The sequence below is a fragment of the Mauremys reevesii genome, linkage group 15, assembly GCF_016161935.1.
Source record: "Mauremys reevesii isolate NIE-2019 linkage group 15, ASM1616193v1, whole genome shotgun sequence".
NCBI lineage: Eukaryota > Metazoa > Chordata > Testudines > Geoemydidae > Mauremys > Mauremys reevesii.
Genome location: NC_052637.1, coordinates 10,971,955 through 11,044,043, shown reverse-complemented (window position 1 = coordinate 11,044,043; position 72,089 = coordinate 10,971,955). Strand labels below are relative to the sequence as shown.

Below are 72,089 nucleotides of genomic sequence, written 5' to 3'. Positions count from 1 at the left end.
GGATGATAGAGTTGCTGCTGGCTGGTTAGGCAGAGTGAAATGGAAGAGATGAATGAAACTGAAACCAGGCCAGACCATGAGGATAGGGAAAGCATTGATGAAGACTGGATAAAGTAAAGAAAAAGAAAAGAGTAGATTCTCTGCACCCAGAAGAAGGACCAGCAAATAGGAAGGCAGGAAAAGGAAATGGGGGAAAATTACCTAATAGTAAAATCCCTAGATAAAGACGCAAAGGTAGGGGATATCAACCCCCTGAGAATGGCAGAGTGGATCAAAACAGTGCTGGAGATAGAGCAAGAGGTAAGATACTGTGCCATTACCTGGGGTACAATCTGGACAGAGAGACAGCTGTGCCCCCTCAATTTTCCAACATGGGGTGTCTCTTACACTGTTTTGCTGTAAGAATAACCACTTTGTTTGCCCAACCTCCCGCCTCCAAGGGCCTGGTGATCCTGGTGCTGTGGCTTTGCCGGAGCTGGTCACAGCTGGGCTTAGCCCACATAAGAGCTATGAATCAATTCCAGGTGAAGAGTCCAGAGGTCACTGCTGGGGCATGGTCACTTGCATCCAGCCTCTGTGAGCGTCATGAAGGTGGTTGGTTTGCAGAGGGCTATGACGGCAATAAGCACAATTTGAGGGGTGGCAGATTTCTCAGTACTACGTCCCCATCTCTGCTGCACCAGGAGTTAATATTTTATTGTCTGAACATTAATTTTGATCAGAAATGGCTTTTTTATGGATATAAAAATGTAGTTAAAATTGTCTCCACTCCGCCTGTTGCCCAGTTGAAAACAGCATGATGGGACCGTAGTTATGGCCTCTGAGCTCCCTGGTCCTTCCACTTAGATGGACAACACTGACCTGAGCTGGATTCTCCATTGTGTCCTTAGGGCCATAAGAAATGATCTGCAGCAAAAAGCATCATGATGTCACCCATTGTGTTTTGTTTGTATTAGACTGTCTAAATTTGATTACAAAACTTAAGTATCTAGCATAGAGAAACAATGAACAGAGGATATACACAGGAATTTACTTTGATTGTTAGTGGATTTTCTGCCTTACCCAAAGTTGGCTCTGTGCTGTTTCAGATGCTGTACATGCTCCTCACATAGGCTGAATGTTAGGACAAGACCCTGGAGAAAAATACCATTATACTGCGTGTATCAGTGCTGAACATGAGACAGTGATAGAGCTGTATACAACCACACTTTTCTATACGTTGTGTAACTTGGAGGCAGCACGGGACTACAAAGACTGTCTCAGTAAGGGTACGTCCACAGTACGAAATTAATTTGAACTGATTTTATTCGAATGTTCGGAAGCAATTTTATACATTCGGAGTTGTATGTCCCCACTAAGGCATGTGAATTCGGCGGTGTGTGAGGCTACCATTGAATGTTGGAGCGGTGCACTATGGTAGCTATCCCACAGTTCCCGCAGTCTCTGCCGCCCACTGGAATTGTGGGTTAAGCTCCCAGTGCATGATGGGGCAAAAACATTCTCGCGGGTGTTTCTGGGTGTGTGCCATCACTCGCTCCTCCCTCCGTGAAAGCTGTGGCAGATGCCATACTACCAGCAGATGGTACAGCTCGGTGCACTGCCTGTCTCCTGGTACTATGAATCCACCTTGCATGTCCTCTCGTCTTTCTATCTACTCTTTCATTTAACCATTTCCCACCTTTTTTAGGCTACCGTGAACAGAGCCGCACAGCTTCTGCCGCTTTTTCCATGTTGTCTGTCCTGGGCTCCCGTGGAACCTACAGAAGGCAACAAGTCCATGCCATTTTTCAGCCATCGTGAACAGAGCCGCACAGCTTCCGCCGCCAACTCTGCTCATGTTTCCACCGCAAACTCTGCTCTCCTGCTCTTGCAGCTCTAATGAGCTTCCTGACTCCATGAAAGCTACAGATGACAAACATTTACTGCCTTTTATCAGCCATCTTGAACTGAACAGCTTGTTTCGCGCCCTTTTTCCAGGATTACCTGTGCAGGAGCCATAGGGCAGCAACCCTGGAGCCCGCTCAGATCTCCGCTGCATTTTTGACCATTGTAAATACCTCGCGCATTATCCAGTACTATGTGCAGTGCCTGCAAAACTGGGCAAGGTGATGACAACACAATTACTCTATTGATGAGGACATGGACACAGACATTCCTAGATGCACGGCATGTGGCAATTGGGAGATCATGGTGGCATTGGGCCTGGTTCATGCCGTGAACACCAATTCTGGGCCTGGGACACAAGCACAGACTGGTGGGACCGCATAGTGTTGCAGGTCTGGGATGATTCCCAGTGGCTGCAAAACTTTCGTATGCCTAGGGCCACTTTCATGGAACTATGTGACTTGCTGTCCCCTGCCCTGAAGTGCAAAGACACCAAAATGAGAGCAGACCTCACAGTTGAGACGCGAGTAGCCATAGCACTGTGGAAGCTTGCAATGCCCAACAGCTACTGGTCAGTCGGGAATCAGTTTGGAGTGGGCAAATCTACTGTAGGGGCTGCTGTGCTGCAAGTAGCCAATGCAATCATTGACCAGCTGCTATCAAGGGTAGTGACTCTGGGAAATGTGCAGACCATTGTGGATGGCTTTAATGTCCTGGGGTTCCATAACTGTGGTGGGGTGAGAGACGGAACGCATATCCCTATCCTGGCCCCGGTACACCGGGGCAGCCAGTACATAAAGCGCAAGGGGTACTTTTCCATGGTGCTGCAACCACTGGTGGATGACAAGGGATATTTCACTGACATCAACGTGGGATGGCTGGGAAAGGTGCATGATGCTTGCATCTTCAGGAACTCTGGTCTGTTTGAACAGCTGCAGGAAAGGACTTACTTCCCAGATCAGAAAATAACTGTTGGAGATGTTGAAATGCCAATAGTTATCCTCGGGGACCCAGCCTACCCCTTAACGCCATGGCTCATGAAGCCGTACGCAGGCACCCTGGACAGTAGTCAGGAGCAGTTCAACTATAGGCTGAGCAAGTGCAGAATGGTGGTAGAATGTGCTTTTGGACGTTTGAAACCACGCTGGTGCAGTGTGCTGACTCGGTTAGATCTCAGCACAACCAATATTCCAATTGTAATTGCTGCTTGTTGTGTGCTCCACAATATTTGTGAGAGTAAAGGGGAGACGTTTATGGCAGGGTGGGAGGTTGAGGCAACTCGCCTGGTGGCCAATTTTGCATAGCCAGACACCGGGGCGATTAGAAGAGCACAGCAGGGCATACTGCACATCAGAGAAGCTTTGAAAAAGAGTTTCATGACTGGCCAGGGTACGGTGTGACAGTTGTGTTTCTTTCTCTTGAAGTTACTCACCCCCTATATATATATATGAAAGGAAATAAAGTCTAAATTGTTTTAAAACTATTCTTTATTATTTGCTGCACAACACATTGAGAGAAATCAGAAGGCAGACTGTGGGAGGGGAGGTGCTGGGTTAGGGTGCTGGAGGAGGAGGGAAGGATAAGTCCAGAAACCAAATCAAAAGTTTGCATATGCCAGCTTTATGCTGCTTGGGCGATCCTCTGTGGTTGAGTGTGTGGGTCCCCGTAGCCTCCCCCTCATGTTCTTGGGCATCTGGGTGAGGAGGCTATGGAACTTGGGGAGGAGGGAGGGTGGTTATACAGGTGCTGCAGTAGCAGTCTCTGGTCTTGCTGCCTTTCCCGCATTAGATCCACCATACTGCAGAGCATGTCAGTTTGCTCCCCCATGAGCTTGACCATAGCGTCCTGCCTGCTCTCATCGCACGCATCCCTCTTCTGTTCATGTTTCTGTAATGCTTTACGTGACTCCGCAGTTGTTTGCCTCCAAACATTCAGCTGGGCCCTATCAGTGCGGGAGGACTGCATGAGCTCGGTGAACTTGTCTTCCCGAGTTCATTTTTTACGGTTTCTAATCTAGTCCAGCCTTTGGGGCAGAGTAGATAGGGGCCGCACTGAAACATTTGCACCTGCAGGAGGAGAAAAAGGGAGGGTACTATTTTTAAATATACATTTCAGAGAACAAAGGGGACACTTTGTTGTGAGTAAGCCATCACACACAGCCGGGCAACAGAATTCAGCTTGCAGGCAGCCTAGGGACACGTGGGGTTCTGCTTCTTCTACATTCATTTCAATGTTTTCAAACTGCTGGGACCCCTTTCCCACCGCAAGCAATGCCTGGTGGGTTTCCCATAAAGGAGGGTCTGCAGGCTCTCTGGGATGATCACTCCACACAACCCCCAACCCCCACCCACCTCCTGCACCCACTGTGTGGCTCTGATGAGGCTCTGAGCAGGTGTGAGCCCTTTAAACTATACATGAGCAGCCCAGCACATCTGGGTTCCCCCCCCACCACTTGGCTCCAATCAGGCTCTCACTCACCAGAAGTACCTTCTCCAGGGTCATGGTCCAGTAGCCCACCTTGGGAGTGGGGGGAGGCTATTGGCTCCAGCATTAAGCATAGTTCTTGGCTGGGGGGAAAACGGATTCCCCACTTCCCACCTGTGAACTGTCCTCCTCCTGCTCCTCCTCTTCGTCCTCCAATGACTCTTCCTCCTCGCTCCATGCAACTCCCCCCGTGCAGGTGTCCACGGACAGTGGTGGGGTAGTGGTGGTGTCACCCTCACATAATTGCATGGAGCTCATGGTAGGAGTGAAATTTTTGCGGCTGCGACCTAGTGCACCTATTTGTCTCCCTGGCTTTTTGGTATGCTTGCCTGAGCTCCTTGATTTTTGTACGACACTGATCTGTGTCCCTGGAGTAGCCTCTTTCCGTCATGGTCCTGGAGACTTTAGCATATGTATTTGTATTCCTTTTTTTGGAACCAAGTATCAGAGGGGTAGCCGTGTTAGTCTGGATCTGTAAAAGCAGCAAATAATCCTGTGGCACCTTATAGACTAACAGGCATTTTGGAGCGTGAGCTTTCATGGGTGAATACCCACAAAAGTTCACGCTCCAAAACGTCTGTTAGTCTATAAGGTGCCACAGGATTCTCTGCTGCTTTTTTTGGAACGTAGTTCTGCCATAACAGACTCATCACCCCAACATGCGATGAGATCCAGTACCTCCTGTTCAGACCATGCTAAAGCTCGTCTGTGAATCCAGGACTGCGTGATCTCTTGTGATGGTGAACTCTGCATGGTCGCCTGTGATGGTGGACTGTGCTGACAGTCACCTGTGCTGATGGTGACCAAACAGGAAATGAAATTCAAAAGTTCCCAGGGCTTTTCCTGCCCTCCTGGCTAATGCATCGTAGTTGAGAGTGTTGTCCAGAGTGGTCACAAGGGAGCATTCTGGGATAGCTCCTGGAGGCCAATAACGTTGAATTGCGTCCACAATACCTTTAACCCAGGATTGCAATCTTGATTTAAGCGCTACTCCACTTGCTGAGGTGGAGTACAGAAATTGATTTAAAGAGCCCTTTAAATCGAAAAAGCCGATTTGGTCATGTGGACAGAATCATTTTTTTTCTAATTAACTTGGCTAATTCTGAAATAACAGGCCTAACTCCATGCAGATCATCTCCATTTATTTCACATTAGTGGTGAGATTTTCAATGGGGGATTTCAATGGGGGTGGATAGCCTGAGGTTTTCACAGCTGCCCGGATGATTTAGGCAAAGTTATAATCTAGGAGTCTCTGCATGTTTTTGTGAAAGCCACATATTTACTGATTGCTTTGCTCAAGGCTTCCTTGACCTCTCTGTTTCTCAGGCTGTAGATGAGGGGGTTTACCAGGGGAGTCAGGACTGTGTAGCAAAGAGAGAGCACTTTGTTGAGGAAGCTGAATGTGTCATGTTTTGGTAGCAGGTACACAATCATTAGGGTTCCATAGAAAATCGTCACCACAATGAGGTGAGAGGAGCAGGTGGAAAATGCCTTTTGCCTCCCAGTGGTGGAAGGGATTGTCAGGATGGTGGTGAGGATACACACATAGGATGTCAGGGTTAGTAGGAATGGAGGCAGGGTGAATACACAGGATAGTACGAAATTTAGCAATACGGTAAGGTGTGTGTCACTGCAGGAGAGTTTTATCAATGGGATGAGATCACAGTAGAAATGGTCAATTTCATTCGGGCCACAGAATATTAAGTGAGACATGAATAATATAAATATGGCAGTAGCCAAACAACCATTCAACCATGACCCAGCAGCCAACTGGAGGCAAAATCTGGTATTCATAAGAGCTGAATAATGCAGGGGTTTACATATCGCTAAATACCGATCATAAGACATCGCTGCTAGGAGATAGCATTCTGTACCTACCAGAGCAGAAAAGAAATACAGTTGTGAGAAACAGCCATTGAATGAGATGGTTTTGTCCCCAGTCAGGAGACTGACCAGCATCCTGGGCAGGATGGTGGAGGTGTAGCAGGTCTCCAGGCAGGACAAGTTACCCAGGAAGAAGTACATGGGGGTGTGAAGGTGCTGATCAGCGACAACTAGTGCAATGATGAGGATGTTCCCAGTCACGGTTGCCATGTAGATCACTAGGAACATCAGGAAGAGAAGAATTTGCAGGTCAGGGAGATCCCCGAATCCCAGGAGGATAAATTCTGTGACAGCTGTTTGATTTCTCCAGTCTCTGTCTGCCATGGGTTGAGTCAAGGAACAAGAAAACAAACTGCAATGGAACTGGAAGAACACAGAGTTAAAATTAATCAAGTCTTGTGAATTACTTGAGTAAATATTAAGAAACTTCCCTCCCTCTCCTGGTTACAGGCTGAAAGTTTAAGACTAAATTTAGACATCAGAGCTAAGTGCTAGGAGTTTCAGTCCGAGGACAGAACATTGGTATCCATGAAGACCTCATTCTGCCATATCAGAGCAATGACTAATATAATAGTCCATTTCTCTGGTAGCCGAGTACTGATATGACAGATCAGACCACCTCTTTATTTACTGTCATATCCCATCTAGTAACTTACTGGACCTTAACAATTATGCTTAAATGCAGTATTTCACTTCTGGCAATGACCAGAATCATGCCATGACTTAGGAGTCAAAATCAATAAATAAATCAACCAATATTTTGCACTGAGATTTCCAGTGCAGTTTAGTATCCTTAGGCACGACCTTCCCTTAGAACTAATGGAAATTAATCTAACCATATATTCTGGTATATTCAGCATTTCAGTGCCCTGTAGGAGAAGGAATAATTTTCACCCCCTCACAAGAGATCGGTATATGCCATAAATTCTGAAGTGGAGAAAATTCTCTCTTAGTTCCTGTCGTTGTGATGGTGACATTGTCATAGACTAACAATGCCTTTTCTGTTGTCTGATGTTGACTATATAGCAGTAATAAAATACAGATCTTTGGAGGATGGATCTTAGGAAGGGGCAGAACCAGGTTCTTGTGCAAACCTAACTGGGGAGTGAACCTCCGCACTCCATAATGATTGTGGGATGAAAATACAGGAACAAGAAAAGCAGTAGAGGGTTGGGGGGAAAAGATGCTGTCCCTGAATTCAGAGTCTGGAAACAACCTGGCCAGGGCTGGCCTTACCATGAGATGAACTGAGGTGGCCACCTTAGCTGCCAGACTTTGTGTGTGTGTATGGGGAGGGGTGCCACTAGGACCCAGAGTTTAGAAAATTGTGTCTGCTGCTGGTGCATATGTATTCTCTCTGCTCTAGATGCACAGAGATGGTGGAGGGCACAAGAGACATAACAGGTAGGCAGGAGAAAAGCTGAGAGGGAATAACAGAAAGCAGCAGGAGCTTCAGGAAGAGAGAGAGGAGGAGTAGCCTCTTATGTACCTCTCTAGCACCCCCAGGAGCCTGGACTGAATAACACCAGTTCTCAGGCAGCTTCTTGTTTCCTGCTGCTTCCCTGAACCCACTTGAGGAGAACTGGCAGCCAACTGAAGTAGTAGGAGCCAGTTAGGCCCTTGAGACACTGATATCTTCCCTCACTCAGGCCTTGCTACCAGCCTGCTTATTTGTCCCCTTCAACTGAGTGTGGAGAGCCACTCTAGCTGGCACAAACAGCAGTCATGAGTGAAAGAAGAAAACGCCCCTCTAGGGCAGCATTCAGAAAAAGAAAGCAAAGGAAGCTTTTCTACCTAAGCAGGAAGGAGCTCTCCTGAGGTACATAGACACAAATGTTCATGGTGAGTCTTCCGGCCCCAGTGAGGATGTGAGTGGTGAGGAGATGCCTAATCTTCCAGTTAGTCAGAGTGCAGGTGACCTGGCAGCTACTGCAGCATCCATATCTCCATCTCAAATGGATGTAAATATGCACATTCCTGAAGAAAAGTATAGATCAGAGAAGAGTGCGGTGGAGGCGCAAGAAACAGCAGCTGCTGAGTTTCGTTCCTTAACTTTAGATGATCCAGGACTGTGGACCGATTTGAGCAATAGCCTTAAGGACTTCCTTGTACTGCATGGGCCACAGCAAGTGAAAAACTTCATGTTGCCCAAAGACAATGAAAATAGAGGTTTCCATCCAACGCATTACTGGTGTGAAATCCTCAATGGTGAAAAAGTGGAGAGGCCATGGCTTATGTACTCAAAATCCAAGAATGCTGCATACTCTTTTTGTTGCAAACTCTTCCAGTCTAATGTTCCAGCCACATTGGGTTCCATAGGAACAAAGGATTGGAAAAAACTGGCTAAAAATCTGCCATGCCATGAGACTGTAGCAAATCACCCAGAAAGCATTCCATAGGTGGAAAGGGCTTGAGATGAGACTACTGTTAAAGGTCACCATAGATGATCAGCATCAAGAGAAGATTGCATCAGAGTCTCTTTACTGGCAAAATGTTCTGAAAAGGCTCATTGCCATTGTGAGAATGCTTGCTACCCAAAACCTAGCACTGTGTGTAACTTCAGATCAGCTGTATGTGCCAAACAATGGAAACTTCCTTCAAATTGTGGAGCTGACGGCTGAGTTTGATGCTGTACTCCAGGAGCATCTAAGAAGAGTCACCACCCAAGAAATGTACACACACCACTACCTTGGAAAAACAGTTCAAAATGAGAACATATAGTTACTGGCAACAAAAGTCAAACAGAAGATTGTGGCAGATCTGAAGTCAGCAAGATATTACTCTGTTATTCTGGACTGCACACCTAACAGCCATACGGAACAAATGACTTGAATGGTGCATTTTGTAACAACAACAGAACCTAGTGAAAATGTCCCTGCAATAGTGACTGTCAGACAGCATTTTCTAGAATTTATTGATATTAATGATACTACAGGAGCTGGTATGACAAATGTGCTTCTTAAAAAGCTGTAAGATACGGGAATCGCGATAGCTGACATGAGAGGACAGGGCTACGATAATGGTGCCAACATGAGAGGAAAGAACAGAGGAGTGCAGACACGGATCCTAGAGTTAAACTCTCAAGCTTATTTTGTCCCATGCAGTTCTCATTTATTGAACTTGGTGGTCAGCGATGCAGCATTAGCTTCTAGTGAGGCTGCTGAATGTTTTAATGTAATTCAAAGCATCTATGTATTTTTTGCTGCATCAACTCATCGATGGCAAATTTTGAAGCAACATCTGGGAACATTCTCTCTGACACTGAAATCACTGAGTGCCACATGATGGGAAAGTCAAGCAGAGGTGATAAATCCTATCAAAAACCAAATTGGGAAGATAAATGATGCCATAGTTGCCATTATGGAGGATAATGCTATGAAAGGAACTGTTCATGGGAGAACAGTGGCAGAGGGAAATGGAGATAAGATGACTACCCTCTTTCCAAATGCTTTTGTTGCTCTGTGCATACTTCTATCACTTCCTGTAACAGTTGCCAGTGGAGAACGCAGCTTCTCCAAGCTGAAGCTAATAAAAACACATCTATGCTCCAGAATGACACAGGAGAGGCTGGTCAGCCTTACAACCATCTCAACAGAGCATGGACTGGCCCAGACTGTGGATTATCAGTAGGAAGCAATTCATATCTTTGCAACCAAGAAAGCACGGAAAGCACCACTTTGATTATTCAAACAGATAAAAATGCCAGTGTTAACTTTCAAATGTCTGAACAGCAAATGTAACTTTTCTTGTCTGCATAGTAAAGTATTATTTAAAATTTTTAAACAAGGCATTTTAAGTTGTTAGTTCTGCTTTATTGGGACAGGTAGCAGAGCAGTACCATGAGAGGAGCAGAACAGGAAGAAGGCAGAACTGAGACCTTTCAAAGTTTTGGCCCAAGTGCGGGGTCATGGGAGCATCATTTGAGCTCCCCACCTCAGGTGCCAAAATGTTGTGGACTGGCCCTGAATCTGGCATCTGTGATTCGGGCTAGTAAGACTCTAGCACCACTTCCCACCCCATTGGGGCACACACTGAGCCAGATCCCCAGCTGATGTAAGTCAAGGTAGCTCCATTTGTGACAGTGGCGCATATCCCCAACTGAGGACCTGTCACAAAACATGTATCTCAAGCTCCATCTCTGTGAAATGGTGCTATGAATGCTGACTGGCACTGTGGTGGGAAGGTGAGGCTAAAACTGTTAATATTCATTAGAAGAAGAACTCTGTGTTGATCAAAAGCTTCTCTCGTTCACCAATAGAAACTGGTGCAATAAAAGATATTACCTCACCCACCTTGTCCATCTAATATTCACAAAGCACATTCATGCTTTTGTTCGGTGGTGGTATAGAAATACAGTCAGGAAGATGGTGCTCACCTGTAACCACAACATAGCCCAAGCTTGAAGTGATGAGCTCTTACTTCTCAGGGCCTGGCCACCAGGACTCGGGATCCTCAGCTGAATCTTGTCTCTCCTCTTTCTGCAGAAAAATGATTTTCTCAATGAAGAGACCTGCAGTTACCTTGAGGAATGAGCAGGTACATTTGATCTACCTTTGGAAAATGAGCTTCCCCTTCGATTTACAAAGTGTAAATGCTCCCTTATATTTGTATTCAGTCTTCACACTTTTTAATACGGTCCCACTTCAACCTTTCTCCCACTTGGTTCATTTTGTGTCTCCAAAGCTTTGTGGCTAACAGTGCCCAGCGGGACTTGTACAACGTGACTTGTATAATTGCAACTTTTTTTAAGTCTAATGATCCTATATGGAAAATATTTTGATGATGAACAAACACCAGCTTATATTTTTGGGAGATGCCTGTCCAAGGTGATGTTATAAAGTACTCCCACCACACTGTTGTTAATATTACATATGTGCTGCAATCTAGTGTGTACTTCTGTAAATATCTATTCATGTCTCACTCTTACAACATGCTTCCACCTAGTGGCCATTTGACAGTATAACTTGCCCATTATTGTGTTGGCTACTAAATTCTATTGGCAGGTTTCAGAGTAGCAGACGTGTTAGTCTGTATCCGCAAAAAGAACAGGAGTACTTGTGGCACCATATTTATTTGAGAAAAAGCTAATTTGCATATCAATTCGAGTACAGCAGTTTCTCCTTGGAGTCTGTTTTTGAAGCTTCAAACAGACTCCAACAAGAAATTAGATGCAATCAACTTAGTTTTAATGTTTGTAACGGCACAGCCATTCTCAGTTTCTATTCAAGCCTACCTCCCCATGTAAGTATTCTCACACTTCTTATCAAACTGTATTGGGCTATCTTGATTATCACTTCAAAAGTTTTTTCTCTTACTTAATTGGCCTCTCAGAGTTGGTAAGACAACTGCCACCTTTTCATGCTCTCTGCATGTGTATATATATCTCCTCACTATATGTTCCATTCTATGCATCTGAAGAAGTGGGCTGTAGCTCACAAAAGCTTATGCTCAAATAAATGTGTTAGTCTCTAAGGTGCCACAAGTACTCCTGTTCTTTTTTAAAATCTATTGGTCTTTAGTCAATATTTCTGCAAATCCCCCTCACTCCCGCTCATTTCTTCTACTCTGCTGCAATCAAGTGGTCATTTCCCAGCATGACACCCATTTACTCTGCTCACCTCTAGTAGTGGATTATTCTTGCTATAATCTGCCTCTTTCCAGTTCTTGACTCTTGTCACGTGCTGACCATTATTTAGTACAGACAGTCCTCGACTTTATGACGTTTGAGTTAAGACGAAGGGCACGTATGATGTTTATAAATTTTAATATAAAATCGACTTTACAATGCTGGTTTCAACTTTACAATGATCCTCACCACTTATATTCCATTGTACAGCATCACCTCCCTTTCTACTTCCCTCTGATGGTCATTTGGCAACAAAACTTCTCCTTTCTTGCCCTTCCGCTTTGATTGTTATCCATTGGCCATTGGTCAGCATGGCTGCACCTTTTCTATTCCTCTGCCCGCTAGTGACCCTAGAGAGTATAATCACGTGTTTCCTCATTTCTGACCTACTGCTAGGTGTGCACTCTTCCAAATTAGAGCCGCGGAGAACCAAATCGTAGAACAGTTTGAATGGAACATTAATGGCTACAACAGCACATACAACCGTAGAAGCTCTCAAAGGTTAAGCAGGGGTTTCCCATCAGTCCAGTGCATTACTGTTGCTGTGGCATCTGTTTCCAGTGGAAATACATAGATTGAACCTACCATAACAGAATCTCAGTGGCTTTCCAGGCTGAGATTCTCAGAGGCATCCAAGGGAGTTAAAAAGTGAGGAGTCCGGTGGCATTCTGAAGATTCATTGTTTTTGTGAATACAGAGTAACACGGCTACCCTTGATAAGGGAGTTAAGTATTCAACTGTCATTTCAAAGGGATTTGGGAACCTAACTCCGTTAGGTTCCTTGGAAAATCCTTTCTTCAGTGCTGAAATTCTGTCGTTCTCACTGGTGCCCAGTTCCCCTGCCTCTGGCCAAGCCCTGAAGTGCTCTCAGTGACTGAGCCAGCACTGCCATTTTGGCACCACAGGATTTCTGCCCGTTGGTAGGTGGTAGCCACTTCCTCTCAACCTAGGTTGCCTCATTCTCTGAGGAGGGGACCCTGTGAGGAGCAGAGTTGTCTATGGCACCTGGGTCTTGCTGGACACGGTGCCCTGAGAGCTAGCTCTCTCGGGATGAGCACTTGTTGCAGTTAGTTTTGGGGACACTCATTGTAACAGGCCCCTTCCCTTTGAACTGCTCTGTGCTCTAAATGCCATAGGCCAAGTCCCTCTTCGCTGACCATTTGACAGACCCGACCCCAGGAATGGCCTCAGTTCTATGGATGCCCTGGCAACCCCCAGCTAGGTCTGGACAGTCCCAGTGGCCCTGGTTTGTGAGTCTACCTCTTTGTGTGCCCAACCTCCCTGTCTCCAAGGGCCCGGTGAGCCTGGTGCTGGTGCTTTGCCAGAGCTGGACACAGCTAGGCTTAGCCCAGGTAAGAAGTATGAAGCTGCACCTGGTGAAGTATCCAGAGATCACTGCTGAGGCCTGGTTGTTTGCATCTGGTCTGTGTGAGAGCAATGGTGGTAGCTGGTTTGCAGGGGGATACGGTGAGGATGGCATTAAGCACAATTTCAGGGGTGGCTGATTTCCCAGGCTTATGTCCCTACCTATGCTGCACCAGGACTTAGTATTTTTGTTGTCCAAACATAAATTTTGATCAAAAATGGCTTTTTTCTGAAAATAAAAATTGGTCAAAAATTTTTCTTCACTCTGTGTCTAAAAAACTCCATGATGGGAACATGGTTATGGCAACTTCCTTCCCTGGGCACTCCACTTAGATGAATAACACTGACCTGAGCTCTGCCTGGATTCTACACTGTGTCTTTAGGGGCATGTAGCGGGCCGGTGTGGCTCCCCTCCTCCCCGGAGAGGGTTGAGCCCCGGACACAGGAAGGGGCGGGGCTACAGCATGGTGAGCCCGCCCCTCAAAGGGTCAGATGGCGACCCGGAAGGATAAAAGCCGGGCCTTCCAGCCCAGTCAGTGCCCAGCCACCGGGGAGAGCAGACCTGTCTGAGGGAGCTCCTGACGGAGGAACTGCTGGAGCCCCGGGCAGCTGCCTGGACTGGCCAGAGAGCACCCTACCCCGCTACTGGGAAGACCTGCCGGAGCTTCCCCGCACCACCTACGATGAGGAGCCAGTAGAAGCTTCCCCGCTACCGTGCTGTTACCCCGAGGAACCCCCGGAGCAGGATTGGCCGGACTTCCCCGGGGAACTACCCGATCTACCCCCCAGCCCGGGTTGTGAGGAACCCATGCAGTGGGACTTCCCGGGACCAGACGCCGTGGACCAGGTAGGACCAGAGGGGGATATTGGAAGTGGCCCGGGGGCAGCCGACCTCAGTCAGGCTGCTGACCAGACCGAGCCCATGTCAGTGTGTTACGGTCAGGATCCCCACTGACCGTCAGCGGTGACGACCGCTGCCTAGGGCCCCGGGCCGGGACACAGTGGAGTGGGTGGGCCTGTGTCCCCCCTGCCACCCCACTCACGGGTGGCAGTTATCCCCCTCACCCTATTGCTCAGCCTGCTGCAAGAGGCCTGAGCCCCTATACTGGTTACTGCTCAGCCTGCTACAAGACGCCTGAGCTCTCCTTGTACTGCTTGCTGCCCAGCCCCTGCACCAGAGGGCCTGGGCCTTATCCAGACTGTTTGCTGCCCAGCCCCTGCACCAGAGGGCCTGGGCCATTCCTAGCCTATTTGCAGCCCAGCCCCTGCACCAGAGGGCCTGGGCCTTATCCAGACTGTTGATACTGTTTGCAGCTCAGCCTTGCAGGAAAAGGCCTGAGCCCCAACTGACTCTGTCTTTGTCACATACCCTTAAAGGGACAGGACAGAACCCCCGTGAGACCAGCGGGCCGGTGTGGCTCCCCTCCTCCCCTCAGAGGGTTGAGCCCCGGACCCACCTGTTACAGGGCATAAGAAATGGTCTGTAGCAACCAAAATGTCATCCACTGTGCTTTATTTGTATTAGATTGTCTAAATTTGATTACAAGACTTTATTATCTAACAAACAACAAACAGGGGTCAAGCACAGTGCCCCAGTGGTCAGTCCTGGGGCTGGTTTTGGCCAACATCTTTATTAATGATCTGGATGATGGGATGAATTGCACCCTCAGTAAGTTCACAGATGACACTAAGATGAGGAGAGAGATAGGTATGCTGGAGGGTAGGGATAGGGTCCAGAGTGACCTAGACAAATTGGAGGATTGGGCCAAAAGAAATCTGATGAGGTTCAGCAAGGACAAGTGCAGAGTCTTGCACTTAGGACGGAAGAATCCCATTCACTGTTACAGACTAGGGACCGACTGTCTAAGCAGCAGTTCTGCAGAAAAGGACCTAGGGGCTACAGTGTGCCCTTGTTGCTGAGAAGGCTAACCGCATTTTGGGCTGTATAAGTAGGCGCATTACCAGCAGATCGAGGGACGTGATCATTCCCCTCTATTTGACATTGGTGGGGCCTCATGTGGAGTACTATGTCCAGTCTTGGGCCCCACACTACAAGAAGGATGTGGAAAAATTGGAAAGAGCACAGTGGACAGCAACAAGAATGATTAGGGGGCTGGAGCAGATGACTTATGAGGAGAGACTGAGGGAACTGCGAATATTTAGCCTGCAGAAGAGAAGAATGAGGGGGGATTTGATAATTGCTTTCAACTACCTGAAAGAGGGTTCCAAAGAAGATGGAGCTAGACTTTTCTCAGTGGTACCAGATGACAGAACAAGGAGTAATGGTATCTAGTTGCAGTGGGGGAGGTCTAGGTTGGATATTAGGAAACATTATTTCACTAGTAGGGTGGTGAAGAACTGGAATGGGTTACCTACGGAGGTGGTGGAATCTCCTTCCTTAGAGGTTTTTAAGGTCACGCTTGACAAAGCCCTGGCTGGGATGATTTAGTTGGGAATTGGTCCTGCTTTGAGCATGAGGTTGGACTAGATGACCTCCTGAGGTCCCTTCCAACCCTGATATTCTATGATTCTGTGGCTCCCTCAGCTTTCCCAAAACACAACAGCTTCAGGGACACAAAACTCTTGTTTCCCCCCTTGCTGGTTTTCACTGTGTCACTAGATTTTGCAGTCCCCTGCAGTCTTGTTCAGTTCCCTTCTCTTTTCTCACGGTTGGCTGGAGTTGGGTGAGATACAGATACAGCTGCAGGTTTAGCAGGGGTATTGTATCAGTCCAGTGCATTTCTGTTTCCAACAGAAATGCATAGATTGAACCTACCAGTGGCTCTCCAGACTGAGATTCTCACAGGTGCCTAATGGAGTTATGCACCCAAATCCCTGTGAAATGGGAGTTGGGCACTTAACTCCATTAGGGCCCTTGGAAAATCCGTCATGCAATGCTGAAGTCCTTCTGTTCTCACCAGTGCCCAGATCCCTTGCCTCTGGCCAAGCCCTGACATGCTCCCAGTGACTGAGCCAGCACTGCCATTTTGGCATCACAGGAATTCTTCCCATTGGTAGGTGATAGACACTTCCTCTCACCATAGGTTGCCTCACACCCTGAGGAGAGGGCACTGAGTGCAGTGGAGCTGTCTAAGGCACTTAGGACTGACTAGACACCGTGTACTGAGAACTGCCACTCTTGCGACGGGCACTTTTTGTAGTCTTTTTTGGAAACGCCCAATGTAACAGTTCCCCTTCCTTTAAACTGCTCTGTGCCATTGGCAGGAGCAGAGCAGCTGATGCCCTGCAGGGCCACAGGCCAAGTCCCTCCTTGGTGACTGTTTGACAGACCTGAACCCCAAGAATGTCCTCAGTTCTATGTGTGCCCTGGCTAACTCCCAGCTGGTTCTGGACAGTCCCAGTGGCCCTGGCTTGTGAGTCTAACTCTTTGTTTGCCCAGCCTCCATGGGCCCAGTGAGCCTGGTGCTGATGCTTTGCTAGAGCTGGTCACAGCCGGGTGTAGCCCAGGTAAGATCTATGAAGCTGTTCCTGGTGAAGTGTCCTGATGGTATGATGGTATTTTTCTGCTTGGGCCTGGCTATTTGCATCTGGCCTGTGTGAGAGCAGTGAAGGCAATAAGCACCATTTCAGGGGTGGCAAATTTCCCAAGCTTACGTGCATATTTTTATTGCCCAACCATTAATTTTGATCAAAAATTGCTTTTTTTACAGAAATTAAAAATTGGCTAAAATTGTCTTCACTCTGCCTGGTGCCCAGTTAAAAACTCCATGATGAGAATGTGGTTATGGCCACTTCCCTCCCAGGTCCTATCTGCAGAAACAAACATGACGTCACCCATTGTGTTTTGCTTGTATTCGACTGTCTGAATTTGATTACAAGACTTTATTATCTAACATAGACATAGGTGCCAACTCTGTGAGTGCTCCGGGGCTGGAGCACCCATGTGGAAAAAAATTAGTGGGTGCTCTGCACCCACCGACAGCAAAGTTCCCCTCACCACCTACCCCACCTCCTCCTCCCCTGAGTGCACTGCATCCCCGCTCTTCCCCCTACCTCCAAGCGCTTCCCGCCCAGCTGCCGCCAAACAGCTGTTTGGCCGCATTAGCACACTCTGGGAGGGAGGGGCAACGTGGTGTGTTCAGGGGAGGAGGTGGGGAAGAGGAGGGGCTGGGGCGGGGATTTCGGGAAAGAGTTGTAGGGAGGGGTTGGAGTGGGGATGGGGAAGGGGTGGGGCCTCACGAAAGGGGTGGAGTTGGGGTGGGGCCAGGGAGGGCAAGCACCCACAGTAAAGCGGGGAAGTCGGAGCCTATAAACATAGAGACAAAATGAACAGGGGATATACACGGGGATTTACTTGGATAATTAGTGGGTTTTGTGCCTTACGCTATGTCAGCTGTGTGCATTTTCAGACGCTGTACAAGTTCATCCTATAGGGTGAATATTTAGCCAAGGCCATGCAGAAAAATACCATCACACTGGGTGCATCAATGCTGAACATGAGAGAGTGACAAATCTGTCCGCAACTACCCTTTCCTATATGTTGGGTTACATGGACACAGCACAGAAACATAAACATTCTGTCTCAGTAACTCCATACATATCATCTCAATTTTTTTCATATTAGTACTGAGATTTCCAATGGGAGTTTTCAACTTAATATCAATGGGGGCTGATTGCCTAAATCACCCAGGCAGCTTGAAAACTTCACGGTAAGTCTCAGACCGTTTTTGTGAAAGCCACATATTTACTGACCGCTTTTCTCAAGGCTTCTTTGACTTCTCTGTTTCTCCGGCTGTATATGAGGGGATTTACCAGGGGAGTCATGACTGTGTAGAAAAGAGAGAGCACTTTGTTCAGGAGGCTTAATGTATTGTGGTTTGGAAGCACATAGACAATCATTAGGGTTCCATAGTAAATTGTCACCACAATGAGATGGGAGGAGCAGGTGGAAAAGGCCTTTTGTCTCCCAGCGGTGGAAGGGATACTCAGGATGCTGGCAATGATACACACGTAGGATGTCAGGGTTAGTAGGAATGGAGGCAGGATGAATACACAGGATATGATGAAATGGAACAATACGAACCAGTGTGTGTCACTGCAGGAGAGTTCCATGAATGGGATGACATCACAATAGAAATGGTCAATTTCATTCGGGCTACAGAATGTTAACTGTGATAGGAATGAGACAAAGATGGTACTAGCCAAACAACCATTTAACTAGGAACCAGCAGCCAACTGGAGACAAAACCTGGTTTTCATAAGAGTTGAATAGTGCAGGGGTTTACATATCGCTAAATACCGATCATAAGACATCACTTCTAGGAGATAGCATTCTGTACATAACAGAGAACGAAAGAAATACATTTGTATGATGCAGCCACTGAATGAGATGGTTTTGTCCCCACTCAGAAGATTGGCCAGCATCTGGGGCAGGATGGTTGAGGTGTAGCAGGTCTCCAAGCAGGACAAGTTCCCTAGGAAGAAGTACATGGGGGTGTGAAGGTGCTGATCAGCCACAACTAGTGCAGTGATGAGAATGTTCCCAGTCACGGTTGCAATGTAGATCACTAGGAACATCAGGAAGAGAAGAATTTTCAGTTCAGGGAGATCCCCGAATCCTAGGAGGATGAATTCCATGACATCTGTTTGATTTCTCCAGTCTCTGTCTTCCATGGGTTTAGTCTCGGAACAATAAAACAAACTGGGCAATTGAATTGGAAAAACATAGTTAAAAGTTCATGATTTAATTCCATAAATATTCAGAAACTCCCCTTCCTCTCCTGGTTACAGGCTGAAATTTTAAGGCTAAATGTAGATTTCACAGCTAAGTGCCAGGAGGCTCAGCCTGAGCACAGAACATTGGTGTCCAGGTAGATCTCCCTCTGCCATGTCAGAACAATGACTAATAAAAGAAACTATTTCTCTGGTAACCGAGTACTGATATGACAGATCAAACCATTTCTTTATCTAGTGTCATATTCCTTCCAGTGACATACAGGAGATTAACAATGATGCTTAAATGCTGTTTTTCACTTCTGGCAATGGCCAGAATCATGCCATGACTTAGGAGTCAAAATTAATAACTACATCAACTAAAATGTTGGACTGAGATTTCCAACCCAGTCTAGTGTCCTTAGGCACTGATCTCTGGTTACAATTAATGGAAATTTATATAACTATATATCCTGGTATATTCAGCATTTCAGTGCCTTGTAGGAGAAGGAATAATTTTCACCCCCTCACAAGACATCAGTTTATGCAATATATTCAGAAATGGAGTAAATTCTCCCTTAGTTCCTGTGGTGGTGATGGTGATGTGGTCACTGACTGGCAATGCCTTTTCTCTTTCCTGATGTTAACTGTAGCTGTAATAAAATACATCTCTTTGGGGGGTGGATCTTAGGATGGGACAGAACCAGGCTGATGTTCAACTCTAACTGGGGAGTGACCCTCTGCACTACATAATATTTGTGGAATGATAATTACTTGGGAGTGGGGGTGGAAGATGTCCCTGAACTCAGAGTCTAGAAACAATCTGGCATGTTTGAACTGGGATAGTAAGATTCCTTCACCACTCCCCACCCTATTGGGGGACACTGAGCCTGATCCCCAGATGATATAATTCAAGGTATCTCCATTTGTATTAGTGTGGCAGTTCCCCAACTGAGGACCTGTACAGGACATGGATCTCAGCCTCCATCTCTGTGAAATGGTGCTATGAACGCTGACTGGTACTGCTGAGGGAAGGTGAGGCTAAAACTGCTAATATTCACCTGAAGAAGATCTCTGTGTTGCTCAAAAGCTTCTCTCATTCACCAACAGAAGTTGGTCCAATAAAAGATATTATCTCACCCACCTTGTCCCTCTACTATTCACAAAACACATTCATGCCTCTGTTTGGCAGTGGTATAGAAATACAGTCAAGAAGATGGTGCTCACCTGTAACCACAGCACAGCCCAAGCTTGAAGCAATGAACTCTTATTTCTCAGGGTTCGGCCGCCAGGATTCAGGATCCTCAGGTGATTTTCCTGTCTCTCCTCTTTCTGCAGAAACTGGGTTTTCTCGGTGAAGATCCCTGCAATTACTTGAAGGGATGAGCAGGTGCATTTGATCTACATTTGAGCAATGAGCTTCCCCTTGGATTTACAATGTGCAAATGCTGCCTCATATTTGTATTCAGTCTTCACGGTTTTTAGTACGGTCACAATTCAACCTTTCTCCCACTTCATTGATTTGTTTGTCTCCAAAGCTTTGTAGCTAACAATGCCCACTGGGACATGTATAATGTGACTTTTATAATTGTATCTTTTATTAAGTCTAATGAGTCCATGTGGAATATATTTTAGATCATGAACAAACACCAGCTTCCATTCTTGGGAGATGCCTGTTATAATCTATTTGCCCTACCCGGTTATTAATATTCAATATATGCTGTCACCTAATGGCCCTTTTTCTAGTAGTATTCGATTGGCTATAAAAAATCTATTGGTCACTAGTCTCTATTTCTAACACCCCCTTCAGTTCCTCTGCTCTGCTGCTATCTAGTGTTGATTTCCCAGCATGGCAGCCTGTTTCTTTGCTGTCCTCTAGTGGATTCTTCTTCTTCTCATAGCTGCATCCTTCCAGTGCTTGACTCATGTCACCTGCTGGCCATTATTTAGTATAACAGCCCATTTCTCACTCCACAACATCTGCTACTATACACAGTTCATTACATATTGCAGATGTCCTTTTCTCTTCAGGGCCCAGTTCTCACCATTTATACACTGTTATTCAACTTCACCTTCCTTTCCACTTCCCTCAGGTGGTCATTTGGCAACATAACATCTTTCTTGCCCTTCCACTTCGGCTGCTATCCACTGGACAACACCACTACATCTTTCCATTCCTCTGCCCCCTAATGACTCTAGAGAGCTTAATCACCCCTTTCCTCATTTCTTACCTACTGCTACGTGTGCGCTATTCCAAAGTAGAGCCACTGAGAACCAAATCATAGAACAGTCTGATTGCAACATTAGTGGCTGTAGTAGAGAGAGCCTGAGACATAAGGCCTAAGGCCTGAACAGAAGTCAGGCCTGTCTACTATAAAGCAAAGTCAGGCTGTGAGCAGAAGAAGGATGTTACAAAACATGCCTGCTGGCAGGTTCACTCTCTGATATATAAACTTTCCCATTATTGGAAAAACAGAAGCTACCCTAAGCACTTAGCAGTCACGTAAACACATTCCAGAGGGATGGTACCAGAACACCCTAATACCAAGAATGGCAGAAGCACACTCCCCAAAGGTAAGAGGAACATGCTGACCCCTTAAAGATAAGTGTCCCTGCCTGCAGGTATATGGGATCTTGGGGAGCAATTACTACACGGGTGGGGTGCAAAATAAACTTTATTAAGAAAATACAAAAACAGGACAAATTCAATTGTGAGGGGTATGGGGTTGTTAAGGTAGACAATTGGGGAGGGGTTTCTTTTTGGTGAACAGTAAGGGTGTTTCAATAGTGGGGTACAACACAGTAGGATACAATACAGTGGGTAATCAGTTAACACTGAGGTATAAATTTAACAGGTAGCTAGCAATTTCTATGTAAAAAGGTGTGTCACAGCAGCATAACTAACAGTTATGGATAAAATGTGTTAAATAAAAAACAATTTTAGGTAAAAATGTGTCACCATGGTGTAAATGTACAATGTGAGGGGTATCAGAGAGGAAGAAAGTAACCAATGGGGTTTTATGCTAGAGATTTAAACTTAGTAAGACAGAACAAACAGGCTGCAAGCTTAAGCAGCAGAGAGAGTGTAACAAGGTAGAAGGACACAGAGAAGCTGGGGGCAAGGTGGTGTTAGCAGTGGGAAGACAGACTTAATTACAATTATACAGAACACAGCAAAATCGTATTTATGATCTAACTTAACCAAGACTACACAAATTAAAATAAATGCAACAATTCTCTAAGCCTAACTTACAAAGTATAATGCTACACTTAACTTAATGGGTGCACCTTATGCTAAGGATAGTTCTAGAGGGCTGAGTGGTGTGTGTCCAGGACATAGCTCCAAAGGGGGGTGGGGTGACTGCAGCAGTGGGGTGGCTGCAAGCAGGCTTATTTCTAGCAGCAAAGGCACTGCAGAACTAGAAACAGAAACAAACATGATGTCACCCATTGTGTTTTGCTTGTATTTGACTGTCTGAATTTGATTACAAGACTTTATTATCTAACATAGACATAGGTGCCAACTCTGTGAGTGCTCCGGGGCTTGAGCACCCATGAGGAAAAATTAGTGGGTGCTCTGCACCCACCGACAGCCAAGCTCCCATCACCACCTGCCCCACCTCCTCCTCCCCTGAGTGCACTGCATCCCCGCTCTTCACCCTACCTCCCAGCGCTTCCTGCCCAGCCGCCGCCAAGGGCACACTCTGGGAGGGAGGGACAACGTGGTGTGTTCAGGGGAGGAGGTGGGGAAGAGGCGGGGCTGGAGCGGGGATTTCGGGACAGAGTTGTAGGGAGGGGTTGCCGTGGGGATGGGGAAGGGGAGGAACCTCATGAAAGGGGTGGAGTGGGGGTGGGGCCAGGGGGGGCGAGCACCCATGGCGAAGTGGGGAAGTCGGTGCCTATAAACATAGAGACACAATGAACAGGGGATTTACTTGAATAATTAGTGGTTTTTGTGCCTTAAGCTATGTCAGCTGTGAGCATTTTCAGACGCTGTACAAGTTTATCCTATAGGATGAACATTTAGCCAAGGCCATGTAGAAAAATACCATCATACTGGGTGCATCAGTGCTGAACATGAGAGAGTGACAAATCTGTCTGCAACCACCCTTTCCTATATGTTGGGTTACATGGACACCGCACAGAAACATAAACATTCTGTCTCAGTAACTCCATACATAGTATCTCAATCTTTTTCATATTAGTGCTGAGATTTCCAATGGGAGTTTTCAACTTAATATCAATGAGGGCTGATTGCCTAAATCACCCAGGCAGCTTGAAAACTTCCGGCTAAGTCTCAGCCCGTTTTTGTGAAAGCCACATATTTACTGACCGCTTTTCTCAAGGCTTCTTTGACTTCTCTGTTTCTCAGGCTGTAGATGAGGGGATTTACCAGGGGAGTTAAGACTGTATAGGAAAGAGAGAGCACTTTGTTCAGGAGGCTTAATGTATTGTGGTTTGGAAGCATATAGACAATCATTAGGGTTCCATAGTAAATTGTCACCACAATGAGATGGGAGGAGCAGGTGGAAAAGGCCTTTTGTCTCCCAGTGGTGGAAGGGATACTCAGGATGCTGGCAATGATACACACGTAGGATGTCAGGGTTAGTAGGAATGGAGGCAGGGTGAATACACAGGATAGGATGAAAAGGAACAATACTAACCAGTGTGTGTCACTGCAGGAGAGTTTCATCAATGGGATGAGATCACAATAGAAATGGTCAATTTCATTGGGGCCACAGAATGTTAACTGTGATAGGAATGAGACAAAGATGGTACTAGCCCAACAACCATTTAACAAGGACCCAGCAGCCAACTGGAGACAAAACCTGGTATTCATAAGAGTTGAATAGTGCAGGGGTTTACATATCGCTAAATAACGATCATAAGACATCACTGCTAGAAGATAGCATTCCGTACCTAAAAGAGAACCAAAGAAATACAGTTGTGAGAAACAGCCATTGAATGAGATGGTTTTGTCCCCAGTCAGGAGACTGGCCAGCATCCTGGGCAGGATGGTGGAGGTGTAGCAGGTCTCCAAGCAGGACAAGTTCCCCAGAAAGAAGTACATGGGGGTGTGAAGGTGCTGATCAGTCACAACTAGTGCAGTGATGAGAATGTTCCCAGTCGCGGTTGCCATGTAGATCACTAGGAACATCAGGAAGAGAAGAATTTTCAGTTTAGGGAGAACCCCGAATCCTAGGAGGATGAATTCCATGACATCAGTTTGATTTCTCCAGTCTCTGTCTTCCATGGGTTTAGTCTCGGAACAATAAAACAAACTGGGCAATTGAATTGGAAAACATAGTTAAAAGTTCATGATTTAATTCCATAAATATTCAGAAACTCCCCTTCCTCTCCTGATTACAGGCTGAAATTTTAAGGCTAAATCTAGATTTCAGAGCTAAGTGTCAGGAGTCTCTGCCTGATGACAGAACACTGGTTTCCAGGTAGATCTCCCTCTGCCATGTCAGAACAATGACTAATAAAAGAAACTATTTCTCTGGTAACCGAGTACTGATATGACAGATCAAACCATTTCTTTATCTAGTGTCATATTCCTTCCAGTGACATACAGGAGATTAACAATGATTCTTAAATGCTGTTTTTCACTTCTGGCAATGGCCAGAATCATGCCATGACTTAGGAGTCAAAATTAATAAATACATCAACTAACATGTTGGACTGAGATTTCCAACCCAGTCTAGTGTCCTTAGGCACTGATCTCTGGTTACAATTAATGGAAATTAATATAACTATATATCCTGGTATATTCAGCATTTCAGTGCCTTGTAGGAGAAGGAATAATTTTCACCCCCTCACAAGACATCAGTTTATGCAATAAATTCAGAATTGGAGTAAATTCTCCCTTAGTTCCTGTGGTGATGATGGTGATGTGGTCATTGACTGGCAATGCCTTTTCTCTTTCCTGACGTTAACTGTACGTGTAATAAAATACATCTCTTTGGGGGGTGGACCTTAGGATGGGACAGAACCAGGCTGATGTGCAACCCTAACTAGGGAGTGACCCTCTGCACTACATAATATTTGTGGAATGATAATTCACTTGGGGATGGGGGTGGAAGATGTTGTCCCTGAACTCAGAGTCTAGAAACAATCTGGCATGTTTGATCAGGGCTAGTAAAACTCCTTCACCACTCCCCACCCTATTGGGGGACACTGAGCCTGATCCCCAGCTGATATAATTCAAGGTATCTCCATTTGTGTTAGTGGGGCAGTTCCCTAACTGAGGACCTGTACAGGACATGGATCTCAGCCTCCATCTCTGTGAAATGGTGCTATGAACGCTGACTGGCAGTGCTGAGGGAAGGTGAGGCTAAAACTGCTAATATTCACCTGAAGAAGATCTCTGTGTTGCTCAAATGTTGGTCCAATAAAAGATATTATCTCACCCACCTTGTCCCTCTACTATTCACAAAACACATTCATGCCTCTGTTTGGCAGTGGTATAGAAATACAGTCAAGAAGATGGTGCTCACCTGTAACCACAGCACAGGCCAAGCTTGAAGCAATGAACTCTTATTTCTCAGGGTTCAGCCACCAGGATTCAGGATACTCAGATGAGGTTCTTGTCTCTCCTCTTTCTGCAGAAACTGGGTTTTCTCAGTGAAGAGCCCTGCAGTTACCTGAAGGGATGAGCAGGTGCATTTGATCTACATTTGAGCAATGAGCTTCCCCTTGGATTTACAAAGTGCAAATGCTGCCTCATATTTGTATTCAGTCTTCACGGTTTTTAGTACGGTCACAATTCAACCGTTCTCCCACTTCATTGATTTTTTTGTCTCCAAAGCTTTATAGCTAACAATGCCCACTGGGACATGTATAATGTGACTTGTATAATTGTATCTTTTATTAAGTCTAATGATTCCATGTGGAATATATTTTAGATCATGAACAAACACCAGCTTCCATTCTTGGAAGACGCTTGTTAGAATCTACTTGCCCTACCCGGTTATTAATATTCAATATATGCTGCCACCTCGTAGCCCCCTTTCTAGTATTATTCTATTGGCTACAAAAATCTATTGGTCACTAGTCAGTATTTCTAACACCCCCTTCAGTTCATCTGCTCTGCTGCCATCTAGTGTTGATTTCCCAGCATGGCAGCCTGTTTCTTTGCTGTCCTCTAGTGGATTCTTCTTCTTCTCATAGCTGCATCTTTCCAGTGCTTGAGTCATGTCACCTGCTGGCCATTATTGAGTACAACAGCCCATTTCTCACTCCACAACATCTGCTGCTATCCACAGTTCATTACATATTGCAGATGTCCTTTTCTCTTCGGGACCCATTTCCCACCATTTATACACCGTTATTCAACTTCACCTTCCTTTCCACTTCCCTCAGGTGGTCATTTGGCAACATAATACCTTCTTTCTTGCCCTTCCACTTTGGCTGCTATCCACTGGACAACACCGCTACATCTTTCCATTCCTCTGCCCCCTAATGACTCTAGAGAGCTTAATCACCCCTTTCCTCATTTCTTACCTACTGCTACGTGTGCGCTATTCCAAAGTAGAGCCACTGAGAACCAAATCGTAGAACAGCCTGATTGCAGCATTAGTGGCTGGAGTAGAGAGATCCTGAGACATAAGGCCTAAGGCCTGAACAGAAGTCAGGCCTGTCTACTATAAAGCAAAGTCAGGCTGTGAGCAGAAGAAGGATGTTACAAAACATGCCTGCTGGCATGTTCACTCTCGGATATATAAACTTTCCCATTATTGGAGAAACAGAAGCAACCCTAAGCACTTAGCAGTCACGTAAACACATTCCAGAGGGATGGTACCAGAACACCCTAATACCAAGAATGGCAGAAGCGCACTCCCCAAAGATAAGAGGAACATGCTGACCCCTTAAAGATAAGGACAGGATGACAGTAAGAAGGATAGAGATGTTTTGATAAGGTATTGGGTGGTGACAAACACGGCAGGGGGCAGTCACTAACTATGTCAGAGGGACAATACAAAACTTGTTTGTATCAGTGTACAAAAGAAGAGTAGCAGAGGGGTTGACTTTGTCAGCCTAGGAGGGAACAGAAAATACCCGCTGTTCACTGAGCCATATCCATTGTCACTGGCATACATATTCTAGTGTAACTATAGATATTGATCTGGGCAACTAGGACCGTGTTTCATCGGCAATAAGCCTGGCTGAGTGCCTTCGCTCCTGAACTTGAGTCTGATGGATTTGTTGGGAATTTTGACCAAAGTCTGCTGTACTGGCTACCTGGCTAGAGCCAGAGCAGCACACTGTGAGAACACACACACACCACTAAAACATCTATTGACAGTAGCTACAACAGCACCTACAATAATGGCAGCGGCTCAGAAAGTTTCAGCAGGGGTTTTCCATCCATCCAGTGTATTTCTGTTGATATGGGGTCTCTTTCCAAAGGAAATGTATAGATTGAACATAAGAACGGCCGTACCGGGTCAGACCAAATGTCCATCTAGCCCAGTATCTGTCTACCGACAGTGGCCAATGCCGGGTACCCCAGAGGGAGTGAACCTAACAGGCAATGATCAAGTGATCTCCCTCCTGCCATCCATCTCCCTCCTCTGACAAACAGAGGCTAGGGACACCATTCCTTACCCATCCTGGCTAATAGCCATTTATGGACTTAACCACTATGAATTTATCCAGTTCTCTTTTATACGCTGTTATAGTCCTAGCCTTCACAACCTGTTGTTTTTTGACCGCCTCTGCACACTGTGTGGACATCTTCATAGAACTTTCACTATGACTCCAAGTTCTTTTTCCTGACTTGTTGTAGCTAAATTAGCCCCCATCATATTGTATGTATACTTGGGGTAATTTTTTCCAACCTGCATTACTTTACATTTATCCACATTAAATTTCATTTGCCATTTTGTTGCCCAATCACTTAGTTTTGCGAGATCTTTTTGAAGTTCTTCACAGTCTGCTTTCGTCTTAACTATCTTGAGCAGTTTAGTATCATCTGCAAACTTTGCCACCTCACTGTTTACCCCGTTCTCCAGATCATTTATAAATAAATTGAATAGGATTGGTCCTAGGACTGACCCTTGAGGAACACCACTAGTTACCACTCTCCATTCTGAGAATTTACCATTAATTCCTACCCTTTGTTCCCTGTCTTTTAACCAGTTTTCACACCATGAGAGGACGTTCCCTTTTATCCCATGACAGCTTAATTTACGTAAGAGCCTTTGGTGAGGGACCTTGTCAAAGGCTTTCTGGAAATCTAAGTAAACTATGTCCACTGGATCCCCCTTGTCCACATGTTTGTTGACACCTTCAAAGAACTCTTATAGATTACAGAGTAGCAAACGTGTTAGTCTGTATCCACAAAAAAAACCAGGAGTACTTGTGGCACCTTAAAGACATTAGGGGACAATATATATCTTCAAGTCAGTGGCACTGCTATGGGTACCTGCATGGCCCCTCAGTATGCCAACATCTTTATGGCTGACTTAGAACAACGCTTCCTTAACTCTCGTTCCCTAACGCCCCTACTCTACTTGCGCTACATTGATGACATCTTCATCATCTGGACTCATGGAAAAGAAGCCCTCGAGGAATTCCACCGAGATTTTAACAATTTCCATCCCACCATCAACCTCAGCCTAGACCAATCCACACAAGCGATCCATTTCCTAGACACTACTGTGCTAATAAACGATGGTCACATAAATACCACCCTATACCGGAAACCCACTGACCGCTATACTTACTTACATGCCTCCAGCTTCCATCCTGGACACACCACACGATCCATTGTCTACAGCCAAGCTCTAAGATACAACCGTATTTGCTCCAATCCCTCAGACAGAGATAAACACCTACAAGATCTCTATCAAGCATTCTTAAACCTACAATACCCACCTGCGGAAGTGAAAAAACAGATTGACAGAGCCAGAAGAGTACCCAGAAGCCACCTACTACAGGACGGACCTAAAAAAGAAAATAACAGAACACCACTAGCCATCACCTACAGCCCCCAACTAAAACCTCTCCAGCGCATCATCAAAGATTTACAACCTATCCTTAGAGATGATCCCTCACTCTCACAGATCTTGGGAGACAAGCCAGTCCTCGCTTATAGACAGCCTCCCAACCTGAAGCAAATACACACCAGCAACCGCACACCATACAACATAAACACTAACCCAGGAACCTATCCTTGCAACAAAGCCCGATGCCAGCTCTGTCCACATATCCATTCAAGTGACACCATCATAGGACCTAATCACATCAGACACGCCATCAGGGGCTCGTTCACCTGCACATCTACCAATGTGATATATGCCATCATGTGCCAGCAATGCCCCTCTGCCATGTACATTGGCCAAACCGGACAGTCTCTATGAAAAAGAATAAATGGACACAAATCTGACATCAGGAATCATAACATTCAAAAACCAGTGGGAGAACACTTCAACCTCTCTAACCACTCAGTGACAGACTTGAAGGTGGCAATTTTGCAACAAAAAAACTTCAAAAACAGACTCCAAAGAGAAACTGCTGAACTTGAATTAATATGCAAACTAGATACTATTAACTGTGGGTTAAACAAAGACTGGGAATGGTTGGGTCATTACACCAATTGAATCTATTTCCCTATGTTAAGTTCTCCTCACACCTTCTATGGGCCATCTTAATTATCACTTCAAAAAGTTTATTTCCTCCTGCTAATGATAGCTCATCTCAATTGATTAGACTTTGCCTGTTGGTATGCATACTTCCACCTTTTCATGTTCTCTGTATGTATAAATATCCCCTGTCTGTGTGTTCCATTCTATGCATCCGAAGAAGTGAGCTGTAGCTCACGAAAGCTCATGCTTAAATAAATTTGTTAGTCTTTAAGGTGCCACAAGTACTCCTGTTTTTTTTCATAGATTAGTAAGACATGATTTCCCTTTACAGAATACAGGGTATTCTTGTGTGTATTAAGATGTTCGCCCAGGGGAACATCCTCTGTGTTTTGAATCTGTTGTCTGTGAGACTAGCTGGTATGCTAATCTCTCCCAGAGGGTTTTCTTTTACCTTTCTTTTCTTTAATTTTTCTTTTGCAGTCTATGACAATTATCCCATCCCTATGCTGCAGCCAGTCCGTTTCCAAACCGCACCAAGGAAGCATCTCTACACGCTCGTGCTCCACACCCTTCACTTCCTCACCCTTGTGTCCCGCCCCGACACCAAGTGGCAGGACCTCTTGCAACCTCTGGAGGGTGAGGAGCCCTGGTGGGCCAGCCTGTACTCCACCCTGGTCCCGCGGCCCGCCGGGGATATCAGTTGGTGGCTCCTCCATGGGGACGTGAGCACGGGCGTATACTTGGCGCGGTTTACCCGTCCCGGACACCTGCCCCTTCTGCGGCGTGAGGGAGACCCTGGCGCACGTTTACTTAGAGTGACCCAGGTTGCAGCCCCTATACTGGCTCCTCACCAATATCCTGCTTCATTTCTGGCTGCACTTTTCCCCTCACCTCCTTCTCCATGCACTCCCTATCCGTGGCCCCACGAAGTCGCGGGACCTCCTGGTCAACCTCCTCCTCGCCCTGGCTAAAATGGCCATCTACACGACCAGGGAGAGGCGGTTGGCCAATGGAGACTCCTACGACTGGGGGGCTTGTTTCCGATCCCTAGTCCGTTCATGTCTCTGGGTGGAGTTCCTCTGGGCAGCGTCCGCTGGCTCCCTTGACGCCTTTGAGGAGCAGAGGGTGCTGTCCGGGGTTCTCTACTCGGTGTCACCGACAGGCTCCCTTCTTATGACCCTTTGACCGCACTCCTGTCCCTGTTGTTGGAGTGCTCCTTCCCTGGACTGCTGCTGCTGCCACTGCTGCTGAGCGAGGGGTGGGGGGGCCTTCTGGCCAGCCCCCACTCCCCCTCTCTGGAGGGAGAAGCCAGGACCCCACATCCACCACTACTACAGCTACCACCTGTGGGGGGTCCTTCCTGCCTGGCCACCCGGGCTGCTGGAGGAAGAGCTGCTGCTGCTGGAGCTGTGTTTGGCCCGATGATCTGCTAGAGCCTGGAGGAGGAAGAAGAGGACTGAGAAGACCACCGGCTGCTGGGGGAGCGCACAGGACTCTGGAGACCACTTTGGAGGGGGCCATCAAAGACTGAGTAACTCTTTAACTGTGCTCTAGTGGTGGGGGTTTAGACTGTGTTTGTGGGGACACGGGGTGTGGTGTGGAGCCTGCCCCCTGGTCCATCTGTGTCCCCCACAACCCCCACCACCACCGCTGCCCCCTCCACCACCTCCGCAGGCCACTTACCATCTGCCTCGGTTCCTGCCTCTGGGACTCAGCTGCTCGCCTGGCCTGCCATGCCCTATTGCCACCGTTTGGGCCTCCAGCAGCAGCCAGCCAAACACTGACTTTGCACAAGTGCTCTTGGGTGCTTCCGCCCACCCAGTTTCCCAGAAACCCAATAGATGCACCCATCTAGAGGAAGCCATTATGTTGGATTATATAGGCAAGCTTCTCTTATCTGCTAAGCACACCATCATCCTTACAGAGGAACCTGGCTGGGCAGCACTGCCAACAGGGGTGATGTAAGGCGTGGAGGCGGGGGATTTGCACCTTGGTCTATAGGGCTACCAGACAACTAACATCCCCGCATTGCTACTTGTAATTTGGTTAGTCCCTGCAGCACACAATCTGCAGTGGTTGAATGCCATGGGAAGTTCCACCTCAAGTGATCTGACTGACAGTGGTTTTAATAATCCCTGATTGGCTCCTTAACCCTATCTAAATTCATGGGGTGCAGCAGGAAGTATTTAGGGTCTAGCTGAAGAAGGGTTGTCTCAGTGGTGATTGTGGGCTGATAGAGGAGCTACTGGCTGGTTAGGTAGAGTGAAATGGAAGAGAGAAATGAAACTGAAACCTGGCTAGACCATGAGGATAGGGAAAGCACTGAGGAAGACTGGATGCAAGCAAGGAAAAATAAAAGGGTAGATTCTCTGCACCCAGAAGAAGGACCAGCAAATAGGAGGGCGGGAAAAGGAAATGGGGGGGAAATTACCTACTAGTAAAATCCCTAGATAAAGATGCAAAGATAGGGGATATCAACCCCCTGAGAATGGAAGAGTGGATCAAAACAGTGCTGGAGATAGAGCAAGAGGTAAGATACTGTGCCATTACCTGGGGTACAATCAGGACAGAGAGACAGCTGTGTCTCCTCAATTTTCCAACCTGGGGTGTCTCTTACACTGTTTTGCTGTAAGAATAACCACTTTGTGTGCCCAACCTCCCGCCTCCAAGGGCCCTGTGAGCTTGGTGCTGTGTGAGCGCAGTGAAGGTGGTTGGTTTCCAGAGGGCTATGACGACATTAAGCACAATTTCAGGTGTGGCAGATTTCCCAGAATTACGTCCCCATCTCTGCTGCACCAGGAGTTAGTATTTTTATTGTCCAAACATAAATTTTGATCAGAAATGGTTTTTTTATGGATATAAGAATGTGGTTAACATTTTCTCCACTCTGCTTGTTGCCCAGTTAAAAACACCATGATGGGACCCTGGTTATGGCCTCTCCCCTCCCTGGTCCTTCCACTTAGATGGACGACACTGACCTGAGCTGGATTCTCCATTGTGTCCTTAGGCGCATAAGAAACGATCTGCAGCAAAAAGCATGATGATATCACCCATCGTGTTTTGTTTGTATTAGACTGTCTGAATTTGATTACAAAACTTAAGTGTCTAGCATAGAGAAAGAACAGACAGAGGATATACACAGGGATTTCCTTTAATCGTTAGTGGATTTTCTGCACAGAGCTGACTTTGGGTAAGGCAGTTTGAGACGCTGTACATGCGCCTCACATAAGATGACTGTTAAGACAAGACCTTGGAGAAAAATACCATCATACTGCGTCTATCAGTGCTGAACACGAAACAGTGATAGAGCTGTCCACAACCGCACTTTCCTATACATGGGACTACAAAGACTGTCTCAGTAAGGGTACGTCCACAGAATGAAATTAATTTGAACTTATTTTATTCTAATTTTTGGAAGATTTCCGTGTTGTGAATTCGGAGGTGTGCATCCACAGTACTGAGGCTAGCATTGAATGTCGGAGCGGTGCACTGTAGTAGCTATCCCACAGTTCCTGCCGTCTCTGCTGCCCACTGGAATTGTGGGTTAAGCTCCCAGTGCATGATGGGGCAAAAACATTCTCACAGGTTTTTCTGGGTGTATGCTGCCACTCCCTACTCCCTCTGTGAAAGCTACGGCAGATGCCATACTACCAGCAGACAGTGCAGCATGGTGCACCGCCTGTCTCCTGGTACAATGAATCCACCTCGCATGTCCTCTCATCTTTCTATCTACTCTTTCGTCTAACCATTTCCCATCTTATTTCGGCTACCATAAACAGAGCCACACAGCTTCCACCACTTTTTCCATGTTGTCAGTCATGGGTTCCCATGGAAGCTACAGAAGGCAACAATTCCATTCTGTTTTTTGGCCATCATGAACGGAGCGGCACAGCTTCCGCTGCAAACTCTGCTCATGTTTCCACCACAAACTCTGCTTCCCACTCTTGCAGCTCTAACAAACTTCCTGACTCCGTGAAAGCTACAGAAGACAACCATTTACCACTTTTTATCGGCCATCTTGAATCAAACAGTTCGTTTTGCACCCTTTTTCCAGGATTACGTGTGCAGCCGCCATAACATGGCAAGCCTGGAGCCCACTCAGATCTCCGCTGCAGTTTTGACCATTGTAAATACCTTGCACATTATCCAGCACTATGTGCAGTACCTGTAAAACCGGGCAAGGAAGTGACGACAACACAATTACTATACTGATGAGGACATGGGCATAGCCATTCCTAGAAGCACGGCATGTGGCAATTGGGAGCTCATGGTGGCATTGGGCCTGGTTCATGTTGTGGAACGCCAATTCTGGGCCCGGGAAACAAGCACAGACTGGTGGGACCACATAGTGTTGCAGGTCTGGGATGATTCCCAGTGGCTGCAAACTTTCATATGCGAAGGGCCACTTTCATGGAACTTTGTGAGTTGCTGTCCCCTGCCCTGAAGTGCAAAGACACCAAAAAGAGAGCAACCCTCACAGTTGAGAAGCGAGCTTGCAATGCCCGACAGCTACCGGTCAGTCGGGAATCAGTTTGGAGTGGGCAAATCTACTGTGGGGGCTGCAGTGCTGCAAGTAGCCAACACAATCATTGACCAGCTGCTATTAAGGGTAGTGACTTTGGGAAATGTGTAGACCATTGTGGTGGCTTTAATGCGCTGGGTTTCCCTAACTGCGGTGGGGTGATAGATGGAACACATATCCCTATCTTGGCCCCGGCACACCGGGGCGGCCAGTACATAAACCGCAAGGGGTACTTTTCCATAGTGCTGCAACCACTGGTGGATCACAAGGGACATTTCACTGACATCAATGTAGGATGGCTGGTAAAGGTGCATGACGCTTGCATCTTCAGGAACTCTGGTCTATTTCAACAGCTTCAGGAAGGGACTGACTTCCCAGACCAGAAAATTACTGTTGGGGATGTTGAAATGCCTATAGTTATCCTCGCAGACCCAGCCCACCCCTTAACGCCATGGCTCATGAAGCTGTACACAGGCACCCTGGATACTAGTAAGAAGCGGTTCAACTATAGGCTGAGCAAGTGCAGAATGGTGGTAGAATGTGCTTTTGGACGTTTGAAACCGCGCTGGCGCAGTGTACTGACTCGGTCAGATCTCAGCACAACCAACATTCCAATTGTAATTGCTGCTTGTTGTGTGCTCCACAGTCTCTTTGAGAGCAAGGGGGAGACATTTATGGTGGGGTGGGAGGTTGAGGCAACTCATCTGGTGGACAATTTTGCACAGCCAGACAGAGCGCGCTGTGCATCAGAGAAACTTTGAAAGCCAGTTTCATGACTGGCCAGGGTACGGTGTGACAGTTGTGTTTGTTTCTCTTGAAGTTACCCACCCCCTATATATATGAAAGGAAACAAAAGTCTATATTGTTTTAAAAAACTGTACTTCATTATTATTTGCACAACACATTGGGAGAAGGCAGATGGGGGGGGCTTGGTTTAGGGGGGTGGAGGAGGAGGAGGAGGAGGAGGAGGAGGAGGGAAGGATAAGTCCAGAAACCAAATCAAAAGTTTGCATATGTCAGCTTTCTGGTGCTTGGGTGATCCTCTGGGGTTGTGTGGGTTCCCATAGCCTCCCCCCTCGTGTTCTTGGGCATCTGGGTGAGGAGGCTATGGAACTTGGGGAGAAGGGAGGGGGTTATACAGGGGATGCAACAGCAGTCTGTGGTCTCGCTGCCTTTCCCACTTTAGATCCACCATACAGCCGAGCATGTCAGTTTGCTCCCCCATGAGCTTGACCATAGACTCCTGCCTGTTCTCATCACACGCATCTCTCCTGTCTTTGTGTTCCTGTAATGCTTTACAGGACTCCACAATTGTTTGCCTCCATGCATTCAACTGGGCCCCATCAGTGCGGGAGGACTGCATGAACTCGGCGAACATGTCTTCCCGAGTTCGTTTTTTCTGCCTTCTAATCTGGACCTGCCTCTGGGACGGAGTAGATAGGGGCCTTGTTGAAACATTTGCACCTTCAGGAGGAGAAAAAGGGAGGGTATTATTTTAAAATATACATTTCAGAGAATAAAGGGGACACTTTGGTGTGAGTAAGCCATCACACACAGCTGGGCAACAGAATTCAGCTTATAGGCAGCCGAGGGGCACGCAGGGTTCTGCTTCTTCTACATTAATTTCCATGTTTTCAAACTGCTGTGTCCCCTTTCCCATAGCAAGCAATGCCTGATGAGTTTGCTATAGAAAAGGAGGGCCTGCGGGCTCTCTGGGATGATCACTTCACACAACATCCCCCCCCTCCCCCGTGCCCACTGCGTGGCTCCGATGAGGCTCTGAGCAGAGATGAGCCCTTTAAACTATACGTGAACAGCCCAGCACGGCTGGGTTTCCCACCTGCCCCCCACCACATGGCTCTAATCAAGGTCTAACTCACCAGAACTACCTTCTCCAGGGTCATGGTCCGGGAGCCCCCATTGGGAGTGGGGGGGAGGCTATTGGCTCCAGCATTAAGCATAGTTCCTGGCTAGGGGTGGAAATGGATTCCCCACTCGCAATCTGTTTACTGTCCTCCTCCTCCTCCTCTTCCTCCTCCAATGACTCTTCCTCCTCAAGTGTGCAACTTCCCCCTTGCAGGTGTCCATGGACAGTGATGGAGTAGTGGTGGTGTCTCCCCCCATAATTGCATGCAGCTCACGGTAAAAGCAGAACGTATGGGGCTGTGACCCAGAGCGCCGTTTGCCTCCTTGGCTTTTAGGTACGCTTGCCTGAGCTCCTTGATTTTTGTACGACACTGCTCTGTGTCCCCGGAGTAGCCTCTTTCCATCATGGCCCTGGAGACTTAAGCGTACATATTTACGTTCTTTTTTTTGGAACGTAGTTCTGCCGTAACAGACTCATCTCCCCCACATGTGATGAGATCCAGAACCTCCCGTTCGGACCATGCTGGAGCTCGTCTGCGAATCCGGGACTGCGTCATCTCCTGTGATGGTGAACTCTGCAGGTTGCCTGTGATGGTGGACTGTACTAATGGTCACATATGCTAACGGTGACCAAACAGGAAATGAAATTCAAAAGTTCCCAGGGCTTTTCCTGCCCACCTGGCTAGTGCATCGGAGTTGAGAGTGTTGTCCAGAGCAGTCACAAGGGAGCATTCTGGGATAGCTCCCGGAGGCCAATAATTGCATCCACAATACCTTAAATCAAGATTGTAATTGTGGGTTAAAATGCTACTCCACTTGCCGAGGTGGAGTACAGAAACTGCATTAAAGAGCCCTTTAAATTGAAAAGGCCAGTTTGGTCATGGGAATGGAATCTTTTTCTTTTTTTTTTAATTAACTGGGCTAATTCTGAAATAACAGCCTTGTGTAGAGCAGGCCTAACTCCATGCAGATCATTTCCATTTATTTCACATTAGTGGTAAGATTTTCAATGGGGGATTTCAATTGAATTTCAATGAGGGGCTGATAGCCTGAGGTTTTTACAGCTGCCTGAGTGATTTAAGCAAATTTATTATCTAGGAATCTCTGCATGTTTTTGTGAAAGCCACAAATTTACTTACTGCTTTGCACAAGGCTTCCTTAACCTCTCTGTTTCTCAGGCTGTAGATGAGGGGGTTTACCAGGGGAGTCAGGACTGTGTAGCAAACAGAGAGCACTTTGTTGAGGAAGCTTAATGTGTCGCGTTTCGGTAGCATGTAGACAATCATTAGGGTTCCATAGTAAATCGTCACTACAATGAGGTGAGAGGAGCAGGTGGAAAATGTCTTTTGCCTCCCAGTGGTGGAAGGGATTCTCAGGATGGTGGTGAGGATACACACATAGGATGTCAGTGTTAGTAGGAATGGAGGCAGGGTGAATACACAGGCCAGTACGAAATCTAACAATATGACCAGGTGGGTGTCACTGCAGGAAAGTTTTATCAATGGGATGAGATCACAATAGAAATGGTCAATTTCATTCGGGCCACAGAATATTAAATGAGACATGAATAATACAAATATGGCAGTAGCCAAATAACCATTCAACCATGACCCAGCAGCCAGCTGGAGGCAAAATCTGGTCTTCATAAGAGCTGAATAGTGCAGGGGTTTACATATCGCTAAATACCGATCATAAGACATCGCTGCTAGGAGATAGCATTCTGTAGCCGCCAGAGCACAAAAGAAATAGAGTTGTGTGAAGCAGCCACTGAATGAGATGGTTTTATCCCCAGTCAGGAGATTGGCCAGCATCTGGGGAAGAATGGTTGAGGAGTAGCAGGTCTCCAAGCCGGACAAGTTCCCCAAGAAGAAGTACATGGGGGTGTGAAGGTGCTGATCAGCCACAACTAGTGCAATGATGATGATGTTCCCACTCACGGTTGCGATGTAGATCACTAGAAACATCACAAAGAGTAGAATTTGCAGGTCAGGGAGATCCCCAAATCCCAGGAAGTTGAATTCTGTGACAACTGTTTGATTTCTCCATACTCTGTCTTCCATGGGTTGAGTCAAGGAACAAGAAAACAAACTGTGCAATGGAACTGGAAGAACACAGAGTTAAAAGTTAATCAAATCTTGTGAATATATTCAGAAACTCCCCTCCCTGTCCTGGTTACAGGCTGAAAGTTTAAGACTAAATGTAGACTTCAGAGCTAAGTGCCAGGTGTTTCTGTCCAAGGACAGATCATTGGTATCCATGAAGACCTCATTCTGCCATATCAGAGCAATGACTAATAAAATAGTCAATTTCTCTGGTAGCCGAGTACTGATATGACAGATCAGACCACCTCTCTATCTACTGTCATATCCTATCTAGTAACTTACTGGAGCTTTACAATTATGCTTAAATACAATATTTCACTTCTGGCAAAGACCAGAATCATGCCATGACTTAGAAGTCAAAATTAATAAATATATCAACTAATATTTGCGCTGAGATTTCCAGTGCAGTTTAGTATCCTTAGGCATGATCTTTTGTTAGAACTAATGGAAATTAATCTAACCATATATCCTGGTATATTCAGCATTTCATTGCACTGTAGGAGAAGGAATAATTTTCACCCCCTCACAAGAGATCAGTTTATGCCATAAATTCTGAAGTGGAGTAAATTCTCCCTTAGTTCCTGTCGTTGTGATGGTGACATTGTCATAGACTAACAATGCCTTTTCTGTTGCCTGATGTTGACTATGTAGCAGTAATAAAATACATCTCTTTGGAGGATGGATCTTAGGAAGGGGAAGAACCAGGTTCTTGTGCAACCCTAACTGGGGAATGACCCTCCACACTGCATAATGATTGTGGGAGGAAAATACAGGAACAAGAATGGCACAGAGGAGCGGGGGGAAAAATATGCTGTCCCTGAACTCAGAGTCTAGAAACAATCTGGCCAGGACTGGCCTTACCATGAGATGAACTGAGGTGGCCACCTTAGGTGCCAGACTGTATGTGTGTGGGGGGCGGCGGGGGAGTGGGGTGCCACTAGGACCCAGAGTTTAGAAAATTGTGTCTGCTGCTGGTGCATATGTATTCTCTCTGCCCTAGATGCACAGAGATGGTGGAGAGCTGTGCTGGACGAAGAAGGGCACAAGAGACATAACAGGTAGGCAGGAGAAAAGGTGAAAGGGAATAACAGAAAGCAGCAGGAGCTTCAGGGAGAGAGAGAGGAGGAGGAGCCCCTTATGTACCTCTCTAGCACCCCCAGGAGCCTGGACTGATTAACACCAGCTTCTCAGGAAGCTTCTTGTTTCCTGCTGCTTCCCTGAACCCACTTGAGGAGAACCGGCAGCCAACTGAAGTAGTAGGAGCCAGTTAGGCCCTTGAGACACTGATCTCTTCCCTCACTCAGGACTTGCTACCAGCCTGCTTATTTGTCCCCTTCAACTGAGTGTGGAGAGCCACTCTAGCTGGCACAAACAGCAGTCATGAGTGAAAGAAGAAAACGTCCCTCTGGGGCAGCATTCAGAAACAGAAAGCAAAGGAAGCTTTTCTACCTAAGACACAAATGTTCATGGGGAGCCTTCCGGCCCCAGTGAGGATGTGAGTGGTGAGGAGATGCCTAATCTTCCAGTTAGTCAGAGTGCAGGTGACCTGGCAGCTACTGCAGCATCCATATCTCCATCTCAAAAGGATGTAAATATGAACATTCCTGAAGAAAAGTGTAGATCAGAGAAGAGTGTGGTGGAGGCGCAAGAAACAGCAGCTGCTGAGTTTAGTTCCTTAAGTCTAGATGATCTAGAACTGTGGACCCACTTGAGCAGTAGCCTTAGGGACTTCCTTGTACTGCATGGGCCACAGCAAGTGAAAAACTTCATGTTCCCCAAAGACAATGAAAATAGAGGTTTCCATCCAACACATTACTGGTGTGAAATCTTCAGTGGTGACAAAGTGGAGAGGCTATGTCTTATTTACTCAAAATCCAAGAATGCTGCATACTCTTTTTGTTGCAAACTCTTCCAGTCTAATGTTCCAGCCACATTGGGTTCTATAGGAACAAAGGACTGGAAAAATCTGGCTAAAAATCTGCCATGCCATGAGAAGGCAGCAAATCACCATAGATGGAAAGAGCTTGAGATGAGACTACTGTTAAAGGTCACCATAGATGATCAGCATCAAGAGAAGATTGCATCAGATTCTCTTTACTGGCAAAATGTTCTGAAAAGGCTCATTGCCATTGTGAGAATGCTTGCTACCCAAAACCTAGCACTGTGTGGCACTTCAGATCAGCTGTATGTGCCAAACAATGGAAACTTCCTTCAAATTGTGGAGCTGACTGCTGAGTTTGATGCTGTACTCCAGGAGCATCTAAGAAGAGTCACCACCCAAGAAATGTACACACACCACTACCTTGGAAAAACAGTTCAAAATGAGAACATATAGTTACTGGCAACAAAAGTCAAACAGAAGATTGTGGCAGATCTGAAGTCAGCAAGATATTACTCTGTTATTCTGGACTGCACACCTAACAGCCATACAGAACAAATGACTTGAATGGTGCATTTTGTAACAACAACAGAACCTAGTGAAAATGTCCCTGCAATAGTGACCGTCAGACAGCATTTTCTAGAATTTATTGACATTGATGATACTACAGGAGCTGGTATGACAAATGTGCTTCTTAAAAAGCTGTAAGATACAGGAATCTCGATAGCTGACATGAGAGGACAGGGCTACGATAATGGCGCCAACATGAGAGGAAAGAACAGAGGAGTGCAGACACGGATCCTAGAGTTAAACTCTCGAGCTTATTTTGTCCCATGCAGTTCTCATTTATTGAACTTGGTGGTCAGCGATGCAGCATTAGCTTCTAGTGAGGCTGCTGAATGTTTTAATGTAATTCAGAGCATCTATGTATTTTTTGCTGCATCAGCTCATCGATGGCAAATTTTGAAGTAACATCTGGGAACATCCTCTCTCACACTGAAATCACTGAGTGCCACACGATGGGAAAGTCAAGCGGAGGTGATAAAGCCTATCAAACACCAAATAGGGAAGATAAATGATGCCATAGTTGCCATTATGGAGGGTAGTGCTATGAAAGGAACTGTTCATGGGAGAACAGTGGCAGAGGGAAATGGAATCACCAGAAACATACATAACTTGAAATTTCTGCGTGGCTTAGTGTTGTGGCATGACATACTGTTTGAAATAAATGTTGTAAGTAAGAGACTCCAAGGTGTTGACCTTGATAGATCTGGAGCAATGGAACAACTGGACAAAGCAAAGTCATACCTACAGCCTTACCAGTCTGATGAGGGATTTCAAAACGTTCTGAAGAATGCACAGAAGTTGGCAGAGGAGCTTTACACTGAAGCTATTTTCCCACCCATTCATGAATACAGGAGTCACCGAAGAAGAAGAGTTTTTGATTACAAGGCATGGGATAATCCCATAAGAGATCCCAAACAACAATTCAAAGTTGAATTCTTTAACCAGGTGCTCAATTGTGCAATACAGTCAGTTGAAGAATTTTTCATGCAGCTCAAGGAACACAGCAGTATATTTGGGATGTTGTATGATAGTCCAAAACTCCTCACTATACCTGAAGAAGACCTACACCAGCAATGCAGGGCACTAGAGACAGTGTTGACACATGATGACATGCACGATATTGATGCAAGTGATTTAGGTGATGAACTGAAAGCCCTTTCAAGATACATTTCAGCAGGATCAACTCCAAAAGCTGTTCTGGAATATATGTGCACAGATAAGAGGACTACCCTCTTTCCAAATGCTTTTGTTGCTCTGTGCATACTTCTATCACTTCCTGTAACAGTTACCAGTGGAGAACACAGCTTCTCCAAGCTGAAGCTAATAAAAACACATCTATGCTCCAGAATGACACAGGAAAGGCTGGTCAGCCTTACAACCATCTCAACAGAGCATGAACTGGCCCAGACTGTGGATTATCAGTAGGAAGCAATTCACATCTTTGCAACCAAGAAAGCACGGAAAGCAAAACTTTGATTATTCAAACAGATAAAAATGCCAGTGTTAACTTTCAAATGTCTGAACAGGAAATGTAACTTTTCTTGTCTTCATAGTAAAGTATTACTTAAAATTTTTGAGCAAGGCATTTTAAGTTGTTAGTTCTCCTTTATTGGGGCCGGTAGCAGAGCAGTACCATGAGAGGAGCAGAACAGGAAGAAGGCAGAACTGAGACCTTTCAAAGTTTTGGCCCAAGTGAGGGGGCATGGGAGCGTCATTTGAGCTCCCTGCCTCAGGAGCCAAAATGTTGTGGACTGGCCCTGAATCTGGCATCTGTGATCCGGGCTAGTAAGACTCTAGCACCACTTCCCACCCCATTGGGGCACACACTGAGCCAGATCCCGAGCTGATATAAGTCAAGGTAGCTCCATTTGTGAAAGTGGCACATATCCCCAACTGAGGACTTGTCACAAGACATGGATCTCAAGCTCCATCTCTGTGAAATGGTGCTATGAATGCTGACTGGCACTGCGGTGGGAAGGTGAGGATAAAATTGCTAATATTCACCTGAAGAAGAGCTCTGTCTTGCTCAAAAGCTTCTCTCGTTCACCAACAGAAGCTGGTCCAATAAAGGATATTACCTCACCCACCTTGTCCATCTAATATTCACAAAGCACATTCATGCCTCTTTTTGGTGGTGGTATAGAAATACAGTCAGGAAGATGGTGCTCACCTGTAACCACAGCACAGCCCAAGCTTGAAGTGATGAGCTCTTACTTCTCAGGGCCTGGCCACCAGGACTCGGGATCCTCAGCTGAATCTTGTCTCTCCTCTTTCTGCAGAAACTGGATTTTCTCAATGAAGAGACCCGCAGTTACCTTGAGGAATGAGCAGGTACATTTGATCTACGTTTGGAAAATGAGCTTCCCCTTCGATTTACAAAGTGTAAATGCTCCCTTATATTTGTATTCAGTCTTCACACTTTTTAATACGGTCCCACTTCAACCTTTCTCCCACTTGGTTCATTTTGTGTCTCCAAAGCTTTGTGGCTAACAATGCCCAGCGGGACTTGTACAGTGTGACTTGTATAATTGCAACTTTTTTTAAGTCTAATGATCCTATATGGAAAATATTTTGATGATGAACAAACACCAGCTTATATTTTTGGGAGATGCCTGTCCAAGGTGATGTTATAAAGTACTCCCACCACACTGTTTTTAATATTACATATGTGCTGCCATCTAGTGTATACTTCTGTAAATATCTATTCATGTCTCACTCTTACAACATGCTTCCACCAAGTGGCCATTTGACACTATAACTTGCCCATTATTGTGTTGGCTACTAAATTCTATTGGCAGGTTTCAGAGTAGCAGCCGTGTTAGTCTGTATCCGCAAAAAGAACAGGAGTACTTGTGGCACCTTATTTATTTGAGAAAAAGCAAATTTGCAATTCGAGTACAGCAGTTTCTCCTTGGAGTCTGTTTTTGAAGCTTCAAACAGACTCCAACAAGAAATTAGATGCAATCAACTTAGTTTCAATGTTTGTAATGGCACAGCCATTCTCAGTTTCTATTCAAGCCTATCTCCCCATGTAAGTATTCTCACACTTCTTATCAAACTGTTTGTACTGGGCTATTTTGATTATCACTTCAAAAGTCTTTTTCTCTTACTTAATTGGCCTCTCAGAGTTGGTAAGACAACTGCCACCTTTTCATGCTCTCTGTATGTGTATATATATCTCCTCACTATATGTTCCATTCTATGCATCTGAAGAAGTCGTCTGTATCTCACAAAAGATTATGCTCAAATAAATGTGTTAGTCTCTAAGGTGCCACAAGTACTCCTGTTCTTTTTTAAAATCTATTGGTCTTTAGTCAATATTTCTGCAAATCCCCCTCACCCCCGTTCATTTCTTCTACTCTGTTGCAATCTAGTGGTCATTTCCCAGCATGACTCCCATTTACTCTGCTCGCCTCTAGTAGTGGATTATTCTTGCTATAATCTGCCTCTTTCCAGTTCTTGACTCTTGTCACGTGCTGACCATTATTTAGTACAGACAGTCCTCGACTTTATGACGTTTGAGTTAAGACGAAGGGCACGTATGATGTTTATAAATTTTAATATAAAATCAACTTTACAATGCTGGTTTCAACTTTACAACGATCCCCCCTTCATAAAATTGTATGTATGAAAAAATCAGTTCCGAGTTAGGACTTTTCGACTTAAGACGCGATTTTCAGGAAACAATTGTGTCTTAAGTCCGAGGACTGCCTCTATAATAGCCCATTTCTCACTCCTCAACATCTGCTTCTATCATTACATACGTAGAGGTCCTTTTTCTCTTCAGGGCCCATTCCTCACCACTTATATTCCATTGTACAGCGTCACCTCCCTTTCTACTTCCCTCTGATGGTCATTTGGCAACAAAACTTCTCCTTTCTTGCCCTTCCACTTTGATTGTTATCCATTGGCCATTGGTCAGCACGGCTGCACCTTTTCTATTCCTCTGCCCGCTAGTGACCCTAGAGAGCATAATCACGTGTTTCCTCATTTCTGACCTACTGCTAGGTGTGCACTCTTCCAAATTAGAGCCAGGGAGAACCAAATCGTAGAACAGTTTGAATGAAACATTAATGGCTACAACAGCACATACAACCGTAGAAGCTCTCAAAGGTTTAGCAGGGGTTTCCCATCAGTCCAGTGCATTTCTGTTGCTGTGGCATCTGTTTCCAGTGGAAATACATAGATTGAACCTACCATAACAGAATCTCAGTGGCTTTCCAGGCTGAGATTCTCAGAGGCATCCAAGGGAGATAAAAAGTGAGTAGTCAGGTGGCATTCTGAAGACTCATTGTTTTTGTGAATACAGACTAACACGGCTACCCTTGATAAGGGAGTTAAGTATTCAACTGTCATTTCAAAGGGATTTGGGAACCCAACTCCATTAGGTTCCTTGGAAAATCCTTTCTTCAGTGCTGAAAATCTGTTGTTCTCACTGGTGCCCAGTTCCCCTGCCTCTGGCCAAGCCCTGAAGTGCTCTCAGTGACTGAGCCAGCACTGCCATTTTGGCACCACAGGAGTTCTGCCCATTGGTAGGTGGTAGCCACTTCCTCTCAACATAGGTTGCCTCATTCTCTGAGGAGGGGACCCTGTGAGGAGCAGAGATGTCTATGGCACCTGGGGCTTGCTGGACACGGTGCCCTGAGAGCTAGCTCTCTCGGGATGAGCACTTGTTGCAGTCAGTTTTGGGGACACTCATTGTAACAGGCCCGTTCCTTTGAACTGCTCTGTGCCCTAAATGCCACAGGCCAAGTCCCTCTTCGCTGACCATTTGACAGACCCGACCCCAGGAATGGCCTCAGTTCTACGGATGCCCTGGCAACCCCCAGCTGAGTCTAGACAGTCCCAGTGGCCTTGGCTTGTGAGTCTACCTCTTTGTGTGCCCAACCTCCCTGCCTCCAAGGGCCCGGTGAGCCTGGTCCTGGTGCTTTGCCAGAGCTGGACACAATTAAGCTTAGCCCAGGTAAGAAGTATGAAGCTGCTCCTGGTGAAGTATCCAGAGATCACTGCTGAGGCCTGGTTGTTTGCATCTGGTCTGTGTGAGAACAATGGTGGTAGCTGATTTGCAGGGGGATACGGTGAGGATGGCATTAAGCACAATTTCAGGGGTGGCTGATTTCCCAGGCTTATGTCGGCACCTATGCTGCACCAGGACTTAGTATTTTTATTGTCCAAACATAAATTTTGGTCAAAAATGGCTTTTTTCTGAAAATAAAAATTGGTCAAAAAATGGTCTTCACTCCGTGTCTAAAAAACTCCATGATGGGAACATGGTTATGGCAACTTCCTTCCCTGGCCCTCCACTTAGATGAATAACACTGACCTGAGCTCTGCCTGGATTCTACACTGTGTCTTTAGGGGCATAAGAAATGATCTGTAGCAACCAAAATGTCATCCACTGTGTTTTATTTGTATTAGATTGTCTAAATTTGATTACAAGACTTTATTATCTAACAAACAAGAAACAGGGGTCAAGCACAGTGCCCCAGTGGTCAGTCCTGGGTCTGGTTTTGTTCAACATCTTTATTAATGATCTGGATGATGGGATGAATTGTACCCTCAGCAAGTTCACAGATGACACTAAGATGAAGGGAGAGATAGGTATGCTGGAGGGTAGGGATAGGGTCCAGAATGACCTAGACAAATTGGAGGATTGGGCCAAAAGAAATCTGATGAGGTTCAGCAAGGACAAGTGCAGAGTCTTGCACTTAGGATGGAAGAATCCCATTCACTGTTACAGACTAGGGACCGACTGGCTAAGCAGCAGTTCTGCAGAAAAGGACCTAGGAGTTACAGTATGCCCTTGTTGCTGAGAAGGCTAACCGCATTTTGGGCTGTATAAGTAGGGGCATTACCAGCAGATCGAGGGACGTGATCATTCCCCTCTATTTGACATTGGTGGGGCCTCATCTGGAGTACTATGTCCAGTTTTGGGCCCCACACTACAAGAAGGATGTGGAAAAATTGGAAAGAGTACAGTGGAGGGCAACAAGAATGATTAGGGGGCTGGAGCACATGACTTATGAGGAGAGACTGAGGGAACTGGGATTATTTAGCCTGCAGAAGAGAAGAATGAGGGGGGATTTGATAACTGCTTTCAACTACCTGAAAGGGGGTTCCAAAGAAGATGGAGCTAGACTTTTCTCAGTGGTACCAGATGACAGAACAAGGAGTAATGGTACCTAGTTGCAATGGGGGAGGTCTAGGTTGGATATTAGGAAACATTATTTCTCTAGGAGGGTAGTGAAGTACTGGAATATGTTGCTAGGAAAGTGGTGGAATCTTCTTCCTTAGAGTTTTTTAAGGTCACGCTTGACAAAGCCCTGGCTGGGTTGATTTCGTTGGGGATTGGCCCCGCTTTGAGCAGGGGGTTGGACTAGATGACCTCCTGAGGTCCCTTCCAACCCTGATATTCTATGATTCTGTGGCTCCCTCAGCTTTCCCAAAACACACCAGCTTCAGGGACACGAAACTCTTGTTTTCCCCCTTGCTGGCTTTCACTGTCTCACTAGTTTTTGCAGTCCCCTGCAGTCTTGTTCAGTTTCCTTCTCTTTTCTCATGGTTGGCTGGAGTTGGGTGAGATACAGATACAGCTGCATGTTTAGCAGGGGTATTGTATCAGTCCAGTGCATTTCTGTTTCCAACAGAAATGCACAGATTGAAACTACCAGTGGCTCTCAAGACTGAGATTCTCACAGGTGCCTAATGGAGTTATGCACCCAAATCCCTGTGAAATGGGAGTTGGGCACTTAACTCCATTAAGGCCCTTGGAAAATCCTTCATGCAATGCTGAAGTCCTTCTGTTCTCACCAGTGCCCAGCTCCCTTGCCTCTGGCCAAGCCCTGACATGCTCCCAGTGACTGAGCCAGCACTGCCATTTTGGCATCACAGGAATTCTTCCCGTTGGTAGGTGACACTTCCTCTCACCATAGGTTGCCTCACACCCCGAGGAGAGGGCACTGAGTGCAGTGGAGCTGTCTAAGGCACTTAGGACTGACTAGACACCGTGTACTGAGAACTGCCACTTGTAACAGTTCCCCTTCCTTTAAACTGCTCTGTGCCATTGGCAGGAGCAGAGCAGCTGATGCCCTGCAGGGCCACAGGGCAAGTCCCTCCTTGGTGACTGTTTGACAGACCTGAACCCCAATAATGTCCTCAGTTCTATGTGTGCCCTGGCTAACTCCCAGCTGGTTCTGGACAGTCCCAGTGGCCCTGGCTTGTGAGTCTAACTCTTTGTTTGCCCAACCTCCATGGGCCCAGTGAGCCTGGTGCTGGTGCTTTGCTAGAGCTGGTCACAGCCGGGTGTAGACCAGGTAAGAGTTATGAAGCTGTTCCTGGTGAAGTGTCCAGATGGTATGATGGTATTTTTCTGCTTGGGCCTGGCTATTTGCATCTGGCCTGTGTGAGAGCAGTGAAGGCAATAAGCGCCATTTCAGGGGTGGCAGATTTCCCAAGCTTACGTGCATATTTTTATTGTCCAACCATTAATTTTGATCAAAAATTGTTTTCTTACAGAAATAAAATATTGGTTAAAATTGTCTTCACTCTGCCTGGTGCCCAGTTAAAAACTCCATGATGGGAATGTGGTTATGGCCACTTCCCTCCCTGGTCTTTTCAGTTAGATGGACAACACTGTCCTGAGTTCCAGCTGGGACCTCATGAAAGGGGTGGAGTGGGGGTGTGGTCGGGGGGGGGGGGGCGAGCACCCATGGTAAAGCGGGGAAGTCGGCGCCTATAAACATAGAGAAACAATGAACAGGGGATTTACTTGGATAATTAGTGGTTTTTGTGCCTTACACTATGTCAGCTGTGTGCATTTTCAGACACTGTACAAGTTCATCCTATAGGGTGAACATTTAGCCAAGGCCATGCAGAAAAATACCATCATACTGGGTGCATGTGTGCTGAACATGAGAGAGTGACAAAGCTGTCCGCAACCGCCCTTTCCTATATGTTGTGTTACATGGACACCGCACAGAAATATAAACATTCTGTCTCAGTAACTCCATACATATCATCTCAATATTTTTCGTATTAGCGCTGAGATTTCCAATGGGAGTTTTCAACTTAATATCAGTGGGGGCTGATTGCCTAAATCACCCAGGCAGCTTGAAAACTTCCGGCTAAGACTCAGCTCGTTTTTGTGAAATACGCATATTTACAGACCTCTTTTCTCAAGGCTTCTTTGACTTCTCTGTTTCTCAGGCTGTAGATGAGGGGATTTACCAGAGGAGTCATGACTGTGTAGGAAAGAGAGAGCACTTTGTTCAGGAGGCTTAATGTATTGTGATTTGGAAGCATATAGACAATCATTAGGGTTCCATAGTAAATTGTCACCACAATGAGATGGGAGGAGCAGGTGGAAAAGGCCTTTTGTCTCCCAGCAGTGGAAGGGATACTTAGGATGCTGGCAATGATACACACGTAGGATGTCAGGGTTAGTAGGAATGGAGGCAGGGTGAATACACAGGACAGGATGAAATGGAACAATACTAACCAGTGTGTGTCACTGCAGGAGAGTTCCATGAATGGGATGACATCACAATAGAAATGGTCAATTTCATTTGGGCCACAGAATGTTAACTGTGATAGGAATGAGACAAAGATGGTACCAGCCAAACAACCATTTAACCAGGACCCAGCAGCCAATTGGAGACTAAACCTGGTATTCATAAGAGTTGAATAGTGCAGGGGTTTACATATCACTAAATACCGATCATAAGACATTACTTCTAGGAGATAGCATTCTGTACATACCAGAGAACCAAAAGAAATACATTTGTATGATGCAGCCACTGGCTGAGATGGTTTTGTCCCCAGTAAGAAGATTGGCCAGCATCTGGGGCAGGATGGCTGAGGCGTAGCAGGTCTCCAAGCAGGACAAGTTCCCTAGGAAGAAGTACATGGGGGTGTGAAGGTGCTGATCAGTCACAACTAGTGCAGTGATGAGAATGTTCCCAGTCGCGGTTGCAATGTAGATCACTAGGAACATCAGGAAGAGAAGAATTTTCAGTTCAGGGAGATCCCCGAATCCTAGGAGGATGAATTCCATGCCATCTGTTTGATTTCTCCAGTCTCTGTCTTCCATGGGTTTAGTCTCGGAACAATAAAACAAACTGGGCAATTGAATTGGAAAAACATAGTTAAAAGTTCATGATTTAATTCCATAAATATTCAGAAACTCCCCTTCCTCTCCTGGTTACAGGCTGAAATTTTAAGGCTAAATGTAGATTTCACAGCTAAGTGCCAGGAGTCTCAGCCCGAGCACAGAACATTGGTGTCCAGGTAGATCTCCCTCTGCCATGTCAGAACAATGACTAAAAAAGAAACTATTTCTCTGGTAACCGAGTACTCATATGACAGATCAAACCATTTCTTTATCTAGTGTCATATTCCTTCCAGTGACATACAGGAGATTAACAATGATGCTTAAATGCTGTTTTTCACTTCTGGCAATTGCCAGAATCATGCCATGACTTAGGAGTAAAAATTAATAAATACATCGACTAAAATGTTGGATTGAGATTTCCAACCCAGTCTAGTGTCCTTAGGCACTGATCTCTGGTTACAATTAATGGAAATTAATATAACTATATCTCCTGGCATATTCAGCATTTTAGTGCCTTGTAGGAGAAGGAATAATTTTCACCCCCTCACAAGACATCAGTTTATGCAATAAATTCTGAAGTGGAGTAAATTCTCCCTTAGTTCTTATGGTGGTGATGATGATGTGGGCCAGGGACTGGCAATGCCTTTTCTTTTTCCTGATGTTAACTGTAGCTGTAATAAAATACATCTCTTTGGGGGGTGGATCTTAGGATGGGACAAAACCAGGCTGATGTGCAACCCAAACTGGGGAGTGACCCTCTGCACTACATAATATTTGTGGAATGATAATTCACGTGGGGTGGGGGTGGAAGATGTTGTCCCTGAACTCAGAGTCTAGAAACAATCTGGCATGTTTGATCCGAGCTAGTAAGACTCCTTCACCACTCCCCACCCTATTGGGGGACACTGAGCCTGATCCCCAGCTGATATAATTCAAGGCATCTCCATTTGTGTTGGTGGGTCAGTTCCCCACCTGAGGACCTGTACAGGACATGGATCTCAGCCTCCATCTCTGTGAAATGGTGCTATAAACTCTGACTGGCACTGCTGAGGGAAGGTGAGGCTAAAACTGCTAATATTCACCTGAAGAAGAGCTATGTGTTGCTCAAAAGTTGGTCCAGTAAAAGATATTATCTCACCCATCTTGTCCCTCTAATATTCACAAAACACATTCATGCCTCTGTTTGGCAGTGGTATAGAAATGCAGTCAGGAAGATGGTGCTCACCTGTAACCACAGCACAGCCCAAGCTTGAAGCAATGAACTCTTATTTCTCAGGGTTCGGCCACCAGGATTCAGGATCCTCAGGTGAGGTTCTTGTCTCTCCTCTTTCTGCAGAAACTGGGTTCTCTCAGTGAAGACCCCTGCAGTTACCTGAAGGGATGAGCAGGTGCATTTGATCTACATTTGAGCAATGAGCTTCCCCTTTGATTCACAAAGTGCAAATGCTGCCTCATATTTGTATTCAGTCTTCACGGTTTTTAGTACGGTCACACTTCAACCTTTCTCCCACTTCATTGATTTGTTTGTCACCAAAGCTTTTTAGCTAACAATGCCCACTGGGACATGTATAATGTGACTTGTATAATTGTATCTTTTATTAAGTCTAATGAGTCCATGTGGAATATATTTTAGATCATGAACAAACACCAGCTTCCATTCTTGGGAGATGCCTCTTATAATCTACTTGCCCTACCCGGTTATTAATATTCAATATATGCTGCCACCTCGTGGCCCTTTTTCTAGTATTATTCTTTTGGCTACAAAAATCTATTGGTCACTAGTCAGTATTTCTAACACCCCCTTCAGTTCCTCTCCTCTGCTGCCATCTAGTGTTGATTTCCCAGCATGGCAGCCTGTTTCTTTGCTGTCCTCTAGTGGATTCTTCTTCTTCTCATAGGTGCATCTTTCCAGTGCTTGACTCATGTCACCTGCTGGCCATTATTTAGTATAACAGCCCATTTCTCACTCCACAACATCTGCTACTATCCACAGTTCATTACATATTGCAGATGTCCTTTTCTCTTCGGGACCCATTTCCCACCATTTATACACCGTTATTCAACTTCACCTTCCTTTCCACTTCCCTCAGGTGGTCATTTGGCAACATAACACCTTCTTTCTTGCCCTTCCACTTTGGCTGCTATCCACTGGACAACACCACTACATCTTTCCATTCCTTTGCCCCCTAATGACTCTAGAGAGCTTAATCACCCCTTTCCTCCTTTCTTACCTACTGCTACATGTGCGCTATTCCAAAGTAGAGCCACTGAGAACCAAATCGTAGAACAACCTGATTGCAACATTAGTAGCTGTAGTAGAGAGAGCCTGAGACATAAGGCCTAAGCCCTGAACAGAAGTCAGGCCTGTCTACTATAAAGCAAAGTCAGGCTGTGAGCAGAAAAAGGATGTTACAAAACATCCCTGTTGGCAGGTTCACTCTCTGATATATAAACTTTCCCATTATTGGAAAAACAGAAGCAACCCTAAGCACTTAGGAGTCACGTAAACACATTCCAGAGTCTTGATGGATTTGTTGGGAATTTTGACCAAAGTCTGCTGTACTGGCTACCTGGCCAGAGCCAGAGCAGCACACTGTGAGAACACACAAACACCGCTAAAACATCTATTGACAGTAGCTACAACAGCACCTACAACAACGGCAGTGGCTCAGAAATTTTCAGCAGGGGTTTTCCATCCATCCAGTGTATTCTGTTGATATGGGGTCTCTTTCCAAAGGAAATGTATAGATTGAACATAATAATGGCTGTACCGGGTCAGACCAAAGGTCCATCTAGCCCAGTATCTGTCTACCGACAGTGGCCAATGCCAGGTACCCCAGAGGGAGTGAACCTAACAGGCAATGATCAAGTGATCTCTCTCCTGCCATCCATCTCCATCCTCTGACAAACAGAGGCCAGGGACACCATTCCTTACCCATCCTGGCTAATAGCCATTTATGGACTTAACCACCATGAATTTATCCAGTTCTCTTTTAAACACTTTTATAGTCCTAGCCTTCACAACCTCTCAGGTAAGGAGTTCCACATGTTGACTGTGCGCTGTGTGAAGAAGAACTTCCTTTTATTTGTTTTAAACCTGCTGCCTATTAATTTTATTTGGTGACCCCTAGTTCTTGTATTATGGGAATAAATAAATAACTTTTCCTTATCCACTTTCTCAACATCACTCATGATTTTATATACCTCTATCATATCCCCCCTTAGTCTCCTCTTTTCCAAGCTGAAGAGTCCTAGCCTCTTTAATCTCTCTTCATATGGGACCCTCTCCAAACCCCTAATCATTTTAGTTGCCCTTTTCTGAACCTTTTCTAGTGCCAGTATATCTTTTTTGAGGTGATAAGATCACATCTGTACACAGTATTCGAGATGTGGGCATGTCATAGGTTTATTCCCCACTTTGAACTTTAGCGTTCACAAGATGGGGACCTGCATGGACTTCTCTAAACTAAAATCCTAGTTTAGATCTGGTTCTTGCTGCCACCAGTCATTTTTTAAGTGTCTGACACACTCCCTGTTCCCCCAAAACTTTCCCTAGGGAACACAGATTCAAACCTGAATCTCAACACAAAGGGAAACAAACCATTTCCCTTCTCCCCTCTCCTAGTGCTTAGGAGAGATACCTGATTCAAATTCCTTGAATCAACCAAAGAGGGATTCACTTTTCCCCCTCCCCTTCCCCTGAAAATCCAAACAAGGGAAGAAATCTATCAAGTTCTAAAAAGAAAAGATTTTATTAAAGAAAGAAAAAAAAGTGCACTCTTTCTGTAATACCAGGATGGAACAATACACAGAGTCTAACCTATAAACCTGGAGAGATTTCCCCCTCCCCCTTTCTTTCTCAGTAAAAGCAAAGTAACAGCAACAGAAATAAAGATATTCTTCCAGCAAACACACAATTGCAAATATAGAAAGCAACTCAAAAGACTAATCTGCCTTTTTAACTAATACTCACTATACTGGATAGTAGGAAATACTCCAGGAGAACTTGGAGACATGTCTGGCTTCTCTTAGATTCAAAGAGAGCACACAAAGCAAACAAGGAACACAGACAAAGCCTTCCCTCCACAGAGATTTGAAATTATCCTGTCCCTTGATTGGTCCTCTGGTCAGGTGTTCCTCAGGTTACTGAGCTTGTTAACCCCTTACAGGAAAACTTCACCCTCATGAACTTTATGACAGGGCGCACCATGGATTTATATAAGGGCAATAATATATTCTCAGTCTTATTCTCTATCCCCTTTTCAATGATTCCTAACATCCTGTTTGCTTTTTTGACCGCCTCTGCACACTGTGTGGACATCTTCAGAGAACTTTCACGATGACTCCAAGTTCTTTTTCCTGACTTGTTGTAGCTAAATTAGCCCCCATCATATTGTACGTATAGTTGGGGTTATTTTTTCCAACGTGCATTACTTTACATTTATCCACATTAAATTTCATTTGCCATTTTGTTGCCCAATCACTTAGTTTTGCGAGATCTTTTTGAAGTTCTTCACAGTCTGCTTTGGTCTTAACTATCTTGAGTAATTTAGTATCATCTGCAAACTTTGCCACCTCACTGTTTACCCTGTTCTCCAGATCATTTATAAATAAATTGAATAGGATTGGTCCTAGGACTGACCCTTGAGGAACACCACTAGTTACCCCTCTCCATTCTGAGAATTTACCATTAATTCCTACCCTTTGTTCCCTGTCTTTTAACCAGTTCTCAAACCATGAGAGGACGTTCCCTTTTATCCCATGACAGCTTAATTTACATAAGAGCCTTTGGTGAGGGACCTTGTCAAAGGCTTTCTGGAAATCTAAGTAAACTATGTCCACTGGATCCCCCTTGTCCACATGTTTGTTGACCCCTTCAAAGAACTCTAATAGATTAGTAAGACACGATTTCCCTTTACAGAAACCATGTTGACTATTGCTCAACAGTTTATGTTTTTCTATGTGTCTGACAATTTTATTCTTAACTATTGTTTCGACTAATTTGCCTGGTACTGACATTAGACTTACCAGTCTGTAATTGCGGGGATCACCTCTAGAGCCCTTTTTAAATATTGGTGTTACATTAGCTAACTTCCAGTCCTTGGGTACCAAAGCCGATTTAAAGGACAGGTTACAAACCTTAGTTAATAGTTCTGCAACTTCATATTTGAGTTCTTTCAGAACTCTTGGGCAAATGCCATCTGGTCCCGGTGACTTGTTAATGTTGAGTTTATCAATTAATTCCAAAACCTCCTCTAGGGACACTTCAATCTGTGACAGTTCCTCAGATTTGTCACCTACAAAAGCCAGCTCAAGTTTGGGAATCTTCCTAACATCGTCAGCCGTGAAGACTGAAACAAAGAATCCATTTAGTTTCTCCGCAGTGACTTAATCGTCTTTGTCATAAACAGATAGTTAAGGGTTAATGCCTCTTTTACCTGTAAAGGGATAAGAAGTTCACCTAGCCTAGCTGACACCTGACCAGAGAAACCAATGGGGGAACAAGATGTTTCAAAAGGAAGGAGGGAAGTTTTCCTTTGTTTAGTCAGTTTCAGTTTCAGCGGGAGTGAAAAAGATCAAGGAACCAGCCTCTTATCAGAGTAGTAAGTTTTAAAAAGGGATAAATAGGTTTATGTTTATTTTCTTTGTAATTTGTCTTGGTGCCATTAAGGGAATTATCAAATTTGGGTATTCTTGTGTGTATTAAGATGTTTGCCAAGGGGAACATCCTCTGTGTTTTGAATCTGTTGTCTGTGAGAGTAGCTGGTATGCTAATCTATCCCAGAGGGTTTTCTTTTACCTTTCTTTTCTTTAATTTTTCTTTTGCAGTCTATGACAATTATCCCATCCCTATGCTGCAGCCGGTCCGTTTCAAAACCGCGCCAAGGAGGCATCTCTACACGCTTGTGCTCCACACCCTTAACTTTCTCACCCTCCTGTCCCACCCCGACACCAAGTGGCAGGACCTCCTGCAACCTCTGGAGGGTGAGGAGCCCTGGTGGGCCAGCCTGTACTCCACCTTGGTCCCGAGGCCCGCCGGGGATATCAGTTGGCGGCTCCTCCATGGGGCCATGAGCACGGGCGTGTACTTGGCACAGTTTACCCCTGTCCCGAACACCTGCCCCTTCTGCGGCGTGAGGGAGACCCTGGCGCACGTTTACTTAGAGTGAGCCAGGTTGCAGCCCCTATACCGGCTCCTCACCCATATCCTCACCTCCTTCTCCATGCACTCTCTATCCGTGGCCCCACAAAGTCGCGGGACCTCCTGGTCAACCTCCTCCTCGCCCTGGCTAAAATGGCCATCTACGCGACCAGGGAGAGGCGGTTGGCCAATGGAGACTCCTGCGACTGGGGGGCTTGTTTCCGATCCTTAGTCCGTTCACGTCTCCGGGCGGAGTTCCTCTGGGCTGCATCCGCTGGCTCCCTTGACGCCTTCGAGGAGCAGTGGGGGCTGTCCAGGGTTTTCTGCTCGGTGTCCCCGTCAGGCTCCCTTCTTATGACCCTTTGACCGCACTCCTGTCCCTGTTCTTTTATTGGTTGTCCCCCGCAATTAGTGGGTTTCTGAGGTCCTGTAGATCCTCCCCTTGGGCTGGGGGGTGGGGATCCGTTAGCATGGGACAGGCTTCCTCCCGCCCAGTTTCCCGGAAACCCAGTAGATACCGGGAGCACTCTGTCTGCTTAGGCTGCCCTGCTGACTGGCTGGAGCGTTCCCCCTTCTCTGGCTGCCTTGTTGGCTGGATCTCCTTCTCCCTCCCTTCCTGAGCTGCTGCTACTGCTGGCTGGAGTGCTCCTTCCCTGGACTGCTGCTGCTGCCACTGCTGCTGAGCGAGGGGTGGGAGGGCCTTCTGGCCAGCCCCCACTCCCCCTCTCTGGAGGGAGAAGCCAGGACCCCACCTCCACCACCACTACAGCTACCACCGGTGGGGGGTCCATCCTGCTTGGCCACCCGGGCTGCTGGAGGAAGAGCTGCTGCTGCTGGAGCTGTGTTTGGCCTGATGAGCTGCTGGAGCCTGGAGGAGGAAGAAGAGGACTGAGAAGACCACCGGCTGCTGGGGGAGCGCACAGGACTCTGGAGACCTCTGTGGAGGGGGCCATCAAAGACTGAGTAACTCTTTAACTGTGCTCTAGTGGTGGGGGTTTAGACTGTGTTTGTGGGGGCACAGGGGGTGTGGCGTGGAGCCTGCCCCCTGGTCCATCTGTGCCCCCCTCCAACCCCCACCACCACCGCTGCCCCCTCCACCACCTCCGCAGGCCGCTTACCATCTGCCTCGGTTCCTGCCTCTGGGACTCAGCTGCTCGCCTGGCCTGCCACGCCCTATTGCCACCGTTTGGGCCTCCAGCAGCAGCCAGCCAAACACTGACTTTGCACAAATGCTCGTGGGAGCTTCTGCCCGCCCAATTTCCCAGAAACCCAATAGATGCACCCATCTAGAGGAAGCCATTATGTTGGATTATATAGGCAAGCTTCTCTTATCTGCTAAGCACACCATCATCCTTACAGAGGAACCTGGCTGGGCAGCACAGCCAACAGGGGTGATGTAAGGCCTGGAGGCGGGGGACTTGCACCTTGGTCTATAGGGCTACCAGACAACCAACATCCCCGCATTGCTACTTGTAATTTGGTTAGTCCCTGCAGCACACAATCTGCAGTGGTTGAATGCCATGGGAGGTTCCACCTGATCTGACTGACAGTGGTTTTAATAATCCCTGATTGGCTCCTTAACCCTATCTAAATTCATGGGGTGCAGCAGGAAGTATTTAGGGTCTGGCTGAAGAAGGGTTGTCTCAGTGGTGGTTGTGGGCTGATAGAGGAGCTACTGGCTGGTTAGGCAGAGTGAAATGGAAGAGATAAATGAAACTGAAACCTGGCTAGACCATGAGGATAGGGATAGCACTGAGGAAGACTGGATGCAAGCAAGGAGAAAGAAAAGGGTAGATTCTCTGCACCCAGAAGAAGGACCAGCAAATAGGAAGGCAGGAAAAGGAAATGGGGGGGCAGAAATTACCTACTAGTAAAATCCCTAGATAAGGACACAAAGATAGGGGATATCAACCCCCTGAGAATGGCAGAGTGGATCAAAACCGTGCTGGAGATAGAGCAAGAGGTAAGATACTGTGCCATTACCTGGGGTACAATCAGGACAGAGAGACAGCTGTGTCCCCTCAATTTTCCAACCTGGGGTGTCTCTTACACTGTTTTGCTGTAAGAAAAACCACTTTGTTTGCCCAACCTCCAGCCTCCAAGGGCCTGGTGATCCTGGTTCTATGGCTTTGCCAGAGCTGGTCACAGCTGGGCTTAGCCCAGATAAGAGCTATGAATCAGTTCCAGATGAAGAGTCCAGAAGTCACTGCTGGGGCCTGGTCACTTGCATCCAGCCTGTGTGAGTGTCATGAAGGTGGTTGGTTTGCAGAGGGCTATGACGGCAATAAGCACAATTTCTGGGGTAGCAGATTTCTCAGAATTACGTCCCCATCTCTGCTGCACCAGGAGTTAATATTTTTATTGTCTGAACATTAATTTTGATCAGAAATGGCTTTTTTATGGATATAAAAACGTAGTTAAAATTGTCTCCACTCTGCCTGTTGCCCAGTTGACTGTAGTTATGGCCTCTGAGCTCCCTGGTCCTTCCACTTAGATGGACAACACTGACCTGAGCTAGATTCTCCATTGTGTCCTTAGGGGCATAAGAAACGATCTGCAGCAAAAAGCATCATGATGTCACCCATTGTGTTTTGTTTGTATTAGACTGTCTAAATTTGATTACAAAACTTAAGTATCTAGCATAGAGAAACAATGAACAGAGGATATACACAGGAATTTACTTTGATTGTTAGTGGATTTTCTGCCTTACCCAAAGTTGGCTCTGTGCTGTTTCAGATGCTGTACATGCTCCTCACATAGGGTGAATGTTAAGACAAGACCCTGGAGAAAAATATCATTATACTGCGTGTATCAGTGCTGAACATGAGACAGTGATAGAGCTGTATACAACCGCGCTTTCCTATACGTTGTGTAACTTGGAGGCAGCACGGGACTACAAAGACTGTCTCAGTAAGGGTACGTCCACAGTACAAAATTAATTTGAACTGATTTTATTTGAATATTTGGAAGCAATTTTATACATTCGGAGTTGTGTGTCTCCACTAAGGCATGTGAATTCGGCGGTGTGTGAGGCTAGCATCGAATGTCGGAGCGGTGCACTGTGGTAGCTATGCCACAGTTCCCACAGTCTCTGCCGCCCACTGGAATTGTGGGTTAAGCTCCCAGTGCATGATGGGGCAAAAACATTCTCGCGGGTGTTTCTGGGTGTGTGCCGTCACTCGCTCCTCCCTCCGTGAAAGCTGTTGCAGATGCCATACTACCAGCAGATGGTGCAGCTTGGTGCACTGCCTGTATCCTGGTACTATGAATCCACCTTGCATGTCCTCTCGTCTTTCTATCTACTCTTTCATTTAACCATTTCCCACCTTTTTTCAGCTACCGTGAACAGAGCCGCACAGCTTCTGCCGCTTTTTCCATGTTGTCTGTCCTGGGCTCCCGTGGAACCTACAGAAGGCAACAAGTCCCTGCTGTTTTTCAGCCATCGTGAACAGAGCCGCACAGCTTCCGCCGCAAACTCTGCTCATGTTTCCACCGCTAACTCTGCTCTCCTGCTCTTGCAGCTCTAATGAGCTTCCTGACTCCATGAAAGCTACAGAAGACAAACATTTACCACCTTTTATCAGCCATCTTGAACCAAACAGCTCGTTTCGCGCCCTTTTTCCAGAATTACCTGTGCAAGAGCCATAGTGCAGCAAGCCTGGAGCCCACTCAGATCTCCGCTGCAGTTTTGACCATTGTAAATACCTCGCGCATTATCCAGCACTATGTGCAGTGCCTGCAAAACTGGGCAAGGTGATGACAATACAATTACTCTACTGATGAGGACATGGACACAGATGTTCCTAGAAGCACGGCATGTGGCGATTGGGAGACCATGGTGGCATTGGGCCTGCTTCATGCTGTGGAACACCAATTCTGGGCCCGGGAAACAAGCACAGACTGGTGGGACCGCATAGTGTTGCAGGTCTGGGATGATTCCCAGTGGCTGCGAAACTTTCGTATGCCTAGGGCCACTTTCATGGAACTATGTGACTTGCAGTCCCCTGCCCTGAAGTGCAAAGACACCAAAATGAGAGCAGACCTCACAGTGGAGAAGCGAGTGGCCATAGCACTGTGGAAGCTTGCAATGCCCAACAGCTACTGGTCAGTCGGGAATCAGTTTGGAGTGGGCATCTACTGTAGGGGCTGCTGTGCTGCAAGTAGCCAACGCAATCATTGACCAGCTGCTATCAAGGGTAGTGTCTCTGGGAAATGTGCAGACCATTGTGGATGGCTTTAATGTGCTGGGGTTCCATAACTGTGGTGGGGTGAGAGACGGAATGCATATCCCTATCCTGGACCCGGCACACCGGGGCGGCCAGTACATAAACCGCAAGGGGTACTTTTCCATGGTGCTGCAAGCACTGGTGGATGACAAGGGACATTTCACTGACATCAACGTGGGATGGCTGGGAAAGGTGCATGATGCTCGCATCTTCAGCAACTCTGGTCTGTTTGAACAGCTGCAGGAAAGGACCAGAAAATAACTGTTGGAGATGTTGAAATGCCTATAATTATCCTTGGGGACCCAGCCTACCCCTTAACGCCTTGGCTCATGAAGCCGTACGCAGGCACCCTGGACAGTAGTCAGGAGCAGTTCAACTATAGGCTGAGCAAGTGCAGAATGGTGGTAGAATGCGCTTTTGGACGTTTGAAACCGCGCTGGTGCAGTGTACTGACTCAGTTAGATCTCAGCACAACCAACATTCCAATTGTAATTGCTGCTTGTTCTGTGCTCCTCAATATCTGTGAGAGTAAAGGGGAGACGTTTATGGTAGGGTGAGAGGTTGAGGCAACTCGCCTGGTGGCCAATTTCGCATAGCCAGACACCGGGGCGATTAGAAGAGTGCAGCAGGGCATGCTGCACATCAGAGAAGCTTTGAAAACCAGTTTCATGACTGGCCAGGGTACGGTGTGACAGTTGTGTTTCTTTCTCTTGAAGTTACCACCCCCTATATATATATATATATATATATATATATATATATATATATATATATATATATATATATATATATATATGAAAGGAAATAAAGTCTAAATTGTTTAAAAACTGTTCTTTATTATTTGCTGCACAACACATTGAGAGAAATCAGAAGGCAGACTGTGGGAGGGGAGGTGCTGGGTTAGGGTGCTGGAGGAAGAGGGAAGGATAAGTCCAGAAACCAAATCAAAAGTTTGCATATGCCAGTTTTGTGCTGCTTGGGCGATCCTCTGGGGTTGAGTGTGTGGGTCCCCGTAGCCTCCCCCCTCGTGTTCTTGGGCATCTGGGTGAGGAGGCTATGGAACTTGGGGAGGAGGGAGGGTGGTTATACAGGGGCTGCAGTAGCAGTCTCTGGTCTTGCTGCCTTTCCCGCATTAGATCCACCATACAGCGGAGCATGTCAGTTTGCTCCCTCATGAACTTGACCGTAGCATCCTGCCTGCTCTCATCGCGCGCGTCCCTCTTCTGTTCATGTTTCTGTAATGCTTTACGTGACTCCGCAGTTGTTTGCCTCCAAACATTCAGCTGGGCCCTATCAGTGCGGGAGGACTGCATGAGCTTGGCAAACATGTCTTCTCGAGTTCGTTTTTCCCCGAGTTCATTTGGTCCAGCCTCTGGGGCGGAGTAGATACGGGCCGCACTGAAACATTTGCAGCTGCAGGAGGAGAAAAAGGGAGGGTACTATTTTAAAATATACATTTCAGAGAACAAAGGGGACACTTTGGTGTGAGTAAGCCATCACACACAGCCGGGCAACAGAATTCAGCTTGCAGGCAGCCTAGGGGCACGTGGGGTTCTGCTTCTTCTACATTCATTTAAATGTTTTCAAACTGCTGGGACCCCTTTCGCACCGCAAGCAATGCCTGGTGGGTTTGCCATAAAGGAGGGTCTGCAGGCTCTCTGGGATGATAACTCCACACAACCCCCAACCCCCACCCACCTCCTGCACCCACTGTGTGGCTCTGATGAGGCTCTGAGCAGGTGTGAGCCCTTTAAACTATACAGGAGCAGCCCAGCATAGCTGGGTTTCCCCCCCACCATGTGGCTCCAATCAGGCTCTCACTCACCAGAAGTACCTTCTCCAGGGTCATGGTCCAGGAGCCCACCTTGGGAGTGGGGGGGAGGCTATTGGCTCCAGCGTTAAGCATAGTTCTTGGCTGGGGGGAAAACGGATTCCCCACTTCCCACCTGTGAACTGTCCTCCTCCTGCTCCTCCTCTTCGTCCTCCAATGACTCTTCCTCCTCGCTCCATGCAACTCCCCCCTTGCAGGTGTCCACGGACATTGGTGGGGTAGTGGAGGTGTCACCCTCCCCCATAATTGCATGGAGCTCATGGTAGGAGTGAAATTTTTGCGGCTGTAACCTAGTGCGCCTATTTGTCTCCCTGGCTTTTTGGTATGCTTGCCTGAGCTCCTTGATTTTTGTACGACACTGATCTGTGTCCCTGGAGTAGCCTCTTTCCATCATGGTCCTGGAGACTTTAGCACATGTATTTGTGTTCCTTTTTTTGGAACGAAGTATCAGAGGGGTAGCTGTGTTAGTCTGGATCTGTAAAAGCAGCAAAGAATCCTGTGGCACCTTATAGACTAACAGACGTTTTGGAGCATGAGCTTTCATGCTAGAGCTCATCTGTGAATCCGGGACTGCGTGATCTCTTGTGATGGTGAACTCTGCATGGTCACCTGTGATGGTGGACTGTGCTGAAAGTCACCTGTGCTGATGGTGACCAAACAGGAAATGAAATTCAAAAGTTCCCAGGGTTTTTCCTGCCCACCTGGCTAATGCATCGGAGTTGAAAGTGTTGTCCAGAGCGGTCACAAGGGAGGATTCTGGGATAGCTCCCGGAGGCCAATAACATAGCATTGCATCCACAATACCTTTAACCCAGGATTGCAATCTTGATTTAAGCGCTACTCCACTTGCTGTGGTGGAGTACAGAAATTGATTTAAAGAGCCCTTTAAATCGAAAAAGCCGGTTTGGTCATGTGGAAGGAATCATTTTTTTTCTAATTAACTTGGCTAATTCTGAAATAACAGACTAGTGTAGACCAAGCCTAACTCCATGCAGATCATCTCCATTTATTTCACATTAGTGGTGAGATTTTCAATGGGGGATTTCAATGGGGGTGGATAGCCTGAGGTTTTCATAGCTGCCCGGATGATTTAGGCAAAGTTATAATCTAGGAGTCTCTGCATGTTTTTGTGAAAGCCACATATTTACTGACTGCTTTGCTCAAGGCTTCCTTGACCTCTCTGTTTCTCAGGCTGTAGATGAGGGGGTTTACCAGGGGAGTCAGGACTGTGTAGCAAACAGAGAGCACTTTGTTGAGGAAGCTTAATGTGTCGCGTTTCGGTAGCATGTAGACAATCATTAGGGTTCCATAGTAAATCGTCACCACGATGAGGTGAGAGGAGCAGGTGGAAAATGCCTTTTGCCTCCCGGTGGTGGAAGGGATTGTCAGGATGGTGGTGAGGATACACACATAGGATGTCAGGGTTAGTAGGAATGGAGGCAGGGTGAATACACAGGATAGTACGAAATCTAGCAATACGGTAAGGTGTGTGTCACTGCAGGAGAGTTTTATCAATGGGATGAGATCACAGTAGAAATGGTCAATTTCATTCGGGCCACAGAATATTAAGTGAGACATGAATAATACAAATATGGCAGTAGCCAAACAACCATTCAACCATGACCCAGCAGCCAACTGGAGGCAAAATCTGGTATTCATAAGAGCTGAATAATGCAGGGGTTTACATATCGCTAAATACCGATCATAAGACATCGCTGCTAGGAGACAGCATTCTGTACCTACCAGAGCAGAAAAGAAATACAGTTGTGAGAAACAGCCATTGAATGAGATGGTTTTGTCCCCAGTCAGGAGACTGACCAGCATCCTGGGCAGGATGGTGGAGGTGTAGCAGGTCTCCAGGCAGGACAAGTTCCCCAGGAAGAAGTACATGGGGGTGTGAAGGTGCTGATCAGCGACAACTAGTGCAATGATGAGGATGTTCCCAGTCACAGTTGCCATGTAGATCACTAGGAACATCACAAAGAGTAGAATTTGCAGGTCAGGGAGATCCCCAAATCCCAGGAGGATAAATTCTGTGACAGCTGTTTGATTTCTCCAGTCTCTGTCTGCCATGGAACTGGAAGAACACAGAGTTAAAAGTTAATCAAGTCTTGTGAATTACTTGAGTAAATATTCAGAAACTTCCCTCCCATTCCTGGTTACAGGCTGAAAGTTTAAGACTAAATTTAGACATCAGAGCTAAGTGCCAGGAGTTTCAGTCCGAGGACAGAACATTGGTATCCACGAAGACCTCATTCTGCCATATCAGAGCAATGACTAATATAATAGTCCATTTCTCTGGTAGCCGAGTACTGATATGACAGATCAGACCACCTCTTTATTTACTGTCATATCCCATCTAGTAACTTACTGGACCTTAACAATTATGCTTAAATGCAGTATTTCACTTCTGGCAATGACCAGAATCATGCCATGACTTAGGAGTCAAAATCAATAAATACATCAACCAATATTTTGCACTGAGATTTCCAGTGCAGTTTAGTATCCTTAGGCACAATCTTCTCTTAGAACTAATGGAAATTAATCTAACCATATATAGTGGTATATTCAGCATTTCAGTGCACTGTAGGAGAAGGAATAATTTTCACCCTCTCACAAGAGATCGGTATATGCCATAAATTCTGAAGTGGAGTAAATTCTCCCTTAGTTCCTGCCGTTGTGATGGTGACATTGTCATAGACTAACAATGCCTTTTCTGTTGCCTAATGTTGACTATATAGCAGTAATAAAATACAGATATTTGGAGGATGGATCTTAGGAAGGGGCAGAACCAGGTTCTTGTGCAAACCTAACTGGGGAGTGACCCTCTGGACTCCATAATGATTGTGGGATGAAAATACAGGAACAAGAAAAGCAGTAGAGGGTTTGGGGGAAAAGATGCTGTCCCTGAATTCAGAGTCTAGAAACAACCTGGCCAGGGCTGGCCTTACCATGAGATGAACTGAGGTGGCCACCTTAGGTGCCAGACTGTGTGTGTGTATGGGGAGGGGTGCCACTAGGACCCAGAGTTTAGAAAATTGTGTCTGCTGCTGGTGCATACGTATTCTCTCTGCTCTAGATGCACAGAGATGGTGGAGTGCTGTGCAGGACGAAGAAGGGCACAAGAGACATAACAGGTAGGCAGGAGAAAAGCTGAGAGGGAATAACAGAAAGCAGCAGGAGCTTCAGGGAGAGAGAGAGGAGGAGGAGCCTCTTATGTACCTCCCTAGCACCCCCAGGAGCCTGGACTGATTAACACCAGTTCTCAGGCAGCTTCTTGTTTCCTGCTGCTTCCCTGAACCCACTTGAGGAGAACCGGCAGCCATCTGAAGTAGTAGGAGCCAGTTAGGCCCTTGAGACGCTGATATCTTCCCTCACTCAGGCCTTGCTACCAGCCTGCTTATTTGTCCCCTTCAATTGAGTGTGGAGAGCCACTCTAGCTGGCACAAACAGCAGTCCTGAGTGAAAGAAGAAAACGCCCCTCTGGGGCAGCATTCAGAAAAAGAAAGCAAAGGAAGCTTTTCTACTGGAAAGAGCAGGAAGGAGCTCTCCTGAGATACATAGACACAAATGTTCATGGTGAGTCTTCCAGCCCAAGTGAGGATGTGAGAGGTGAGGAGATGCCTAATCTTCCAGTTAGTCAGAGTGCAGGTGACCTGGCAGCTACTGCAGCATCCATATCTCCATCTCAAATGGATGTAAATATGCACATTCCTAAAGAAAAGTGTAGATCAGAGAAGAGTGTGGTGGAGGCGCAAGAAACAGCAGCTGCTGAGTTTCGTTCCTTAACTTTAGATGATCCAGGACTGTGGACCGATTTGAGCAATAGCCTTAGGGACTTCCTTGTACTGCATGGGCCACAGCAAGTGAAAAACTTCATGTTCCCCAAAGACAATGAAAATAGAGGTTTCCATCCAACGCATTACTGGTGTGAAATCCTCAATGGTGACAAAGTGGAGAGGCCATGGCTTATGTACTCAAAATCCAAGAATGCTGCATACTCTTTTTGTTGCAAACTCTTCCAGTCTAATGTTCCAGCCACATTGGGTTCCATAGGAACAAAGGATTGGAAAAATCTGGCTAAAAATCTGCCATGCCATGAGACTGTAGCAAATCACCAGAAAGCATTCCATAGGTGGAAAGAGCTTGAGATGAGACTACTGTTAAAGGTCACCATAGATGATCAGCATCAAGAGAAGATTGCATCAGAGTCTCTTTACAGGCAAAATGTTCTGAAAAGGCTCATTGCCATTGTGAGAATGCTTGCTACCCAAAACCTAGCACTGTGTGGCACTTCAGATCAGCTGTATGTGCCAAACAATGGAAACTTCCTTCAAACTGTGGAGCTGATGGCTGAGTTTGATGCTGTACTCCGGGAGCATCTAAGAAGAGTCACCACCCAAGAAATGTACACACACCACTACCTTGGAAAAACAGTTCAAAATGAGATCATATAGTTACTGGCAACAAAAGTCAAACAGAAGATTGTGGCAGATCTGAAGTCAGCAAGATATTACTCTGTTATTCTGGACTGCAAACCTGACAGCCATGCGGAACAATTGACTTGAATGGTGCGTTTTTTAACAACAACAGAACCTAGTGAAAATGTCCCTGCAATAGTGACTGTCAGACAGCATTTTCTAGAATTTACTGACATTGATGATACTTCAGGAGCTGGTATGACAAATGTGCTTCTTAAAAAGCTGTAAGATACGGGAATTGCGACAGCTGACATGAGACGTCAGGGCTACGATAATGGTGCCAACATGAGAGGAAAGAACAGAGGAGTGCAGACATGGATCCTAGAGTTAAACTCTCGAGCTTATTTTGTCCCATGCAGTTTTCATTTATTGAACTTGTGGTCAGCGATGCAGCATTAACTTCTAGTGAGGCTGCTGAATGTTTTAATGTAATCCAAAGCATCTATGTATTTTTTGCTGCATCAACTCATCGATGGCAAATTTTGAAGCAACATCTGGGAACATCCTCTCTGACACTGAAATCACTGAGTGCCACACGATGGGAAAGTTGAGTGTAGGTGATAAAGCCTATCAAACACCAAATTGGGAAGATAAATGATGCCATAGTTGCCATTATGGAGGATAATGCTATGACAGGAACTGTTCGTTGGAGAACAGTGGCAGAGGGAAATGGAATCACCAGAAACATAAATAACTTCAAATTTCTGCGTGGCTTAGTGTTGTGGCATGACATACTGTTTGAAATAAATGTTGTAAGTAAGAGACTACAAGGTGTTGACCTTGATAGATCTGGAGCAATGGAACAACTGGACAAAGCAAAGTCATACCTACAGCCTTACCAGTCTGATGAGGGATTTCAAACCGTTCTGAAGAATGCTATTAGTAGGGAGCAGTTCACATCTTTGCAACCAAGAAAGCACGGAAAGCACCACTTTGATTATTCAAACAGATAAAAATGTCAGTGTTAATTTTCAAATGTGTGGACAGCAAATGTAACTTTTCTTTTCTACATAGTAAAGTGTTACTTAAAATTTTTGAACAAGGCATTTTAAGTTGTTTGTTCTCCTTTACTGGGGCCGGTAGCAGAGCAGTACCATGAGAGGAGTAGAACAGGAAGAAGGCAGAACTGAGACCTTTCAAAGTTTGGCCCAAGTGAGGGGGCATGGGAGCATCATTTGAGCTCCCCGCCTCAGGTGACAAAATGTTGTGGACTGGCCCTTAATCTGGCATCTGTGATCCTGGCTAGTAAGACTCTAGCACCACTTCCCACCCCATTGGGGCACACACTGAGCCAGATCCCCCGCTGATGTAAGTCAAGATAGCTCCATTTGTGACAGTGGCACATATCCCCAACTGAGGACCTGTCACAATACATGGATCTCAAGCTCCATCTCTATGAATGCTGACTGGCACTGCGGTGGGAAAGTGAGGCTAAAACTGCTAATATTCACCTGAAGAAGAGCTCTGTGTTGCTCAAAAGCTTCTCTCGTTCACCAACAGAAGTTGGTCCAATAAAAGATATTACCTCACCCACCTTGTCCATCTAATATTCACAAAGCACATTCATACCTCTGTTTGGTGGTAGTATAGAAATACAGTCAGGAAGATGGTGCTCACCTGTAACCATAACATAGCCCAAGCTTGAAGTGATGAGCTCTTACTTCTCAGGGCCTGGCCACCAGGACTCGGGATCCTCAGCTGATTCTTGTCTCTCCTCTTTATGCAGAAACTGGATTTTCTCAATGAAGAGACCTGCAGTTACCCTGAGGAATGAGCAGGTACATTTGATCTACCTTTGGAAAATGAGCTTCTCCTTCAATTTACAAAATGTAAATGCTCCCTTATATTTGTATTCAGTCTTCACTTCTTAATACTATCCCACTTCAACCTTTCTCCCACTTGGTTCATTTTGTGTCTCCAAAGCTTTGTGGCTAACAATGCCCAGCGGGACTTGTACAGTGTGACTTGTATAACTGCAACTTTTTTTAAGTCTAATGATCCTATATGGAAAATATTTTGATGATAAACAAACACCAGCTTATATTTTTGGGAGATGCCTGTCCAAGGTGATGTTATATTGTATTCCCACCACACTGTTATTAATATCAAATATGTGATTCCATCTAGTGTGTACTTCTGTAAATAGCTACTCATGTCTCACTCTTACAACTTGCTGCAGCGTAGTGGCCATTTGACAGTATAACTTTCCCATTATTAAAGGTTTCAGAGTAGCAGCGGTGTTAGTCTGTATCCGCAAAAGAACAGGAGTACTTGTGGCACCTTAGAGACTAACAAATTTATTTGAGAAAAAGCTAATTTGCATATCAATTTGAGTACAGCAGTTTCTCGTTGGAGTCTGTTTTTGAAGCTTCAAACAGACTCCAACAAGAAATTAGATGCAATCAACTTAGATTCAATGTTTGTAATGGTGCAGCCATTCCCAGTTTCTATTCAAGCCTATCTCCCCATGTAAGTATTCTCACACTTCTTATCAAACTGTTTGTACTGGGCTATCTTGATTATCACTTCAAAAGTCTTTTTCTCTTACTTAATTGGCCTCTCAGAGTTGGTAAGACAACTCACACCTTTTCATGCTCTCTGTATGTTTATATATATATCCTCACTATATGTTCCATTCTATGCATCTGAAGAAGTGGGCTGTAGCTCACAAAAGCTTATGCTCAAATAAATGTGTTAGTCTCTAAGGTGCAACAAGTACTCCTGTTCTTTTTTTAAAATCGATTGGTCTTTAGTCAATATTTCTGCAACACCCCCCCCCCGCGCTCATTTCCTGAACTCTGCTGCAATCTAGTGGTCATTTCCCAGCATGACACCCATTTATTCTGCTCGCCTCTAGTAGTGGATTATTCTTGCTATAATCTGCCTCTTTCTAGTTCTTGACTCTTGTCACATGCTGACCATTATTTAGTACAGGCAGTCCTCGACTTTATGATGTTTGAGTTAAGATGAAGGGCACGTATGATGTTTATACATTTTAATATAAAATCAACTTTAAAATGCTGGTTTCGACTTTACAATGATCCCCCCTTCATAACATTGTATGTATGGAAAAATGAGTTCCGAGTTAGGACTTTTCGATTTAAGACGCGATTTTCAGGAAACAATTGTGTCTTAAGTCCGAGGACTGCCTCTATAATAGCCCATTTCTCACTCCTCAACATCTGCTACTATCATTACATACATAGAAGTCCTTTTTCTCTTCTGGGCCCATTCCTCACCACTTATATTCCATTGTACAGTGTCACCTCCCTTTCTACTTCCCTCTGATGGTCATTTGGCAACAAAACTTCTCCTTTCTTGCCCTTCCACTTTGACTGTTATCCATTGGCCATTGGTCAGCACGACTGCACCTTTTCCATTCCTCTGCCCGCTAGTGACCATAGAGAGCATAATCACATGTTTCCTCTTTTCTGACCTACTGCTAGGTGTGCACTCTTCCAAATTAGAGCCACAGAGAACCAAATCGTAGAACAGTTTGAATGGAACATTAATGGCTACAACAGCACATACAACCGTAGAAGCTCTCAAAGGTTTAGCAGGGGTTTCCCATCAGTCCAGTGCATTTTTGTTGCTGTGGCATCTGTTTCCAATGGAAATGCATAGATTGAACATACCATAACAGAATCTCAGTGGATCTCCATGCTGAGATTCTCAGAGTCATCCAAGGGAGTTAAACAGTGAGGAGTCCGGTGGCACTCTGAAGACTCATTGTCAATGTGAATACAGACTAACATGGCTACCCTCGATAAGGGAGTTAAGTGTTCAACTGTCATTTCAAAGGGATTTGGGAACCTAACTTCATTAGGTTCCTTGGAAAATCCTTTCTTCAGTGCTGAAATTCTGTCGTTCTCACTGGTGCCCAGTGCCCCTGCCTCTGGCCAAGCCCTGAAGTGCTCTCAGTGACTGAGCCAGCACTGCCATTTTGGCACCACAGGATTTCTGCCCGTTGGTAGGTGGTAGCCACTTCCTCTCAACATAGGTTGCCTCATTCTCTGAGGAGAGGACCCTGTGAGGAGCAGAGTTGTCTATGACACCTGGGGCTTGCTGGACACGGTGCCCTGAGAGCTAGTTCTCTCGAGATGAGCACTTGTTGCAGTCAGTTTTGGGGACACTCATTGTAACAGGCCCCTTCCCTTTGAACTGCTCTGTGCCCTAAATGCCACAGGCCAAGTCCCTCTTCGCTGACCATTTGACAGACCCGACCCCAGGAATGGCCTCAGTTCTATGGATACCCTGGCAACCCCCAGCTGGGTCTGGACAGTCCCAGTGGCCCTGGTTTGTGAGTCTACCTCTTTGTGTGCCCAACCTCCCTGCCTCCAAGGGCCCGGTGAGCCTGGTGCTGGTGCTTTGCCAGAGCTGGACAAAGCTAGGCTTAGCCCAGGTAAGAAGTATGAAGCTGCTCCTGGTGAAGTATCCAGAGATCACTGCTGAGGCCTGGTTGTTTTCATCTGGTCTGTGTGAGTGCAATGGTGGTAGCTGATTTGCAGGGGGATATGGTGAGGATGGCATTAAGCACAATTTCAGGGGTGGCTGATTTCCCAGGCTTATGTCCCCACCTATGCTGCACCAGGAGTTAGTATTTTTATTGTCCAAACATAAATTTTGATCAAAAATGGCTTTTTTCTGAAAATAAAAATTGGTCAAAAAATGGTCTTCACTCTGTGTCTAAAAAACTCCATGATGGGAAAATGGTTATGGCAACTTCCTTCCCTGGGCCATCCACTTAGATGAATAACACTGACCTGAGCTCTTCCTGGATTCTACACTGTGTCTTTAGGGGCATAAGAAATGATCTGTAGCAACCAAAATCTCATCCATTGTGTTTTATTTGTATTTGATTGTCTAAATTTGATTACAAGATTTTATTATCTAACAAACAAGAAACAGGGGTCAAGCACAGTGCCCCAGTGGTCAGTCCTGGGGCTGGTTTTGTTCAACATCTTTATTAATGATCTGGATGTTGGGATGAATTGCACCCTCAGCAAGTTCACAGATGACACTAAAATGAGGGGAGAGATAGGTATGCTGGAGGGTAGGGATAGGGTCCAGAGTGACCTAGACAAATTGGAGGGCTGGGCCAAAAGAAATCTGATGAGGTTCAACAAGGACAAGTGCAGAGTCCTGCACTTAGGACGGAAGAGTCCCATTCACTGTTACAACTAGGGACAAACTGGCTAAGCTGCAGTTCTGCAGAAAAGGACCTAGGGGTTACAGTGGACAAGAACCTGGATATGAGTCAACAGTGTGCTCTTGCTGCTGAGAAGGCTAACAGCAGTTTGGGCTGTATAAGTAGGGGCATTACCAGCAGATCGAGGGACATGATCATTCCCCTCTATTTGACATTGGTGGGGCCTCATCTGGAGTACTATGTCCAGTTTTGGGGCCCACACTACAAGAAGGATGTGGAAAAATTGGAAAGAGTACAGTGGAGGGCAACAAGAATGATTAGGGGGCTGGAGCGCACGATTTATGAGGAGAGGCTGAGGGAACTGGGAATATTTAGCTTGCAGAAGAGAAGAATGAGGGGGGATTTGATACTTGCTTTCAACTACCTGAAAGGGGGTTCCAAAGAATGTGGTGCTAGACTTTTCTCAGTGGTACCAGATGACAGAACAAGGAGTAATGGTATCTAGTTGCAGTGGGGGAGGTCTAGGTTGGATATTATTTCACTAGGAGCGTGGTGAAGCACTGGAATGGGTCACCTAGGGAGGTGGTGGAACTCCTTCCTTAGAGGTTTTTAAGGTCAGCCTAGACAAAGCCCTGTCTGGAATGATTTAGTTGGGGATTGGCCCTGCTTTGAGCTGGGGGTTGGACTAGATGACCTCCAACCCTGAT

The 72,089-nt window shown here is 46.0% G+C and overlaps 3 protein-coding genes and 1 pseudogene across 3 annotated transcripts; all 4 read right to left on the bottom strand.

Moving 5' to 3' along the window:
- Positions 1 to 5,610: 5,610 nt before the first annotated feature.
- On the bottom strand, positions 5,611 to 6,576 carry LOC120383650 (olfactory receptor 1020-like). Its single transcript, XM_039501818.1, has one exon. It carries the CDS (start codon positions 6,574 to 6,576, stop codon positions 5,611 to 5,613), a length of 966 nt encoding a protein of 321 aa, XP_039357752.1.
- Positions 6,577 to 17,920: 11,344 nt separating this feature from the next.
- Positions 17,921 to 24,170, bottom strand: LOC120383649 (annotated as a pseudogene).
- A 12,820-nt stretch (positions 24,171 to 36,990) lies between these two features.
- On the bottom strand, positions 36,991 to 42,643 carry LOC120383648 (olfactory receptor 6N1-like). Its single transcript, XM_039501817.1, has 2 exons — positions 42,615 to 42,643; positions 36,991 to 37,997 (listed from the first exon to the last, which is right to left on the bottom strand). Exon 2 carries the CDS (start codon positions 37,954 to 37,956, stop codon positions 36,991 to 36,993), a length of 966 nt encoding a protein of 321 aa, XP_039357751.1. The 5' UTR covers positions 37,957 to 37,997; positions 42,615 to 42,643.
- A 20,216-nt stretch (positions 42,644 to 62,859) lies between these two features.
- Positions 62,860 to 63,825, bottom strand: LOC120383647 (olfactory receptor 1020-like). The gene has a single exon (XM_039501816.1). The coding sequence runs from the start codon at positions 63,823 to 63,825 to the stop codon at positions 62,860 to 62,862; it is 966 nt and encodes a 321-aa protein (XP_039357750.1).
- Positions 63,826 to 72,089: the final 8,264 nt, after the last annotated feature.

Excerpts from the sequence above, each read along its gene's own strand:
- LOC120383648 (XM_039501817.1), bottom strand. The coding sequence starts at position 37,956 with ATGGAAGACAGAGTATGGAGAAATCAAACAGTTGTCACAGAATTCAAC.
- LOC120383650 (XM_039501818.1), bottom strand. The coding sequence starts at position 6,576 with ATGGCAGACAGAGACTGGAGAAATCAAACAGCTGTCACAGAATTTATC.
- LOC120383647 (XM_039501816.1), bottom strand. The coding sequence starts at position 63,825 with ATGGCAGACAGAGACTGGAGAAATCAAACAGCTGTCACAGAATTTATC.